At 38.9% G+C, this 70749-nt stretch overlaps 5 protein-coding genes across 8 annotated transcripts; 3 read left to right on the forward strand and 2 right to left on the reverse strand.

The window, feature by feature from the left end:
• Window positions 1-1112: 1112 nt before the first annotated feature.
• LOC133744382 (disease resistance protein RPV1-like) lies at window positions 1113-3450 on the forward strand. The gene is made up of 4 exons (XM_062172501.1): window positions 1113-1256; window positions 2394-2765; window positions 2940-3173; window positions 3355-3450. Exons 1-4 carry the CDS (start codon window positions 1113-1115, stop codon window positions 3448-3450), a joined length of 846 nt encoding a protein of 281 aa, XP_062028485.1.
• Window positions 3451-28972: 25522 nt separating this feature from the next.
• On the forward strand, window positions 28973-34366 carry LOC133742263 (uncharacterized). Its single transcript, XM_062169933.1, has 5 exons — window positions 28973-29376; window positions 31622-31736; window positions 31820-31901; window positions 33382-33433; window positions 34119-34366. Exons 1-5 carry the CDS (start codon window positions 29029-29031, stop codon window positions 34179-34181), a joined length of 660 nt encoding a protein of 219 aa, XP_062025917.1. The 5' UTR covers window positions 28973-29028; the 3' UTR covers window positions 34182-34366.
• Window positions 34367-35989: 1623 nt separating this feature from the next.
• LOC133742262 (uncharacterized) lies at window positions 35990-43737 on the forward strand. The gene is made up of 13 exons (XM_062169932.1): window positions 35990-36305; window positions 37091-37207; window positions 37361-37387; window positions 37840-37930; window positions 39365-39408; window positions 39734-39832; window positions 40125-40182; window positions 40279-40331; window positions 40442-40543; window positions 41508-41573; window positions 42231-42352; window positions 42711-42882; window positions 43512-43737. The coding sequence occupies exons 1-13, from the start codon at window positions 36168-36170 to the stop codon at window positions 43566-43568; spliced, it is 1146 nt and encodes a 381-aa protein (XP_062025916.1). The 5' UTR covers window positions 35990-36167; the 3' UTR covers window positions 43569-43737.
• Window positions 43738-43872: 135 nt separating this feature from the next.
• On the reverse strand, window positions 43873-49381 carry LOC133742261 (pentatricopeptide repeat-containing protein At4g28010-like). 3 transcript variants are annotated; one of them, XM_062169929.1, is made up of 6 exons: window positions 49207-49381; window positions 48701-48751; window positions 48469-48500; window positions 46190-48354; window positions 44966-45035; window positions 43873-44849 (listed from the first exon to the last, which is right to left on the reverse strand). In XM_062169929.1, exons 3-4 carry the CDS (start codon window positions 48496-48498, stop codon window positions 46240-46242), a joined length of 2145 nt encoding a protein of 714 aa, XP_062025913.1. In that variant the 5' UTR covers window positions 48499-48500; window positions 48701-48751; window positions 49207-49381; the 3' UTR covers window positions 43873-44849; window positions 44966-45035; window positions 46190-46239. The 3 variants fall into 3 exon arrangements, with proteins under 3 accessions (XP_062025913.1, XP_062025915.1, XP_062025914.1); XM_062169931.1 differs by lacking the exon at window positions 48701-48751; XM_062169930.1 differs by lacking the exons at window positions 43873-44849; window positions 44966-45035 and having other exon boundaries at window positions 45046-48354.
• Window positions 49382-55318: 5937 nt separating this feature from the next.
• LOC133706542 (pentatricopeptide repeat-containing protein At5g48730, chloroplastic) lies at window positions 55319-58197 on the reverse strand. 2 transcript variants are annotated; one of them, XM_062132083.1, is made up of 4 exons: window positions 57772-58197; window positions 56902-57308; window positions 55954-56372; window positions 55319-55836 (listed from the first exon to the last, which is right to left on the reverse strand). In XM_062132083.1, exons 1-4 carry the CDS (start codon window positions 58159-58161, stop codon window positions 55652-55654), a joined length of 1401 nt encoding a protein of 466 aa, XP_061988067.1. In that variant the 5' UTR covers window positions 58162-58197; the 3' UTR covers window positions 55319-55651. The 2 variants fall into 2 exon arrangements, with proteins under 2 accessions (XP_061988067.1, XP_061988066.1); XM_062132082.1 differs by having other exon boundaries at window positions 55319-56372; window positions 57772-58195.
• Between the last annotated feature and the right edge of the window lie 12552 nt (window positions 58198-70749).

Here is a 70749-nt window from a genome sequence, read left to right on the forward strand (position 1 = left end):
TTTCATAACTGCAACAAAGTTTAATTTCAAGCCTAGAGGCCAGGATTTACCTCAAAAAGAAAGAGGTCGAAATCACTCAAATCCAAAATTCGTCTTCTTCGAGTTGAATTGAGATATGAAACTTGGTGAGTTTGTAGAGCATGGCAAGATGAGCAAAGCCCAGTTAGTCTCTCCTCCTAATTTGGCTTGAGTTGGTCGAAATTTGAAGAAATGCCTGAAAAAGGGGCTGGATCTTCTTTGCTTCGATTTGTCGTCTATGGTGAATGAGAGGATGCAAGGCATATATGGATGGAAATTTTGTTTCAAGACAAAAAGACTGATAGCAATTTCGTGACTATACGTGGCCGGAGGAGACGGTGGCGATGCCGGGAAGTCACTGCAGCGAGGAGGAGAAAAATCTGGGTTAGAAGCTGATTTTCCCAAAATGGAAAGTCAACACTTGCTATTTATTGAGCACGATTTCAAAACTGCCACTCACTTGAAACTCCCTTATAACTTCTTCGTTACAACTCCAATTTTAACATGCCACATGTCCACGAACTCGTATCGACGAGCTTTACAACTTTCATGAAGGAAGTTTTCACAGAATCCTAATGTATAATAAGTCAACTCTTAAATCGGAGTATTCCGAGCGAATAATTGTCCGAAACAATTACTATTTCACGGTTAATCATAAGAACAAGGCATCACAACTATAATTTATACCAAATGGGACTTGTATTACTTTCATGCAAAATACAAGAATTTAATACGAAAATCCAGGTCATTACAGATGCCTTCCCAGTTCTCTCAATCTTGTCGGATCATGAAGTTCGTTGGAGTTTTCTTGCCGGTAGTGTGGCGGCTGTAGTTGCTTCCTCCTTGTTGCTGGGCTGGTCTATTCATGGCAAAGTAAATGGGCTCGCCTGGTTTGGGCTCATGAGTCTTCTTTCTTTAGCTTTGTTTGGGCAAAAATGGGCATGTTGTCTTCTTTTGCTTTTGTTTGTGTTTGGAAGGTCTAGTGGGTCTTTCATGTCGTAATTTTCTTCTTTAATATAAGTTCTGATCTATTGGCCAAAACAAAAAAAACAAAAATAAATTGCCAAGTTGGGCTAGACTCTCGAGTACAAGATATGCTTGAAATTTTAGATGTTGACAGAGATGATGTACGCATGGTAGGGAAATGGGGAACTGGTGGAATAGGGAAGACAACAATTGCTAAAACTGTTTACAATAAAATTGCCTATAAGTTTAAAGGTAGCTTCTTTTTGGCAAATGTTAGAGAAGGTTCAGAGCCACATGGAGGTTTAGTCAACCTACAAAACATTATTCTTTGGATTAAATTCAGTTTACCCCCTTGAGGTTTGGGGGTAATTTCATGTTAGTCCCTGTCCTTTCAATTTAATCAGTTTGCCCCCCAAGCTTGTCAATTCTCCTCAACCGTGTCCATTCCATCCAATTTGGACGTTAAGTCTGATTTTTTAGGGCTAAAATGGTCATTTCAAGACAAAAAAAAAACTAAAAAAAAAAGGAATTTTTATATTTTTTCTTTTTTTTTTTAATATTTTTTTCTTATGTTTTTTCTTTTTTTTATTTCTATTTTTTTCTGTTTTTTGGTTTTTTTTTTTTTTTCTGTTTTTTCATTTTATATTTTTTTTATTTTGTCTTCAACCTATACACCACAAGTTATAATAGGTTTATGAGAACAAAAAGATACTCTAGGTGGTTGAAAGCCGCTCGCTGATCTACGATATTTGTGATATATCTCCGATAAAGTGAAGAATTTTAGGAAATATCTCCAATAAAGTGAAGAAATATCTGTAAAAAATGTTTTTACACTTTATTTATAAATATCTGTAAAAAATGATTTTACACAGATATTTCTTCACGATTTTACACTTTATCTGTAAATATCTGTAAAAAATAATTTTACACAGACATTTCTTCACTTTATTGGGGATATATCCTAAAATTCTTCTCTTTATCGGAGATATATCATAAATATCGTAGATCAGCGAGAGACTTTCAACCACCTAGAGTATCTTTTTGTTTTTATAAACCTATTATAACTTGTGGTGTATAGGTTGAAGACAAAATTTATATATATAAAAAAAAAAAGATGGAAAAAAAAATTTTAAAATGAAAAAAAAACAGAAATTTTTTTTTTTAAAAAAATGAAAAAAAGAAAAAAAAATTCATTTTTTTTTAGTTTTTTTTTCTTGAAATGACCATTTTAGCCCTCAAAAGTCAGACTTAACGGTCCAAATTGGACGGAATAGTAGAAATTGGACACGGCTGATTGAAATTGGAAAGCTTGGGGGGTAAACTGATTAAATTGAAAGGACAGGGACTAACATGAAATTACCCCCAAACCTTAGGGGGGTAAACTGAATTTAATCCTTATTCTTTCTAAGATTGTTGCGGGGAAAGAATTGATAGCAACAAATGTTTATGAAGGAAGCACTTTATTGCGTGAAAGATTGAGACATAAAAGGATTCTCTTAGTTCTTGATGATGTGAATAAACTAGGCCAGTTAAACAAATTAGCAGGAACATCTGATTGGTTTCAATGTGGCAGCAGAGTTATCATAACAACAAGAGATAAGCATTTGTTGATTGCTCATCAAGTGAAGCCAATATATGAGGTCCATGAACTAGGTCATCATGAAGCTCATGAGCTCTTCAGTTCATATGCCTTCAAGAATAATAAAAATTTGGATGACAATGAGAAACTGTCTGTTAGTAGTATTGTTGAATATGCTAAAGGGCTTTCACTAGCACTAGAGGTTTTAGGTTCATGTTTATGTGATACATCTATATATAAATGGAAAGCTATGTTACATAGTTTTAAAAGAAATCCTCCTAAAGACATTCGAGATGTTCTTATAATCAATTATGATGGATTGCAAGAAACAGTGCAAAAAGTTTTCCTTGACATTGCCAGTTTTTTCAAAGGTTAGAATAGAAGTGATGTGATACAAATACTAGAAGGTTGTGGCCACATCAACCCCGAGCAAAGTATTAAAGTTCTCGAAGAAAATGCCCTCATATATGTTGGTAGATATTTAAGCATGCATGATTTGCTGGAAGAAATGGGAAAAGAGATAGTTTATCGACAATCACCAAACGAGGCTGGTGAACGCAACAGATTATGGTATCATGAGGATGTGCACCAAGTTTTAACAGAAAGCACAGTAAGTACTAAATAGTATACATATGCTCATATTTATATGTAGTTTGATCCAATTCCAGCATCTAAATAATATGGATAATATATTTTCTTTTTGAATTCTTGAAGACATTATAGAATTCAAAACAGTTGCATTTTGTTATATAGAATTCTTGTTTTGCTAATACTGTTGCCTTTTTAATTAGGGAATTAGTAAAACTGAAGGGATAATTGTAAAGCTGCCTACAATATATAAGATACACTTGAGTCCTAGATGCTTTGAAAAGATGAAAAATCTTTAAAAAAATTTAAATGTCAATGGAGTGATATGTGGAAAAGTTGATTATCTACCAAATGAGTTGAGGTTGCTTGATTGGCCTTACTATCCGTCTCAATATTTGCCGTCCAATTTTACAATGAAGAACCTTGTTCAATTGAATATTTGTGAAAACCGAATCTCATGTCTTGGGGAAGGATTCAAGGTCTTTATAAATTATTTTCAGCAATTTATTTAGGGAAAATTTCACAAACAGTACACCAAGTAAAGGCCACTAATAATTCTTATACATAAAGTTCCAAACCAAACATTTCGGTACACGAAATCTGAAACTCGACCCACTATCAGTACACGACGTCAATTTTTGACACCAAAATGTCCATTATGGCCTCAGTTCTTTTTTTTAAAAAAAATATTATTTTTTTTTCTGTTATTTTTTTTTTCCTTCGTTTTTATCCCTTTCTTCTTCCTTCTTCCGGGCTCACTCTCTCGCTTCCAACGCCGCCTTCCTCACCTCCACGCTCACTCCCTCGCTTCCAACGCCGCCCTTGCCCTCCAATTGATATAGCCTTTTCATATGCAGCATTTTCCTCCTGCAATGTCACCTCTCTCAACTGGGCCTGTCCACAAGTACAAACAGGAACTATATCAACAAAGGAAACATAAAAAGGCACTGATCACCTACAACCATGAAACTCAACCAGGACCAAAAACAAGGAAAAATCCCTGAACTTTAACACAATTTGCAATAGCCACAGCTACACCACAATTTGTCTCGTAGAGAGAGAGAGAGAGTGTGTGTGAGAGTTTTTAGAGTGAGAAGAAGTGAGAGAGAGAGAGAAAAACAATGGGAAAATCTAACTCCTGCTTCAAAATCAAAGACCCAGATAGAGAAACCTCCTAATTCGAATTAAAAGCAACACGCCCAGATAAGAAAGATCCAAACTTTGAACAAGATATGCAACAATTCAGAGTTGTACACAAGAATCACAATCAAATTCAAAAACCCAGCTACTAAATTTAGAGCAGAACCTGTTCTCGGGTGGAGGAATGGGTGTTCAATTGGAGGGCAAGGGCGGCGTTGGAAGCGAGGGAGTGAGCGTGGAGGTGAGGAAGGCGGCGTTGGAAGCGAGGGAGTGAGCCCGGAAGAAGGAAGAAGAAAGAGATAAAAACGAAGGAAAAAAAAAATAACAGAAAAAAAAAATTATTTTAAAAAAAAGAACTGAGGGCATAATGGACATTTTGGTGTCAAAAATTGACGTCGTGTACTGATTGTGGGTCGAGTTTCAGATTTCGTGTACCGAAATGTTTGGTTTGGAACTTTATGTATAAGAATTATTAGTGGCCTTTACTTGGTGTACTGTTTGCGAAATTTTCCCATTTATTTATTTATTTTAAAATGAAGTTATTGTTTTAGGGAAACGATATTTGAGAGAGAATTTACTGTGCATCATTGATATAGAGGATTACAAGCATAGAGGTAGAGTTGTAAATGGAAACATAATCGTACAATAATTGGATATCTACGAATATCTCCTAGAATATCTCTAACATAAACTCTATTACAACATGCACAAGTAATCTAGAGTTTGGGTCAGACACATATTCTGAATTTACTTGAACACTCCCCCTTGTGTCGCCTAAATGTGGTGCTCCTCTGGTTGCCTCATTAAAAACCTTACCGAGTAACAAAAACCCAGTGGGACAAAAATAACCTCCGTCAAAGGGGAAAAAGAGCACAACACACATTTCACGTTTCGAGATCAACATGTAGACATCTTCCCCTGATGTCTGTGTCTCCCCCTTATGACTACGATCATCGGAGTTTGGATAACTTCTGCAAATCAATGCTTGCAACATGTTTCTCGAACGTGGATTTGGGTAATGACTTAGTAAACAAGTCTGCCATATTATCCTCATATCAAACCTAGTTCACTTAGATCTTAAAGAGCTTCTGTTGTTGCTGATTGTAGAAGAATTTGGGCGATATGTGCATGGTGTTATCGCCTTTGATGTAGCCTTGCTTCATTTGTTCAATGCAAGCAGTATTATCCTCATAAATGCTGGTAGGCTCATCTGTGGTAGACTTCATACCACTATTGCTTCGAACATGCGTAACTATGGATCTAAACCATATACATTCACGAACTGCTTCGTGAAGAGCAATAATCTCTGCATGGTTCGAAGAAGTACGTAGCGACTAGGGTCTGTTTAGTAGACCTCCAAGATATCGCGGTCTTACCCATGGTGAACACATAACTAGTTTGGGAACGATCTTTGTGTGGGTCAGAGAGGTACCCAGCATTAGCAAAACCTTCCAAAACACTTATGTCGTTTTGGGATGGGGTGAGGGAACACAGACCACTGTTGGTGGCGTCCCTGACATGTGATGGGTCTTAATCCATCGTCTCTCTGTAGGGATAGAACAAGCCCATATCAATCGTGCCACTTAGGTATCGAAAGATATCTTTAACAGCAATCCAATGGCGCCATGTTGGCGCAAAGCTGTGTCTAACTAACAAGTTCACGGCAAATGAGATGTCCGGTCTTGTGCATTGAGCTAAGTACAATAATGCGCCTATTGTACTTAGTTAGGGCACTTCTGCCTCTAGCACATTTTCATAGTCATCTTTTAGACAGAATGGATCCTTCTTTGGATCAAGACTACGGACGACCATTGAGGTGCTTGAAGGCTTAACTTTGTCAGTATTGAAACGCCTAAGCATCTTTTGGGTATAAGCTGATTGATGAATCAGGATACCATCTTCACGGTGCTGAAGTTCCAAACCGAGGCAAAACCGTGTTCTCCCAAGGTCTTTCATCTCAAACTCGGATTTCAAGTGTTCAGTGGTTTCCCTTAACTCTTTAAGGGTGCCTTCATGTCATCAACATAAACCGCTACTATTGCAAATCCGGAATTTGTCTTCTTTATGAAAACACATGGGCATAGTTTATTGTTAACATGTCCCTTCCCAATCAAGTATTCACTTAGACGGTTATATCATATCCGTCTGGATTGTTTCAATCCATATAGTGAGCGTTTCAATCTTATTGCAAACGCGCTCCGTGGTTTAGAGCCACTTGACTTGGGTAACTGAAGTCCATCTGGGACCTTCATGTATATCTCTGTATCTAGATCCCCATATAGATACACAATAACTGTATCCATGAAAGTAGCGGAACGTAATGACGTCCATTACGGAAGAATAGGTCTCCTCATAGTCGATTCCAGGGCGTTGTGAGAAGCAGGCACATGGGTGCGGGAGGCTGTCGGTAGCGAGTCTAACGGAGGCGAGGTGTAGCGAGGCTAACTGGTAGGGCAGAGGCGCAGAGGTGCATGCGAAGGCTGGGCGAGGCTAGAGCTGGTGAGGCTAACGAGGCCGGTTCAGGGACTTCCGGTGGCCTGTTTGAGGCTTTTCCGACCGGTTCTAGTGGTTTTGCCGCCAATACTGGGCTTCTGGGATCAAGGGCTTCGATATATGCGGCGGTGGTTGCTAGGGTTTGAAGGCTACAAATTAGGTTTCAGGGTTAGAGCTTCGTGCTGATAACGTGTTTTAGAGAATCGATATTTGAGAGAGAATTTGTTGTGCTTTCATTGATAATAGGGGCCTCTTTATATAGAGGATTACAACCATAGAGGTAGAGTTGTACATGGAAACATAATAGTACAATGATTGGATGGGGCTAGGTGTTTGGACCCAAAATGAGCATTTTGGCCTGACAAGGCACGTCTTGGAGAAATTGAGCCAATGTCAGTGGCTCAAGCTATATATTGTCGACAAGTTCGAAATATATATTTAGAGGCTAAATAAAGCCTACTATGGAAGCATGGAAGCATGGAAACATGAAAAGTCAACTTTAGCACATTTTCCTACTTCGGCTAGGAGAAACCGAGCTAAACAAGGAAAGAGGGGCGGCAGACTAACCAAATGAAATCAAAATGAGCTGAAACCTTCTAGATTAAATCTAGAAAGCCCAAGGATCATTTCTTATGAAGAGTGACAGAGCTAAAAGTGAGTGGAAGGCCTTCAAACAATCAGTCCAATTTCCTTGTCTAGAAAGGCTTGGAAACTGGACCTGTAAGAGGTCCAGCAGCGTTTTCGGCCCAACCACTATATCAAAAGCTCTGGAAATTTATCAGGGTGATCTACACTCATAGTGGAACATTTCTTATGAAGAAGTCACGGTCAGAAAATGAGTTCTTGATGGAGATAAGATTGAAGGAATTTCCTTGTCTAGAAAGGCCTGGAAACTGGACCTGTAAGAGGTCCAGCAGCGTTTTTTGACCAACCACTATATGAAAAGCTCTGAAATTTTATCAGGGTGATCTACACTCATAGTGGAACATTTATTATGAAGAAGTCACGGTCAAAAACTGAGTGCTTGATGGAGCTAAAATTGAAGGAATAAAGGAGCAGAAAGTGCTTCCTTATCTCCGAAATTCATCATTCCTTATCTCAAATTATGCCTTCTTATCTCCTTATCTCCGAAATTCATCATGCTTGATCTTCAATTATGCTTCCTTATCTCCAAAATTCATCATTTCTTATCTCTAATTAATGCTCCACCATCATTTGTTTAATGCTAAACACCTTGGCATGGTAGCCTATAAATAGAGGTTACCACTCTTAAAAACAACAACACAATTCACACAACAATACATCTCTAAGATGATCTAAGTCTCTCTAGAGCAAACCTCTCTAAGAGCAGCTCCTCTCCTTCTCTTTCTCTTACCGGTGATCACACTCCTAGTCCTAGTCTTCTCAGAAGCCGACTTTCAGTGCCACCAAACCCTCTGTCAACGTACTTCGGTCCTAGTCTCCTCGGGAGCCGATTGTAGTACCACGACCACAACGGTTACGGAACCAGCCAAGCAAGGGTAACGCCCTAGCAACCCAGCCAAGCTAAAGTCACGCTTTAGCAAGATCTCAACACTTCCCGGTGATGTCGCTCTGCTCGATCTACAATATTGAGTATCGATTGTGTTAACAAGAAGAAACTTCAGCAAAGTCCTCACCACGAGGCAGAAAGAATCCCCACGACGAGGTTGGTGCTCTCCTCGTCTACAATCGCTTGAAAGAAGTCAGGTTAAGGGACACCCCCAACGACCGCACCCGAACGGTGCTGGCACGCCCGCGCAGAAAAGAGACTGTTGACCAGCTGCAGCAAAATTGGAGCCAAACACTAGGATTGGGCCCGGCCCATGTAAAATTTTTAGAACCTAGACCCTGACCGAAATTTTCAGGCCTGGCCTAAATAATATTTTTTCAATTTTAGGACCGAGTTGGGCCCAGACCCTTTTTTTTTGAGCCGGGTTTTAGGGCTTTTAGGGCCCGAAAGGTTAAAAGGAAAAGAAAAAAAAATAGATATGAGAACAGATCTTGCTCCAAACCCATTCCTCCGCCCTCCAAAGCGACCTAACCACCACCATTGAAAATCTAGGTTTATGGAATCAATCTCAGACTTCGATCCTCTTGCTCAAGCTCGGACTTCATTATCAAATCAAGCTCAGACTTTGTTATCTAATCAAACTTCCAGACCTTGCACAACTCAGATTCGTCCTCCGATTGGCATAGCTACAGAAAAACTAGAGAGAGAGAGAGAGAGAGAGAGAGAGATTTTGGGGTTGAGTAAGGACAAAGAAGAATTAGGAATTCTCTCATTATCTACAACTGATCTGATGGAGAAGGAGGCCTAGGGAGAGAAGGGAAAAGAAAAGAAAAATAGACAATGAAGGCGTTTGGGGAGAAGAAGAAGAAGATAAGAACAGAGAAGGAAAAAAAAAAGAGGGGAGGGAGGAACAAGAAGAGAAGGGAAAATAAAGAAGAAAGAAGAGGGAGAAGAGAAGAGAGAGAAGAGGAGAGAGTCCAGAAAGAAGAAGAGACTCAAGAGAGAAGAATAAAAAACTAAAAAAAATATGAGTAATTGAAGAGAAAGAAGAGAGAGAAGAAGCGAGAGTCCAGAAAGAAGACGAGAGAAAAATAAAAAATTACAACAAAATGAGTAATTATATATACATGAGTTCGGGCCTTCAGGCTTTTTTTTTTTTTTTTTTGACTTTTAAGAACCTGGCCCGGCCTATTATATAATGTTTTCGGGTCGAGTCTTATAAAACTGTCAAATTTTATTAAAGGGCCCAGACCGTTCGGGCCGATCTCGGGCCGGGTTTCGGGTTTTCGGGCTAAATGCCTAGCCCTATAATTGGATATCTACGAATATCTCTAAGATAAACCTTATTACAACATGCACAAGTAACTTAGAGTTTGGGCCAGACACATATTCTGGATTTACTTGAACAATTATTAATTTCTTTAGATCTTATATTTCAATTCTTTTTCTTCTTTTGTGTGACAGAGCTGGCCAAATCTGAAATCTTTGAATTTGGCGAAATGCGAATTCCTAAAAAAAATCCCAGACCTGTCTGGTAGCCCAAATTTAGAGTGGCTGCAACACTGCCATCAAAGAATTGCCTTCATCACTTGGACATCTAATTAATCTTGAAGAGTTACATGTAATGGAATGTAAAAACTTCACAAACGAAGGTTAAGCTGTATGAGTGCCCCAAACTCAGAACATTCCCAAATAAGGTGGACCTTGAAGTGCTTCCAACTTACTAGCTCAAAGGTTTCACATGACAACTATGACTCTGAATTCGATTTGGCTCTTCCTTGTCTATTTGAATTCACTGCGGGAGGATGCAACTTATCAAATACTGATTTCCTCGCGTCCTTTGATTGTGCATGCACTTTATGTGAACTTGTTTTATCAGGAAGCCCCATTGTTATTCTTTCCGAATGCATCAATAAGCCCCATTGCACTTTAAGTTTGTCAACTTATCAAGACTCAATTTGAGGGGGTGCACGAGGCTCATAGAAATTCCAAAGCTTCCACCGAGGACTGAAATCTGAGGGACTACGTATCTTTGGAAAGAATTTCAAAGTTGTCAAACATTTTGGAGTGTCAAGAATCCCAAATGATGAAGGAGATGGACTTGACTAATTGCTGGACACCCTGTGAGGCTGTGAACATTTGGTTCAGATGGCAAACAAGGATGATGATGATTTGGACACTAGCTGATCTCTTCTCGAAACTCCTATCTTCTCAACAAGTCGGCTTTACAATTCGATTTCCAGGAAGCGATCGAGGTTCCAAAGTGTTTCGGGTGTCGAATGGATTTCAAACGTTTTCGACGGTTTGAATTTTGTATTGAAATACTTAAAAATTTCAAATGGGACAGCACAGGATTGGCTCTGTGTGTTGTTGTTGATCAAAAGTTGCAAGATACTTGTGGTGTTTGCGCTTTTAATGTATATATTCATACCAATGAAGTAAGGGTTTCACGTCTCGACACACAGTATGTTGTTTCAAAAGAGTCGGATCATGTGTGCATTACATACCCTTCCTTGATATGTGGCGATTTGGTTATGTGCGTCCATTGCCACCATATACGTGTCTAGTCACTATTTTTCAATGTTATCACTCTCAGGCGTCCTTAAAAACCTGTGGGGTGCACCTTGTAATACCACCCAATGAAGACGTTTGTATGAAGCTATCCCATGCAGAGAACCTCAACAATGAATTTCCCTCTGACCTTTACCAGGTATTTTACTATTTCCTAACCACTACAAATAATATAGTATGAATTGTGTTTGTTGGTATCGTTTCCCTTTATGAAAATTTCCTCATTTTTGCTTCAGTAGTTTCAAAGGACCGAGTACTGACATCTGAACAAAAATGCTATTGCAGGACTATTGGGAAAATTATCATCCCAAACAGAGGACTGACTGCAAAGTATTATATACTGATGCACAATTGGAGAACAAAAAGGTCTAATTAGTACTAATGCAGCAAAGACCAGTGTGACGAATACAGGTTTACCAACTTTGCATTTTCTAATTACCTCTTTTTGATATCTTACGGAGTTTCAATGTTAGTTTGTAATATCAATATCAACTCTGTTTGGCATTCTCCATTTGTGTGGATATAGTAGTTGAACTAGTTTACCATGCCTGGTTCCATGTAACTAATAAATGAAGAATTGTTATGGAAAGCGATATTAAATTTGTTTTCGAAGTTTGTTCTAGAGTACTTCTAAAATGGTATGGTTCTGTTGTATGCTACGGTATGATCTGCAACATGAGATAAATTTTAGCTGGAGATCAAAGATGGGATGCTATTTCCTTCTTCAATCAAATATATGTGCTGTTTCGTTTATGGGAACAAATTGGTATATAATGAGTCGATTAGGGATTGATTACCATATTGACCACTTTTGCACCAAAACGACATTCAACACCGGGAAAAACTTCACTTGATAGTTTTATTTTATTTTATTATTTTTTTATCAGATAAACAATTCAAATACTACAACTAGTTTTTCGTTAGTCGAACTCACAGCTTCCCACTTACGAAATGGAAACTATGTCACTAGACCAAATGATACTGGACGAGCTTCACTTGGTAGTTGATCTAAATCTTTTGATTGCGATTGATTTCTTTTTAGTATGTGTGTTTATTTTTGGCTGGAAGTTGTGAGATACTTTCAAGTAAGCAAAATATCTTGAATCCATGGAAGTCATGTTAACGCATGATTTTGTTATGGAGGTGTGGCTTTGCAATCCAAAGCTTTTAGACCACAAAGTTAGAGGGACAACTAGGGAGGCATTACATAAAGTTGCTCATATAATGGGGCTAATTTCTTTAGAAACTAGTAAGAGGTTCTTTTTTTCTTATTGCCAAACATGAAAACACCAACAGTTTTCCTAGAAAATATGATTCTGACAACATCATGGTTCACAGCCATATAAAATACACAAAAAACACTAACCTTGAACTTCCATGTCCACTACACCCCCAAATAGCAAAGCTCGCTACTTATAAACACACATAGAAAACCCAGTACGAGGTCCAGGAGGCATCCCACTTTTTTTACCCGTGCCAAGGAATCAATAGTAAGAACAGCCGTACACGTGACAGCTATTAAAAAGATGGTCATTCAAGAAGCTGATCTATGCCAGTTGTGTACCCATAATAAAAAGAAAAATTCAATGTAAAAAATATAGATACTGCTATCTATACTTAAACAACTCTGCACATTTAGGAGCGTAAATATCGTACTAAAAGTAACATTTAAAATTATTCCATGATAAAGTTGCTTCCAATTCTCCTAATGATCAACCAACAAAAATGACATGGCTTCTACAAATGCAATAAAACCTGTATGACTGTTATTCTATTCATAAGTAGTATAATAGGGGGTTTAATTAGTTTTCTTTACTTTTATTTCTAGGTAACAAAACGAAAGTGCTTTTCATTTCTTCCAAATCGCAATTCATAGGAGGAACCATTAAGGAACCCAGACCTAAGGGCATCTCTAACAGACTAGTTAAATTCAAATTTTAGCTACATATAATTATTTTTAAAGCAAAATTCAACTCCAACAGACTAGCTATTGCTAAGTTAAATTTAGCTAGAAAATCATTCATAGCTAAAGCAAAAGTTATATTCCTCTCTCCTCTTTTGTCCACATATCAGTTTATGATTGGATAAAAAACATAAAATATATAAAACTGCTGGAGCAACATTGTTAAATCAATAGCTATATTTCACAATTTTAGCTATATTTAACTACAAAATAATTCTTACTGTTAAAGATGCTCTAACCACATGACAATTACAATAGGAAGCATCAAACCCAAACACGTACTAACACCCAGTTCCGTACGTACCAACACCAAATTTCACCTAAACCCCAGAATATATAATATGCGTTTTCTGTATAAGCATCATGAAGAACATCTGACGATAGATAGATAAGTAAAACTTGAAATCAGAAAATCATGTACTCTTCCATTTCTTGATTGATACATTGTAATAAAAGAAATACAAGAAAACAGTGATGCGAAAGAAGAACCTTGTTCCATTCCCATGTCTAGGATCAAGGACCATAATAAGTCTGAATGAACAATTCCTTTCTCAGAGCCGGTTTTATCGGATGAAACTTCTTTGGAATAGCCACCATATAGAAAGATCTGTAATGTCAAAAGAGAACACACCGTTAAACGTTAAAGCTATTGAGAAAGTCAGTACATCACATTATTAAGTTAATAAGTCCCTCACCTCATCTTGGTAAACAAAAATTGAAACCCACTTCGTGCACTTGGCCACATATATGGCCCCAGACCTAGCGGTTATTACTGAAATGCAACATTGCACAAGTATTGTTAGAAATAATTATAAATAACAACAACAGATAAAAACTTCTTAATTAAGACTAGATTAACATGACAGAGACTAGATATCTTTACCTTGAACTGGTCCAGGTCAAATACATAAAGATCATTATGATACCTGCATATCGTAATAAAATAACCAACTAATTAGTAAATTAAAAGATAAATATACGCAAGCTCATACAGTCTTCTTTGCTAGAGAGATCAACAAAGATTCATGAGTTACATAATTATAAAATGTTCAAAAATGTTTCATAAAAACCATCAACAACCTCACTTCTCTTAGAGTGTCATAGAAGCCGCCAAAGGGTTTTTTGCACCAACAGTGTCTAGACACTCGGGTGACTGACAATATGATACCCGAACTTTAAAAGTTATCAAAGTGATACCCAGACTCAATTTTTCGTATCTCTGGCGTACCTGCGGTCATTTTTCGTAACATCTCAGTCAAATTCAGCATGTGCCACGCACGTGACTCCTTAAATGAGGGTAAAAAGTCTGATTTGCCCTCAATTCATTTTATAACATGAGAACCACAACTTCTTCCCTCCAAAACACATTAAGTTGACCAAGACCTGGGTTGTTTTTCCCTCTAAAATTGTCAAACCTATGAACTCTTCCCTCCAAATTTGACCAAGACCTATATCACTTCAGATGGCTACAAAAACATAATTAAAAGAGATGTACCATATCAGAAGCAAATGTATCTGTTTTGATGCATGGATATAAAGATTAAAAAAAATGACAATATCAAACCAACAAGTCAACATACATTGATTGCTCTATAAACCAACAAATTGTTCAAGAACATGTCTTCAAAAGAGAGCAATTACAGCAACTGTTCTTAACATCATTGAACAGATCATATATGAAACAAAAACTAGATTGGTTCATGTCAACATGGCTTAAAATCCTGCCCATTCAGATTCAGTTTGGCCTTTCTGCTGTGCCTTTTTTGCTGCTGGGTTTTGGCTACTTTGTGTTGGAGGTGCATGTCTTGTTTGTGAACTAGAAGGCCCTGCATTGACACCTTGGCTGCCCTCCATGGTCTTTCGCTTCTTCCAAGCCTTCCTAGACTTAATGAGCTGATCTTTCAAGCTGGTGTTACCCTTTGAAGCTGAAACTTTTGGTGCCTACATGTAAAAATCATAAACATATCCATCACAACCACAACCAACAGATCACTAGCATAAATCCACAACCTTTACCACAACAAACAGATGACAAACTAGTTCCAAACCAAATGGGGCACAACTTTAACCATAAGCAACATATCACAAACTAGAGCATACCAAATGGAGCACAAGCTTAACCACAACCAACACATCACAACAACAACCACAAAAACCAACAAAATGACAAGGTTATAAGCCGAACCTGCTGCCTTCTTTGCCCCTTTCTAGTTTGCTGGGCACCATTAGAACTACCTTCCCCCTACAATGGAAACAACATTAATTTGATGAAGTGTGATTGTCAAAAAACCAACAATTTAAATGACTTAAATGACTCACTGATTGCTTTGCTGCTGCTGCATTTTTTGCTTTTGCCTTAGTGATTGGGCAGCCCAACCGATTGTGCCCTTTTTGGAAGCAGACCTGGCAGGTCATCTTGGTATATGTTCTAGGCATCCTTGTTGTGTTTGTTGGGTTAGGGGCTGGTGGTGCCTGCTTATTCTCACCCGGTTCCTTGAATCTGGTCATTCTAGGCCTTCCAGCTTGCTTCTTGTATGGGGGAGGTGCAATGGGGTAATCCTCAACTTCCCAATCATCCTCACCAGCAATAGGATGGATAATGGGACTGTATGCCTCCATATAACTAGAAGGCATCAAGTAGTCATCACAAAACAGGGCAGGTTCTGCTTTCTTGCTTCTAATGGCACATATGGCATGAACACAAGGTATGCCACTCAATTGTCACCTCCTACATGTACATGTGTGAAGCCTCAAGTCCACATCATGTTTGCTGCCATTATCTCCCTCTCCAGTAATTTGAAACTCAAATTCACCACTACTCCATGCTCTATAACAGGAAGTTCTCTCTGCCACCTTATCCATAATCTTCTTAATCCTAGGGCCAACAATATCTTTCCAGCCCCGAACTGCAACTCTTCTATTAGCCATCCTAACCATCAAGTCCATCCTTATCTTCTCAAGCATAGTCAATATTGGCTTATCCCTAGCAGGAATAATAGCTGCATTAAATGACTCACATAGGTTATTCAACAATATATCACACCTCCCATCTTCTCCGAAGTATGCTCTACTCCATTGAGCTGGATTCTTATCTTGAAACCACTGCCATGCTTGTGGATCCAGCTGCTGCATCTCATCCATATGCCTTTTGAACCACACTTTTGTACTTGATCTTGCTGCATCCCAAACTAGCTGTTTCAGGCCTTCTCCTGGATGCTTTGCTTTGAAGTTGTTGTACATATGCCTAACACAGTGCCTGTGTTCAGCAATGGGAAACAACTCTGCTATTGCAATCCCCAATCCTTTCTGCTTGTCTGTTATGAAGGTGTAGGCTGAATCCCTCTCAATCCTCAAATCCCACATGAGGTACCTCAAAAACCACCTCCATGAATCAGTGTTCTCAACCTCAGCTATTGCATAGGCAATGGGGAACATCCCATTGTTTGCATCTATCCCAACAGCACATAACAGTTGGCCCGGGTGGTGGCCCTTAATGTGACACCCATCCAACCCAATTAAAGGCCTGCAGCCATCCATCTAGCCCTTCTTGCAAGCTGCCAAGCACACATACATTCTGTGAAACCTCCTCATGTCCCCAACCATTTCGGTCTTGATCTCTACTGTTGAACCTGGGTTGCTTCTCAGTAATTCCTTCTTATAGCTGGCCAGCTTGTTGTACTGCTCAACATAGTGTCCCTCATTCATCATTTTGGCTTTGTTCTTTCCCCTTAAGATGGTCTGCACATTCACATCCAAATTGAACTTCTTCTGGATGTGGTTCTGAATCCCTTTTCTGCTCCAATCTTCATCAACCAAGAGGTCTTGCTGTACCTCCTTAGCAACCCTATTGTAGTTTAGGTGGTGACTGGACTGAATATGTGAACACTTGTGCTCAGATTTGAGAGTCTTGATGACAACTGTGTTGGGCCCAAGGTCAGCTATCCCACTAGCATACAACCAAAAATCACATCCCCACTGACATTTAACTTCAATCTTCTTGGCTGTGTTCTTTTGAAACCAAATTCCTCTTCTGTTCACCAGACCATACTCCCTGATTGCGTCCTTCAACTGCTCCGAATTTGGGAAACACAAACCAACCACAAACCTAGGGTTCTTCAGATCTACCCTTCTATTCCAAGACTTGAGCTTTATGCCTCTCCAAGCTGCTATAGGGAGAGGATTCCTATCTTCATCCTCCTCTGTCTCAGATCCCTTCAAACTCGCAAACTCTTCATCTGTTTCAACCCCATCATCACTACAATCTCCTCTGAATCCCATCTCTTCAAATTCTTCCACATTTTGGGGATTTGACACATTTTCTTCAAACTGTTGGTCGTCCTCAGAATCTTCTTGGTCATATTCATTGTCCACAAAAAAATCTGAACCATCCGAGCTTGAATCATCACCATCTACCTCCTCATATCCCTTGCTGCCCTTCTTTCTGGTATTGTACCGTGGCTGTTTCTTTTGTCTCCCATTAGACCTATTTTCAGATCTACTCTTCTTGGCTGCTGTTTCACTAGCAGCCTTCTTCCCTTTATCTTTCTTCCCCTTGTCTTGACCCTCTGTTCTCACACCCTTTCTCACAGTGTCTGCTTTCTTCCCTTTTTCTCTAGGCCCAACATTTGGTTCATTCGTGTCAGCAGCTTCAACACTTAGCCTCTTCTCTTTAACACTTGCTGCAAGTGCCTCAACATCTGGTATTGTTTGGCCTGCAGCCTCTTCAACAGTTGGCCCAACATCTGGTCTTGTTTGGGCCGCAGCCTCTTCCTCAGTTGGCCCAACTTCTGGTTTTGTTTGGGCTGCACCCTCTTCAAGAGTTGGCCCAACGTCTGGTTTTGTTTGGGCTGCAGCCTCTTCAACAGTTGGCCCAACTTCTGGTATAGTTTGGGCTGCAGCCTCTTCAACAACTTGCCCAACCTCAGGTCTTGTTTGGCCTGCAGCAACCTGTTCTGGCTCTTCAACAGATGCCTTCAAAGGCTCTTCTTCAGATCTCTTCAAAGCTTTCTCAGATGCCCTGATTGCCTCTTCAACAGTTGGAGCATACTGCTTAGGCCTCTTAGCGATATGCTTTGGTCTAGGCCTTTTGACAAATGCATTGTAGAATCCACTAAATACCCCTAAGTCATCCTCCTGTTGCTGGTGACTTTCATTCTGCTCCTGCCCAGCTTTGTCATTACCTCCCTTCCTCACCTCGCATTGTGAAGCAAACAAGTCGGGGACCAAGTCACTAAGCCCTCCAAAAGTGCCTTGACTTTGCCTCTGCACACCCTTCCCCACATCCACATCACTATCTGAATCCAAATTTATAACATCAGCTGGCCCTCCTTCATGCCTAACCCTCCCTCCATGTGCATTAACATCTGCACCAACCTTATTTACTCCCTTTGAACTGCCACCTACATCACTCTCCCTATTTAACTGACTCCCAAATAGGTTGCTTTCATGCTCCATTCTTTTTCTCTCTTCACCAGTTACCCTATTCAAGGGATTCTCCCAATCTGGGTCTTTTGACACCAAGTCATCAGCTTCAGCCTCTGCTTTCCTCCTCCTCCCTCCACCAGTTATGTACACACTGATTTGCCTAGTCTTAAGTGGAATCAATTTAACCATCTCCAACGCATCTTCATCATTTCTAATCGGCACCCAACCCTCATTGCAAGAAGTCCTTGGAATCTTGAAGTAGTATGAAATGGGCTTCTCCCTGTACCCAAGATCCCAGGCTATATTCCCGAACTCTGTCCATGCAATCATGTCAGGATCCAACCCATCTAGCCAAATCTTCCCACCATCCTTGTTGAACCTAGCCACCCTATACTTCTTCGTACCATCCGGCAGCTTGTCAAAGTAACCACCATGGTGTATAGATCTTCTGGAACTGAAAATGGGTAAGAACACCATTAATCCTCCTATGTATGACCTGGGTTGCATACATCGCAACCGTAAACCCAGAAAAACCAATGCTTTAACAAAACGCTTAAATCCAATGCAAATCCAATATATAATTTGGTACCCATAATCGAAATCATTATAAAATTGTTTCTGAAAATTTAAACAACCCAAATCCAATCCAAAACAACTAAATGACAAAGACAATATTAATTTTCAATACATGGACCACTCCCACTGAAAATTTAAAATTTCAGCCCCAAATCCCTAAACCCTAAAATACTATTTCGTCTGAATCAAAACCCTAATCTGGGTTACCCTAATGCTAAACACAGAGTCTCTGAAAGTGACGTTTTTGGCTTTGGATCGTTTGGCTTTAACCATGTATTCTAAATCAAAGAAGAAAATGAACTTACTATCTTTGCGTCTGGGGCCAGATTCTCTAAAAAAACCTCCACATCTTTGCCATCGCCACCTTTGGTCAGGAATCAAATCAATCGAATCCTTTTCGGATAGTTTCTTTCACTTTTATCGAATTTTTGGTTTGGGAGCCAAAGCTTGGGAATCAGTTTGGTTCCTTTTTGTGTTTAACTGTGTTGTTTTGGAGGGATTTCAAGTTTTGATCGAGGTTAGGGTTGAAATATGTGTAAAAGTCGATTTTGCCCTCCTTCAAGGAGTCACGTGCGTGGCACATGCTGAATTTGACGGAGACGTTACGAAAAATGACCGCAGGTACGCCAGAGATACAAAAAATTGAGTCTGGGTATCACTTTGATAACTTTTACAGTTCGGGTATCATATTGTCAGTCACCCGAGTGTCTAGACACTGTTGGTGCAAAAAACCCGCCGCCAAAAACAATAATCTTGTGCTTGTACAATACCTGTAACATAACCGATAATGCATCACTATGAAAAAAACAATTAATGGAGATGAAGACTGGACTAATGTTGTAAAGTGAATGTCTCAACACACACGAACACATAAAGCTATATGGAAATTAGACCAACACAAGTATCTAAAGCAACCTAAATTTACCATTGAGTAAAACCCATCACTAGGGTCAAAACTTTTCTCCACCAGACAAAATGATACCCAACTTTCAAAAGTGATCAAAATGATACCTAAATTTTTAAAAGTGATAAAATGATACCTAAATTTTTAAAAACAAATCAACTTGATACCTAACTTTCAAAAGTGATCAAAATGATACCTAAAGTTTTAAAAACAAATCAATTTGATACCTCGGTTTAATTTTTTGTAACTTTTTGTTAAAATTGATCACGTGTGGTGCAGTGTTTTATGGGGTTATAATAATATTTTACACAAAAAACTATTTTTCAATTATTTTTTATTTTACTTTGTTAATTATCTTCTTCTCCTTCTATCTCTGCCTCTCTCTCTCTTCCCATTTTTCTTTGTTTCTTTAGAAGTTGGGAAACATCCGAACTTTATTTGTTTCTACGATCGATGGTAGAATTGAAATTGAATGGAAGATTTTTTTTTTTTTAATTCTATAGAAGAAGAAGAAGATTGGGTTATAGATGATTGATGGCCCTCTGACCACAAATCACTTCAATTTTTGTGCTTGATTTTGCATTTGATTTAACAAAGAAGTTAAAAAAAAAAAAGGGCTAAATACTGACTACTACGTAGTTTGGGTCCAAAATCAATTCAGTCCCTAAACTTCTAATTTCATCAAGAACACCCCTGCACTTTCAATTTTAATCTAATATGTCCAATTTGTTAGTCTTCCGACAATTGAGTCATTTAACTTGTTGACGTGGCTCATATATGGCCTATGTTTTATGATGTGGTGTTGAGATGGCCTGCATAGTCAATTTTGGAGTGAGTCCCACTATTAGAAATCTATCAAATAAATATTTTTTTCAACAAATAATCCAACCATAACTTGAACCCATAACAGAATATTAATGAACTGGACCTATTAGATCAAAATTGAAAGTACATGGGTGTTTTTGATGAAATTAGAAGTCCAGGGACTGAATTGATTTTGGACCTAAACCACAGAGTAGTAACCAGTATTTAGCCCTAAAAAAAATAAACTGAGGTATCAAATTGATTTGTTTTTAAAACTTTAGGTATCATTTTGATCACTTTTGAAAGTTGGGTATCAATTTGATTTGTTTTTAAAAATTTAGGTATCATTTTGATCACTTTTGAAAGTTGGGTATCATTTTGTCCGGTGGAGAAAAGTTTTGACCCTAGTGGTGGGTTTTACTCTTTACCATTCGATGACCTGAGCGTGGACTTGGACTCCCTTTTAAGTTTAGTTGTTCCCATTGATTTGTTTTGAGATCCAACATCCAAAAGTCCTGTAAGGGAAAAGAGAAAAGCTAACATTATAATCACACAATTGAGGCCGAAATATAGGATAAAGGGTCAAATCCCAGTCTATTAAGAATTATGTTTCCAGAAGGGTTCACCTTATAGTGATGGAACCTCTCTTGGTTTGGGGAAGTAAACTCACCACCTAATAACAGACAATGCAATCATGTTCAAGACGCAAAAGAATTAAAACTGCAAATAGTGAACATGTGTTTTGTATATATATATATGAATGCAGTTATGTCAGTATACCGAAGATGTAAACATAGTTCTTCCAGGTGACAACCTGGTGAGCGCTACTAGGGGGTGGACTATTAGGGCTTGAAATTAACTTCCATTCCTGCTTTTCAACATCGTATAGGTAAAAATCGCCATGAACAAACGTCTGCAGAAACACAAATTAGCATGACTAAGGGTGAAAATTAGGGACGAAAGTGCATTTCCTTAAAATAAAGCATATAATTTGACCTCACCTTATTACCATTGCAGAATATGTAATGTTGAGTTTCTTATAGCTGCTTTTTTTAATTTCAGTGAGTGGAGAAGTGATCAAATTTTTGATCAGGCCCTTGATTTTTTTAGGAAGCATGGTGGTACTATTTCACGTGGTATTCATGTTTTGTTGATTCTAAGAGAAATTAGGAAAGAAGGTGGCCTAAGTGGCTTAAGCGGCCTAAAAAGGTGCCTAGAGTTCATAGACCCCCCACTGTTGTTACCATTCCAGATAGCCATCTAATCCGGCAACAAATTCTCCCCTCCACATTATTTCTCCTCACCCTCCACCTTCTGAGAGGCACTATGTGAGCCCGGCAGCCCGCAAGTGTTGATTAACAGAGCCCTCCTTTTTGTTAGCATTTTCATTGATAATCTGGCTTCCAAAGATTCTGAGTTCGCATTTTCACTTCGGTCTTTGCTATTCATAGTTGATTCGGCATTGTTTGCCTACATTCTATAGACCTTTATGTGCAATCTGGCTTCCAAAGATGCTCATTTGTTATTTTGGTGCACATAAAGGTCCACGGAACGTAGGCAAATGATAGGAGCAATATTTGCTACGTTTTCAATGCTATTCTCTCTACATTTTACTTAGTTATTTCCTTAACAAAGTCATTTCTAACTTAGTTTGTTGTAATTAGGTACATTTCAGCTACAAACGCAGGAAATGAGCTACCAAGAGCTAGAAATGAAGGTAAGGACGAAATGAAAAAAAATGGAGAAATAATGTTTTCCTAATCCTACTAGGAAAAAGAATTCCAGTTGAAGTATGAATCCTGAGTCAACTAGGAGTGTGCTCGTGAAAATGACAGAAATGACAAATGACAAAATCTCAATTGGATAAGCAAAACCCATTCTTACCAGGAAAAGAAAACCTAACATGACTAGGAATCCCTGTTACACAAGGAGAGCTCAAAAAGGTTCCAGAACATCCCAGAACATTCCAGAACAAGGAGAGCTCTATAGTTTCTTAGGGAAATCAATGAAGAGTCTTGCATACATTTATGGCGTTCCAACTTGTGTTCTAGGCTTAAATCGATCAAACATTTTAAGTGCTTAATGCGTTAATTGTGTTTTGTTAGGGGATTCATCACTCACTAGCTTTGCATGATTATTAGGATTAATTATGGTGTGTTCATCTAGTAAAGTAAAAAGAACTTTGTATGTGTTCATCTATGTTCTTGATTGATTTCTTCATTCACATATTTTGATCCATGGTTTATGATTAGATTGCCTATTTTCGTGTTAATGATTGTGAACTTCATCATACATATTTCTTTCCCCTTATCTATCTTAATTCATGGTTTGAATCTGTTTGGCTCCAATTTTGCTGCAGCTGGTCAACAGTCTCTTTTCTTGCGCGGGCGTGCCAGCACCGTCGGGTGCGGTCGTCGGGGATGTCTCTTAACCTGACTTCTTTCAAGCGATTGTAGACGAGGAGAGCACCAACCTCGTCGTGGGGATTCTTTCTGCCTCGTGGTGAGGACTTTGCTGAAGTTTCTTCTTGAGTCACCAAATCGATACTCAATATTGCAGATTGAGCAGAGCGAGAACCACCGGGAAGTAGAGAGAACTTGCTAAAGCGTGACTTTAGCTTGGCTGGGTTGCTAGGGCGTTACCCTTGCTTGGCTGGTTCTGTAACCGTTGTGGTCGCGGCACTACCGTCGGCTCCCGAGGAGACTAGGACCGAAGCACGTTGACAGAGGGTTTGGTGGCACTGAAAGTCGGCTTCTGAGAAGACTAGGACTAGGAGTGTGATCACCGGTAAGAGAAAGAGAAAGAGAGGGAGAGGAGTTGCTCTTAGAGAGGTTTGCTCTAGAGAGAACTTAGATCATCTTAGAGATGTTGTTGTTGAATGTGAATGTGTCTTGGTGTCGGTGTTTGGTCGTGGTACTACAATCGGCTCTCGAGGAGACTAGGACCGAAGTACGTTGACAGAGGGTTTAGTGGCACTGAAAGTCGGCTTCTGAGAAGACTAGGACTAGGAGTGTGATCACCGGTAAGAGAAAGAGAAGGAGAGGAGTTGCTCTTAGAGAGGTTTGCTCTAGAGAGAACTTAGATCATCTTAGAGATATTGTTGTTGTATGTGAATGGGTGTGTTAGAATGAGAGGAGAAGGTGTTTATATAGGGAAGAAAAAGAAGAGTGAAATGATGAGTGGAAGAAAAATAATGAAAGAGGAGTATGAAAGTGATTTGTAAAATATGGAAAAGATAGAGAAATGATGAAATGAAAGCAAAGCATGAAGGTGTAGAAACATGGAAGTGATGATGATCTATTAAAGAGATTGTCTTGAAAAATATATCCAAGGAAAAGAAGAAAAGCATCTAGCTTTCTTCATGTGGGTAGGAAACATGAACATGTGAATATTGAGCTGGTTTTAGGTCAGTTTCTGCCCCTTTATTCCTTCAATTATTTCTCCAACAAGACTTCAGAATGAGCCTTCGACTTCTTCATAAAAAATGTTCCACTATGAGTGTAGATCATCCTGACAAATTTTCAGAGCTTTATTCCATGCGTTTGGGCTGGAAATGCTGCTGGACCTCTTACAGGTCCAGTTTTCCAGTTTTGCTTCTGTAGAAAATTGGACTGATTGTTTGAAGGCCTTCCACTCAAAAATATCTCTGTAACTCTTCATAAGAAATGATCCTTGGGCTGTCTAGAATGGATATGCAGAGTTTCAGCTCATTTCAAGTTCATTTGGTCAGGCGGCCGCCCCTCCTTCCTTGTTTAGCTCGGTTTCTCCTAGCCGAAGTAGGAAAATGTGCTAAAGTTAACTTTTCATGCTTCCATGCTTCCATAGTAGGCTTTATTTAGCCTCTAAATATATATTTCGAGCTTGTCGACAATATATAGCTTGAGCCACTGACATTGGCTCAATTTCTCCAAGACGTGCCTTGTCAGGCCAAAATGTTCATTTTGGGTCCAAACAGAATCAATGATTGTAGTTAGTTTAATTAGATTAGCATAAATGCCTTTTGAAAAAACCCCTTCTATATATACTTTTATTTTTTGTACATAATGCATACTTGTAATTAATAGTTCTTTCTTTGATGTTTAAATGATAGGAGCACCCTCAATTCTCCGGATAGAACGATCCCTAGTTGCTATATACTAACAATTGTCAACAGGGTTAATTTTGAGAACTCGATCTGAGCTCATCAGCAAACAATGCCGAATAAACTATGAATTGCAAAGACCAAAGTGAAAACCTGAACTTAGAGTCTTTGGAAGCTAGGTTGTGAATGAACATGGTAACAAAAAGAAGGGCTTTATTAATCAACACTTGCGGGCTCACATAGTGCCTCTTAGAAGGTCGAGGGGGAGGAGGAATAATGTGCATGGGAGAATTTGATTGCTGGATTGAATGAATTTCTGAAATGGGAACAGGAGTGGGGGATCTATGAACCCCAAACACTTTTTTAGGCCGCTCAGGCCACTTAGGCCCCCTTCTCAACCTAATATCTCATAGAATCAACAAAACATGAACACCACGTGAAACAGCACTACCATGCTTCCTCAAAAAATCAAGGGCCTGATAAAAAATTGGCAGACCCCTATCCTTCTTTTTTTAATTTATGATACTAAAGCAAATTAATTGCAGAATTCACATTACCTTAGGGACTCAATCTCCTCTCTAGAAGAAGCTCTTCCGATATATAACCGAAGAGCCTGACCTAACTGCATGCTTCTTCTCCAACAGCTTACCACTCTGGAAAAAAAAAAAAGGTAAATTGCACAAAACTTCAAACACGCACATCAATTTTTTTAAAAAAAAAACAAATACAAAAATCAAAGATTAAAGATAACAATTACATGCGCAAATGATCGAGATTCCAATCTTAATTTGGAAACAGTGAGATTCATTTTGCCCATTCACAATTTGACACAATTAACAATGATCAAAGTAAAATCAACATAAAATTTGTGGAAAAAGATGAACAATGACACAATTGACAGTGATCAAAGTAAAATCAATCAACATAAAAATTTAAGAAATAGATGAACAGGAAGCAAGATTACAAGAAAATAAACATTGTACCTGATAGGAGCAAGATTTGCTACGTTTTTAATGCTATTCTCTCTATATTTTACTTAGTTATTTCCTTAACAAAGTCATTTCTAATTTAGTTTGTTATAATTAGGTACATTTGAGCTACAAACGCAGGAAATGAGCTATCAAGTGCTAGAAATGAAGGCAAGGAAGAAATGGAAGCTTTGCCGTCCCCTATATATAGAGAGACCCTTGGAGACGTTTCAATCATCATTCAAAATCCAGAATTAAAATAAAAAAATGTCCCCTCTCTCTCTCTTTCTCAAACTTTCGGCCATCTTCCATTGTGCAAACTTTGAAGCCGTGAAGCAAGTTCCATCATCATCTCTCTATCCTTGCCGTAGCCTCCATCCTCTTGAAGATCTTCTTGCGTTTTTGAAACTTCTCTAAAAGTGTAAGCATGACCATAAACTCTTTGTCTTCGGTTTCTAGTTTGTTTAAAACAATTCGAATCTTTTGTTTATATAATTGGAAATTTCGTTGCTTTGATATGATTGAGTTTATGTATTGATGTTTAGTTTCCAATAATCATGAAGCATGAAAACGTTTTAGGTTTCTAGAATTCATAAATTGCGATTTCTATATGTGATGATTTCAGTTCATTGATTTTGTACAAATAACCCATCTTTCATGTGTTTTGAGTTCTTTGATGGCCAACTTAGAATCTAAATTGCATGATTGAATCCAAATTAAGATGTGCTAGCGTTCTATGTTAATTATTAAAGCGGAAACCCTATAGTTCCTTAGGGAAGTCAATGAAGAGTCTTGCATACATTTATGACGTTCCAACTTGTGTTCTAGGCTTAAATCGATCAAACTTTCTAAGTGCTTAATGCGTTAATTATGTTTTGTTAGGGGATTGATCACTCACTAGCTTTGCATGATTATTATGATTAATTATGGTGCGTTCATCTAGTAAATTAAAAAGAACTTTGTATGCGTTCATCTATGTTCTTGATTGATTTCTTCATTCACATATTTGATCCATGATTTATGATTAGATTGCCTGTTTTCGTGTTAATGATTGTTAACTTCATCATAAATGTTTTTTTTTTTTTTTTTGGGGGGGGGGGGGGGGGGGGGCAATAATTGTTTTATTATGAGATAATACAACAATTTTTTTTTTCTTTCCTTCTTAGCCAAGAAATTTTAAATACACACTCCAAATTACTTAATACACATCCCTACATCTATGTATTAGAAGAAAAATAATAATAATCATATGATATTATTCTATAATTATAAAACACAATGAATTTTTAGACATGGCATCCTCATTTAAAACAAGAATGAAACCATCTAATTTAAATTTTCCTTAAATAAATTGTAATTAAATGGGGTGAGAGAACATATAATTTAGAATTCTGAAATCAATGGCACTAAATGTTTTTAAAACATATCGCTTTACTACCACTTTTTAGTTCATTTTTTTTTCTTTCTAAAAGTTATGATTAGTCAATTTATTATCTAATATAAAACATCACAGGTATAAAACTTTGTAATTGTTAATTTGTTTGACCATCAATGACAAATTCCAAAATTTTATACTTGATTAATAGGGATTTGGTGGATGAGAACTCAAATAATACAAAACATATTTCTAAGCATCTATTTGAAGGAACAATAATGAATCCTTATGGATTTCTCAATAACTAACACAAGTAATTAATATGGTCAATTATATATACTAATCAAATTAAATAGTAGCCTTAATGTAGTTAAATAATAGTGTATTTCATGGTTTTTTAGTTTAAGGTTATTTTGGGTAATTTGGGTTGTGTATTTAGTAAAATATTAGAATGAGAAATTAAATGGTAAGTGTATTGAGTAAGGAGTGTGTATTTAAAACTTCTCTTCTTAGCCTTCTGCCCACATTTTACAAAAAAAAAAAAAAAAAATGATTTGGGCACCTAGAAAATTCTCTGGGCACCGAATCGGAGTTCAAGGAGTTCAACCTGTGAGACTTGAACAACGACACCATTGATGACATCACCGATCTTCTCACCACTACGTGTAACTTCTCCATCCTCTCCAATCTCAGCATTCGTCTGCAAAGGCTAGCGGCCGTTGAGCAAAACGATGTTGGAGTCCACCTGAAACAAGGTGATGAACCCGGTAGTTTCCGGGTTCTGCTCTGAGATCAAGAGTTTACTATGAACATGTCACAATCGGAGCCTCCGTCGTGAAGCAGGCCAGAATCGGGCCTGGGTCTTGTCTATCGGAATTAGAGGCGTCAGGTTCGGAATCAGGGCTGGGCCTTGTCGAATCCTTCAGGGAAGGATCTGGTGAGAGCGAGAGAGAGAGAGAGAGAGAGAGAGAGATGAGTGGTAGTGGTTGTAGTTTATTAATTAGGTTGAGGACAAAATTGTCATTTTACTTTAAATTGAGTTAGTGGGAATAAATATCTGTTGCTGGGGTAAGTGAGACAATTTTGACTGACTTTTGTGCTTTGGGTTAAGGACCCTAAATTTAATACATATAAAAATCATTCAAAATATCAGTATGGTAAAATACTGAAATCAAATAAAAGAAAATTAGAAAAGAAAAAAATATGGGTCAAAATACAATTTCAATCTAAAAATTGCTTTAGCTGTTGAAATTTGAGATAAAAGGGAAGAAGAAATTCTTGCTATATTAGAGCAACTCCAACAGATTCCCTATATTTTGATTTTTCTCTACTTTAGAGAAAAATAAGCCTCTTTTGCTCCAACAGATTCCCTATAACTATCCCTATTTTAGGGAAAGTGAGGAAAGAGAAAACCAAATTCTCTATATTTACAGCAAACTCTAAAATTTTAAGGAAGAATATGGAGATTTTAGAGATTGTTGTAAAATAGGGAATTTGTTGGAGTTGGAGAAGAAAAAGAGACTAAAGCTTTAACTTTTGCTTCTCTATAATATAGAAATTATAGGGAAGCTGTTGGAGATGCTCTAACTCCAGGCATCGCATGGATATAACGCTACTATTATAAATAGAGGCTCTCATTTGTTGTCAAAGAGTTTTACCAAATTTTAATGTGCCCATAATACCTTTACATAACATAATTTATAATTATTAACTTAAAGCAATAAAATATAAATAGACAAAAGTGAAAAATTAAAAAAGTAACCAAACCACCTGCAATAATATCAGGTTATCAGCAGCAAGAAACACGGGCACATAGTCATTTAAGATGAGTGGCATGTTGTTAGCTATAATCAATTTTTTCTTACCTTTATAATCCTCAAGGATTAAGAAATCATACATTCTCCAAAAAAAAAAAAAAAAAAAAGGGTTAAGAAATCATAGATTATTTTTCCTTAATACAACGTAAACCTACATTTTCAATGTTTATTTCCAAGTATAAATACAGACAGTACATGAAAGAAGTAGGAGTCGTGAGCCACTGTCCGCGATGCTGATGATAAAGCCCTCCGTATTTTCATCTCCTCTCCTAAACGTCACCAAATCTCTTCCCTTTCAACTCCGCACTTCCAACGCCGCAACTGGTATCACACTATCGACACGGAACCCGAAGCGGGCCCTTCAATTTCGGGTGTCCACGTCGGCCAATCCGACGGTCGAGGTTGCACCATCATCCCCGGCTAATGTCGACGGTGAAGAACCCGAATCTGGAGCGGACATTGTGCGGAAGTTCTACGACGGAATCAACCGCCAGGATTTGGCCTCAGTGGAGGAGCTCATCGCCGATAAGTGCGTGTACGAGGACCTTGTGTTTCCTCGGCCTTTCGTTGGTCGTAAGGTACCTTATCTCTTATCCAATCCTCACTTACTATGTGCCTTTCAGTCATTACTTATTAGTGAAAATAAAAAAGTTACAATTTTTGGTAGTGGGTAAGTTACCATGTTTAATCTCGAAGTTGGTAGAAACTACTCAACAACAACATTGTAGAAATAATGTTTGGAAGTGATCGAGTGTTGTTGAAATATTTGTTGGTTGATGTGTTGGAGGGGAAGTAGTTATAGGCCTTAGATTTCACTTATCTGAATTTGAAGTTTGAGTCTTGGCTCCGATTGCTCTTTCTGCTGCTTCCTGTCTAGTGCAGTACTCGTTTTCTTCCAAGTATTTTAGATAAGGGTATTGTGTTTGTTCCAGTCAATACAAACAAGCTGAGCATTGGGACCCGAGATTGGAGTTTCCTCCACACATGGCAACCAAAACCCAAGTTGTAGCTCCAGTTAACTAGTTTAACTGCTATAGAGTTTTTCTGGCTATAGATATGCTGAATAACACATAGCTGGATTCATCAACATCGAGTTAAACATTCCCACATTAGGGGGGCACCAAGCTAAATATAGCTGGCCTTTAGGAGTCCTTGTTCCCTTTAGTGTTATTGCCTTCATCCATTGTGATGCAGCCTTTATTTATTAGCAGGAAGACGTAAACTATTCTCACGTAGGGGCTAGTCTGCCATTTCCAAAGGTACCACGAGATATAAGCACAAAAGAGAGCAATGTGAATTCGATCAGCATCTATAGAAAAGGCTTGGAGATTAGCCAAAAGCTAGACTTCCCCGTCCAAGTTACCAATAAGAGTTGCCAAATTCTCTCTAGCTCTTGGAAAGTCTCCTAGAATATGGCAAACTTTCTGGACATACTAAGACCAATTTTTATAAGAAGAGTCTGAACTCTGGGGTACGGTTCCTTTTGGATTTCTGCACATCGGCAAGTATAGTTTTCCTTGGGCTATCAACCATGGAAAGGGTTTCATCTTAGGGGGAATCTTGAGTTTCCAAATACAATTCCAAGGAGAAGAAGGCCATTCTTCACCTGTAAAGAAGAAGTCTAAGCATTATTTACCCTGGATTCTCCATTACATGATTTGACCCAAGTTTGCTCAGCTTCTCTATTAGAGGATTATCTACTGGAATGCAAAGTGATTTTTCTGCACAATGTCATTATGCAGAAAAATCTGCATAATGAAAAAAAATCTGCTATGTTACAATAAAGGAAAACACCATAAACTAGATCCACTGAAGGCATCTTAAGAACCAAAGAAATCTTTAAAACTAGCTTTCAAGCCATTCCATATCTTCTAAGTCATAACCTGTTTTAAAGTTTAGCACAAATGCACAATGCATAACCTGTTCTAAGCCTCATACTTTTGCTCAGAATAGATTCATCTTTGAATATTTCCAGTAACAAAGACCAGAGTAATCATGATGAAGTCTGCAGCTCAATTTGGCTAAAAAGCTTGATTCATATTAGCAGCAGAGTTAATGGCCAAATGTCTTAGATTTAGGTCTACATACAGATTTCTTTGACAAAGATGTTCTTTGTGTTTGGGTACTGTATCACCCCCTAAAAAATTCCTATCAATTCTGTAAACCTCCCCGAATATGCTTAGAGGAAGCTTAGCAGTTTACATGAGTATACTGGAATAGACGAAGTGACTGATTGGATTAAGGTCAGTCTACCAGCCACAGAGGGACCTTACATTTTCGCGAAGCCGCAACAGAATTACTCAATAAACATGTTACGAATCCTAGCTAATTGAGAGGTAGCCTCAGAAAAACGATCAGACCATCAGCAGAAACAGGTGAGAGCTACCAGGACCAGCTTGAGACACTTCAATTGGTTTCCTCAACCTTCTCTCTACTTCCACAATAATTATATGGGATGACTTCTCAATAGATAGATAAAGAGATAGGGTGATTGCAGATCTCTTTGCCTTATACCTCTGGGGTGGAGTATTGTTTATCATTTAAATATCTCACCACATGTTGAATAGGTTTCCTGGTCACTAATTTTTTCGGGTTTTGGTTGTTGGTCTGGTGAAATTTTATGGCCACAAAGGCACAAACCCTCATTTTGCATTGTCAGCCATGTTCTTTCCTGATTGTTAATGTAAAAATTTGGGTTTAAACCTGTCTCTGTAGCTTTATATTAGCACCTCATACAGCATATTGGACTACTAGATAATGCATGTAGAATTTGTTGTTGTGCTTTCTTCTCATGGCAAAGCTTTGGCTTCAATTGATGTGCAGGATATACTTCAGTTCTTTAGAAAGTTTAATGATTCTGTCGGCAAAGACCTTCAGTTTGTTATTGACGATTTATCCACCAAGGATTCTACAGCAGTTGGGGCCACATGGCATTTAGGTATGTGGATGGAAATTATATTACTTTTTCACATCTAAGATCTGTTATCCTAAGTCTATAACTGTAATAATAAATATTTTCAGAATGGAATGGGAAGCCTTTCCCCTTTAGCAAAGGATGTAGCTTTTATCGGTTGGAGGTCATAAATGGCAAGAGACAGATTATGTAAGGATTTTATAACTTAGCATTGTGTCTGTGAGTTTTCACATTTTAGGTAATGTCAATATATTGGGTCCAAACTATATTTATTGGTTGTGAGAGAGTTCAATATATCAGCATTTTCTCTATGTGAAAGAAGGAAAAATTATATACTAATTTCATGTTCTTGAGAGATTAAATAAAACTTAACTGTATTACGTAGGCTGTATGTATACATACTATAACCTTACAGTCCCCGATTTAAAGCATGATTTTGTTCACATTTGGTTTGTGGAATTCTTCATTCAGTCTTCCTTACTATAGGAATCAACAAAAACTAGCAGCTTATAGGTAGGGAGTCTCTCCTTACCATATGTTGTCTAAACCACATTACCTAGAGCTACCAAAGTATATTTTTAACTACACATATGGACACTACAATATAATCACAAGAGTGAGGAGAGAGATCTTACCTCAATGTAAGAGTCCATTGTCACCCAACTGGGGGGTGGGCTAAACCCATTAAAGGTTCCACTAACGCACATGGAGGCACTAGTGTGCAAGGAGATCAACCCCTCCAAGATTTCCTCTCACTGCAACTCCCTCTAAGAGCGAAGTCCTGGGTTTGTATAAGCATAAGAATTGTTGTCAACTCAGCAAATGTCTTCAAAATTTGATCTTCTGGAAAATGAGATTTCTACAAGTGATTGATAAAATCATCTTACACCTGTTTTTAGAGCTTAAGTTGGAGCAACTAACAATAGACCTAAGCCCCAGCACTTTGCTTTGGTCAATGATTACAGTTATCAGACAACTAGGTAACCAAACTAAGCGACTCCTTACTCAGACAGCTTTTCGATTGCTCTTCATATTTTCGAACTATTTTAGTTGATTTGTGTATAAGTTCTTGGTCAACCGCGCAAGTCTAAGGCTTTTCTACAGCGTAAACCTCAATGGACAGGACCTGACTTGGTGTAAGTCTGACCAGTGACATCTTGCTCTGTTAATCTTTTCTTGAGTTTAATTTTATGCACAACACTCCTAGATCTTCATGCTATGGTTGTGTTTTGATTTCTTAAATATGGCTTACCTCTCAATTTGGATTGTATTGTACCATATTGCTTTCTTCCCCATTGTACATACGTTTATTGAAGTTTGCAAGACACACACACACTAAATTATTATGTTTAGTAGCTTCCACTGAGGATTAGTCAATGAAACTCATTTATTACAAGAAACATGAATAATATACGCAACACCAAAAGCTTTCACTGAATTAAACAGGTATTGTAAGCCTGTAAGGTTCATGATGAAATATTCATACCATATAGTACTGTACAAGTGCCATTGTGTGTAACAAACTAACAAAGTACATCCATTGCTTGTCATCAGAGAATATGATGCGCATGTGACTTTCTGATGCATTCTTAATCTACCTGCACTTTGTTATGAATCAAGCCTTTTGATAGAGTTGTGTTGTGAAACTAAGTTTGTCTTTGGATAACAGCTATGGTCGAGATAGTGTTGAACCTGCAATCAAGCCTGGGGACTCTGTGTTGGTAAGTAAATTAGAATTAGCATACACATTAGACACTAGATGCTGTCATTAGTTTCTTACACAGACATCAAGGTGACTCAAAAAAGAAAATAGAAAACAAAGGATTTGCAGAATGCTTTTTTTGTGTCTCTTTCAAGTTATAATTGAACTTGATAATTGAAAGTACCTTTCCAATAAGTAGTTAAACAGCAGATATGGCCACAACATGTATATGATTATATCTGTCTTTCGTGTTCCTTGTATGCATCTATCCTTCTATTTTTCTCTTAATCATACTACTCTTTCCGGTCAGGCATTTCTTATTGTGTTTCAAAACCCAGAAATTTTAAGCTATAGTTTGAATTGTAATATAAGCAAATTGGTCTCAATCGAACCCTTCCTGATGTTGGCGTTGCATGAAAATATGCTCAGCAAATCAGCATAATCGTCCAATTTTCTTACATTCCAATTTTCTTGCATGAATATATGCTCAGCAATCAGCATAATCGTCCAATTTCTTACATTCCAATTTTCTTGCATGAATATATGCTCAGCAATCAGCATACTCGTCCAATTTCTTACATTCCCATTTATATGTCTCTATTCAGTGACTTCAGTCTTCTTTGCAGCCTAATTGGGCACAAACATTTCAATTGTATTTCTCAAATTACTGTTTCAGTTTTCTTAAATTTCAATGTGATTTACAGGTAGCTATCAGAGGTGTGGCTTGGCTTCTTCGACAATTCCCTCAGCTTGTTGACCGGTTTTAAAGTAGTTATGTAGAGAGTTAGTCACCGTAAATATTCATCATTTACAGTGAACTTGTATAAACAAGTTTGTATATGCATTACAGTGATTACACATGTATATTGATCATATTTTACATATAAATGTATGTACATAAAAAAGGAAAAATTATTTGGTGGAAACATGTGAATCATGTCCTCTATGGTCACTGCCTCAATTTTGGACCGCTCAACTTCTGTGCACATGGCATTGCCAATTTTGATCATAAAAAACATGTGGTTTTGGTTCATGAATTATTTATGTTTCAGGCAATAAGCCAATTTTGTGTAGATTTTCATCTTCATTAACCAAAAGGTAGTCATTATATCAATTTGGCCCTTTACCCAAACCCCTCTCAACGTGTAATTGTAAAATGTAACATCATATTGATCAATATGAACAAACAAAGTAAAAGAAATGATATAATCAACTTAATTGGCGATACATTTTTTTTTTTGATAATGGAGCCAGTAGGCGAATATATATATTCATCAAAAGCCAGAATAGGCCATTACATACCCTTCTGCTGCCATTTACAGACAAGAAGATAGTGGTAGTACCCACAACGGTACATAGAAACATAGACCCACTCATTGTACAATCAATACGTAAACATAGCGGGAATCCCCCTTTGGTACTACGCCGGAGGCGCTAGAAAGATCCGGCCCTTCCAACCTAACTCGTTAACCAATGAACCTAGCTGCCCAGAGACCTCAATTGGTGTACACCTAGATCCACTGAGAATTAAGTCGACAAGACCAAACCAAATGCCAAAACTAAATGCACAAAAGTACCTAGACTGTCCCTGATAAATAGGGACTTATTGAAAGTAATAAAATACTATCCTAGATAAAGCACTAGGGCCAAAACCCTAGCCCAAAACTTGAGCCCAATAGGGTCACCAAAGAGATCACTCAGGCCCATCCTCTTGGTTTGGATCAGTCCACCGGCTCCTCCCAGACCCGTCGTGCACCACGGTCCGGCCACTTTCCGTCCGAACACGTCGCCGCGTCGCCATGATCTGCACCGCTCCACCATGACGAAGCCGCAATATGCATCACCACGGACCGCCATCCCCGAGCCAGGCCTCGCAATCCCCATCACCGTCGAACAAGCCTCATGGCGCCGTCGATCAAAGAAGCCATCAGCGGGGAGCAGAAAACCGAGCTATGCTGCACGACCATCACCTTGCCACCATCCCGGCCAAACCATCAAAAGAACCGGAGAGAAATCCTTAGACAAAATCCCCTGGGCAGTAGGTCTCCCGTCCGGCAGCAAACCCCAAGGCGACGACGAGGCCGGAGGCCAGGCAGGACGTCCGGGCGCCGCCGGACGAGAAAGTTTTGCAATACGGAGAGGCCGCCTAGGGTTTCTCAAAGAGAGAGAGAGAAACGTTTAGGAAGAGTGACTATCTTTTTAATTGGCGATACATAATCGATCAGAAAACTTGTTTTGCTTCATTGCAAGTAGATTTACTCATTAAATATCGTCTAAATAATGAAAATATTTGAATTCACTCCCTTCTTAGAGCGACTCTCCGGAGTTTCGATTTACTGGTTCAAGAACTTATCTGGTAATTTTATTTTCTTGCACCCAAAAAAAAAAAAAAAAAAAAAAAAAAAAAATTGGACTTAGAAAAAGGCGGGTGCTACTGCTGCGGTTAACTAACAGATCTCGCCCAGAGTAACGAACTGAGATCCACGTGGCGAAACTTCATTGGCTGGAGGGGCATCCTGGTAATTTCCACGTCTTCCTTCGACGCTCCTCGCTCTCTCTCAAAGCGCCAAACAAATCCCCCACTTGTCTTAAATTCATCCCAAAATTTCAAAAGGCGACTTCCCAGAGAGACACCGACCCTGCCTCTCTCTCTCCCTCGGTGTCTCCGCCTCTCTCCCCAAATCGGAAATTCCCAAGCCCCTCCCTGCATTCTCCAAAATCCCGCACCGCTCGAAACGCCGTCGTTTTCAACAATGGCGGCGATTTCGAATCTCGCCGGATGCGGTCACGCCGCCGGGAGGAGCAGCGCAGTCAGTTTCGGAGAGAGGAGGTACTCCAAGCTCTACTGTTCGCTTCCCGGTTTGAATTCTCGGATCTCTTTCCCCTCTAAGGTACATTATTCTCTAGCCTCCACATTTCCATTTGATTTCAATTCTCAATTTCATGTAATCTTACCTCTCATTTTGCTCTCAACAACTCCTCGTTCACTGTAGCATACTTGTAAATCAGATGATAGAGCCTATTTATTTTCCGATCATGAAATTATCGGGAACAATGTTGCAGAAAACCAGTTAATAATGAACAGTGGAAATTGCTATTGTAGCTGTAGAAATATTTCAATCACTTTATGATATACGTGCTTGACTTTGTTATTTGGCTTGTTAGATTAGCATATCAGTTGTTACTGGAGATGAAGTGTCATTCGAACATTCAGTTATTGTTAAACTTAGATTACAAGGGTGGTTTTGAATCTTCGTTGCATAACTTTCGAGAATTTTTTTTGAAACATCTGAAGACTGTTCAAATGAATTTTCTCTGGGGAATTCGGGGCCTCAAGACACTTTGGTAAACAGTTGAATGGGAATCAACTCTGTTTCCATTTCTGATTCCATATAACAAGTACATACGGGAATGGGAATGACTGCTTCTCTCTCCAATTCCTTCTTAATCCCATTCAAATTTAGTAACTGCACTCTTAGTTTTGAATTATGATTAAGTGGACAGTTGTTTGTGAACTATGATCAATCCCACTTTTATTATATATTACCTTGGTTTGATAAAATTTGTTTCTTTAAAAAGAAAATTGTTTGTAGTGATTCAAAGACTTCTATAAGTATGGGGCTACAACTTGGTTTGATGTTCACGCTCTTTCTCCTTTTCTCTCTTGTTGTCGTAGACTCAGTTAGCTGTTGGCCACTTGGGCAAGGCTGACAAAAGACCTGGTGTTCGTATGGCATTAGTCAATGACAGGGTTGCACAAAGTGGAAGTTTGGCCAAGGCTTCTGAAATTCTGGTATCTAAAGTTTCTTTTTGCAAAACCTTACATAATAGATAAACTGTAAATATGTTCTTTTGGGAATGGACATTATGTTAAGCTGAAAATTCATATTCTTAGAAGCTTAGATAACTTTTACCAAATTAACCCTTTTTTATTTTATTTTGGCAGGCATTTGATCTTGTTCAAGGGGCACTTGTAAGTCTTCTGCATTCACTAATCTCCTATAAGATGATGTAAATCGATTTTATCATTGATATTGTGATTGTTGGAATGATTGAGTTGTTCTTCAAGATAAGTGCAAATTTACTCTCTCTCTCTCTCACTATTCCATATAATTGTTGTGAAGATGAGATCTCCAACCTCTCTCTCTCCTATCAATCTATATATTAATATAAACAAAGACAGTGTTAGGGTTTTGTTTTCCCAACCTTCCAGGTCTACAATTTTTCAAATTCATTTGACCTTATCTAGTAGCCAAAAAGAGCAACTACACAGACCCACTATTTATTTCAAGATTTAACAACTAAAATTGTGGAACAATCTCACATGCACTGGGACTAGTGAGACTGAGAAGGAGTTGTTGCTTTTTTTTTTCTTTTCTTACTTAAGCTGGCATCATGCTATAGCTGAATTGTTACAGTTTTCAGGTAAAATGGAGTTCTGTTATGGACAAGTCATTGCCCGAGCCCCCAACAGCTGTTTTTCTGCATGGAATTCTAGGTAGCAGGAAAAATTGGGGTACGTGGGTGTTAGTATTCTTGAAATATTAATAATTTCTTTTTACCTCAAAAGCTTTAACTTAGAAGAAATTGATGGGAACAGTACTGTTGGTGTATTCTTGATTACTAGTCAATGCATTTGCTGTTAAGTGTGAATCTTGTTCATTTCTACTCCTTTAATCGCAATTGCAAGTGGACAAACTACTTTTTTTTTATTTATCAGATCTTCACATTGTCATACAGTGAACTTTTTTCTTCCATTTGATAAAAGAAAAAAATATGCCAGAGGAACATATCAAAAACCTCAGTTGATAATCTTTGCTCAAGCCTTCCTATCAGACCTTCTGTTTTCTTGATGTTGAAAAACCAAGGTTTAAACTACATGCATCTCTGACTTTGAACTAATAATATAAAAACTAAAGTTGATAACAGTTATTTAGTGGACATGTTGGTCCAAGTAGCTTGGCTGACACCGTTCTCAAATTAGATTCTACTAAGGTTAGTTTTAACATATTGAGAATCATATCAACACTTCCACTTCCATCTGGGACTCTAAGATTTTTGACAATGTTGAGCTGCTTTTCCTAGGCATTTTTTGACAAAATCGTTCAGTGACAAATTTAGAGTGAGGACATTTTGAATACTAACCTCTTATTCTGTCCATTTCCCCATCTATTTGTGGGGTTTTAAGTTCAGTTAGTACAATATCACCGGAGGATCTGTTTTGCATGTTTTTGTTTCCTGTTGATTGTAGAATGTGGAGTATCATTGAAATCTGAGTAAAACTCATTTACCTGTTCTGTTCTAGTTGTAGAATTATTTTCCTGAAATGCCTTCCTTTTTCCTACAATATAAAGGGGGACTTGCCGGAACTGGCACGGAATGAAATTCTTGCACAAAAATTTACTTTTTCTGAAATGATAACAAAAATGGCCCTTTTCAAAAGGACGATACAACTCTAGTTTATGAAATAAAGACCATTATTCGTGGTTGTTTAATAACGAATTTGAGAGAAGGATACTTTAGACTTTCACAGGCCCAAAGTGCCATTTCTTATTATATTTGAAAAGGATATTTTTGTGATGGATTTCCTTTGGGCATTATCTTTGGTAATTCCCATTATAGAAGCACCTTTTGAGTCTGAATGTCCATCCTATAGTTACACACACACACACACACACATATATATATATATATGAGAATTCTGTTTGAATGGGAAAGTATGTCCCGGACACAGAGTCTAGTTGTCACCTTAGCTATTGTATCTAATCTTTACCTTCCCCGACAATTTGTTTTGTTTTCCTTACAAGTTAATAGAGTCCTTTTTTGTAGTCTGCTGCACCTACAGGTGCTTTCTTATGCATTTGTTTTCAATGAGTCTGTACATGTGTGATTTTCTATGGAATTCTTGCACAGAAGTAGTTTGTGATTCATTATGTAATGTCTGTTGCAGGAACATTCACTAGGAGATTGGCACAGGAATTTCCAACGTGGCAGGTATCATCCTCTGCGTTTTATCACTTATTATCACTGGAGCATGTTGTTATCTGGTAAAGCTCAAAACATTTCTAAAATTTCTATTAGGAATTCCTTTGACAATACTCCTCTGTCTATTTCTGTTCAGTACTTTGACTAACTAACCTAAGTGCTGCTAATGTTGAACCTATTGCACAGTTAATTTGTTTTTAATCCATGAAGCATAGTTTTGTCGCTTCTATTTGTAAAGCATGTTCTTGGTGTATCTACATACACTGAATGTGACATTTTAGTACTTGGCGTTGGTGAGAATCTAAACTTGTTTTGCTCTTGTTTGTTGGCACAGTTCCTATTGGTGGACCTGCGGTGTCATGGTGATTCAGCCTCAGTTAAGAAAACAGGCCCCCATAATGTTTCTTCAACTGCTCTTGATGTCTTAAAACTAGTACGTATATATGAGCCTTAACTATCCCCATTTTAAAAGGAAAAGTTCTTCCTCTTGCAGTTTTCTATTTTCTTTCATTTGAAGAAACTAAAATAGAAGGGATGACATATAAGGAATCAGCTAGAACCAAATATCACAGCCTTCAACACTTATGATTTCAACATGGCTTGCATGATTTTCATTGTATATGCAGCATTTAAACACTCCATCTTTGTTTGTATGTTGTTCCTGTCTAAAATCTTCCCTGGCATGAGATGATGTCTTCTGTAATATTGTTTCTTCTTCCTGCAAGGTTCGGCAGCTTAGAATAACACCTCGAGTTTTGGTTGGTCACAGTTTCGGGGGGAAAGGTATTTTAGCACAGTTTTAATATGTCAGAGACTTCATACTAAATCTACTATTTCAAATGGATCTGATGCTCACTATGCTTTCTAATTGTCATGTAGTTGCCTTGAGCATGGTGGAGCAAGCTGCAAAGCCTCTTGCACGACCAGTCAGAGTAAGTAGTGTATATTGATTTACTTAGGAATGTGTCTGTGTTTGTGGAAAGGAAATTATCCCTTCTCACAAGTTGACTTTATCTTTTTGTTTTTATTTATTTTTCTTTAGGTTTGGGTTCTAGACGCTACTCCTGGAAAGGTTCGTCCTGGTGGGGATGGGGAGGACCATCCAGCAGAATTAATATCTGTCTTAAGTACTCTACCCAAAGAGGTGAGTTCGTATTCAATTGTTATTCCCTTTTCTTTCTTTATAGTTTGATTGCTTTTATTATTTATGATTTGTGGTTAATATTTTTCCTCAAAGCCCTTTATTTAGTTGTCTCTTCTCAATTTACAACTAGCAGACAAGAAGTCCACTCAAAACAATTAGATCCAACAGATGAACAGATCAGCATCACCCTGAGAAAAAAAGAAAAGAAAAAAGGAAACACGGAAACTCCAACACCTAGTTATAGATGCCTTCCAGTCTCATAATTATCAAAATATGGATGGAAGACTTCCACTCCTGAAAATATCAGCAACAGATGCCTACGAAGATGACCTAATTACTGCCTATACTACAATTCTTCCACCTTCACCCATTTAAATCCTCAAACATTTTTCATTACCGTCCAAATGACCCAAATAACCAGCAGGACGTTGCAATAAGAGAAAAGAAAAGTACATAAATGGAAAAAGAAAAGTTCTTCTCTACTTTGTGGAGTGACGCAACAATAAAAGGCTAAGGAGCTGGAGTTTTCATTTGCAGCCTTTGATGAGAAAGACGAGAGGAGGGGTATATTTATGATCTTTGTTGAATGTATTTTATAAGTTAAACATATATTGACCTATCCTAGTGTCGAAGACTTTCCATATCACCTCATCATCTAGTATGGCATCCTGTATCTCGTATCCATGCATATGTTTTCTAGATCAGCATTCGCTGCCATCATGTTGATGTGAACAACACTCTTTTTTGGTTGGAGGCAGATACCGCTAACATGTGCATCTCTGATATGTAACCAAACTAGAAGTATTTTTTTCGCACTGCGATGTTTATTGTAAAGAGAATTTTTCTTACGTGTTTAGTATTAAACTATATGTCTATATCTATTAAATACCATGTCAAACTTTTTTTTTTTTTTTTTTTGGGTTTTTTGTATGATTTTAATTCGAACAATCTTGTTTGAAGACAGGTTTCCGCAAAGCGGGATGTTGTGGAAGCTTTAGTTCAAAAAGGATTCTCCAAAGATGTGGCACAGGTATATTTCACTTCGTGAGATGTGCCTAAATTTTTCAATCTGAAGTTTGGGCTTTGAATCTTGTCTGCCTGGATCAGTTTGTTCTTATGTGGACGTGAATAGTTGAATACCGTGTTCTTTTCATGCACCTAAAATTCATGAGTCATGACAGTTTGGTCATTACATCCAGTTTCTTTATGAGATCATACTAATCTGATTTAAATACAAGAGAAGACCAATCTGATTTTCATTCTTAGCAGTGATGCGTTTTTTGATGTTCCGTTGTTTTAAGCACACCATGACACCATCTTAACTGACTATGTGGATGAAATGTTACACATCCTCCCGGTATTGTACCTATATCATTTTTCATTTTTCATGTTCAATTTCTTGGTTCACTTGAAGCCAAGTTAGTATCTTTTTAAATCTATTTTAAACCTATTATCTTCTCCTTTGGGAGCATAATATAAGTAACTTAACTGTAATCTTCAAATATCAATGTTAGAGAGCAGAGTATGGACTTAGCACTAGTATTTTGAGTAACCAAAAACTGAAGGAAAAGAAATCAAACTTTATTATTACTAATTTTTTTTTTTTTTTTTTTTTGCTTCTACTGCAATTTCTAATCTCTACCTTGAGGATTCTGTATTACTTAATGATATGTTATTTCATATGCAGTGGGTGGTTACTAATCTTCGACCTAGTGGGCCTCTTGGTTCAACACCATCCACCTTCTCTTGGACATTCGATCTCAATGGAATTTCTGAAATGTATCAATCTTATGAAGAAACAAATTTATGGTACTTAGTTCAGTTCCTTAATACCTACTAGTTAAATATCTGTTTAGTTTACAGCAACACCTCCTACTTATCAATAGTCTGACAGTTAGTATTCTGCTGTGCATTTTGTGTTCGTGGTTAGTTTAAAGTGAATTCAATTTTGATTCTGCATGTCAAACAAACTCCATACGTTTCAATCAATGTTATTTTCTTGTAGGAGTTTCCAAAATAGTGAAACAAAAAGGAAACTTTTATCCTGAAATTATATATGCTTCAACCTTTTTAATTATTTTACCCTGAAATTATATATGCTTCAACCTTTTTAATTATTTTAAATGTTAAGTTTGCAACTGGATTTATTCGATTCGGACCATTATAGGAAAATTGTAGAAGATGTGCCCCGAGGTGTCCATGTGAACTTCTTGAAAGCAGAAAGGAGCTTGCACAGATGGGCCCTAGAAGATCTCCAGAGGATTCATGCTGCTGAGGAGCTTGCTGTTGAGGAGGGAGGTGGAGTTGAAATGCATGTCCTTGAGGATGCAGGTCACTGGGTATGTTGCTAATCTCTCTCTCTCTCTCTCTCTCTCTCTCTGCGCACGTGCGCGTGCGTGTGTGATGAACTGAACCACACAACATTCCATTGTTAGAATACTCCGGATAGTAGACATAAAACATACAGGTCATGCATTAGTCTTCGACAACTCATTATGGAAAACAAATATTCATGTATTGAAGCTAAAGAAGTGACCATGGATAAATTTCTTTTTATTTTTTTAGAACACTCCAGTAGCTGTTGAATGATAAGAAGGTTCTGATGACTTATAAGTTGGCAAAGAATGAAATGTTAAAGAAAAAAAAAAAAACTGTACTGCAATTGAATGAACCCGGAGATTCCCAATGTTCTTAACACTTTCCTCGTGTGTACAGTTTTGGAGTCTCTTATCAGATTTATTACGGGGAATTGGCAATGTTTGGGAAATTATGTTTAATTGGCAGTTTTTGCTTATGTTTTGGCACAATTTCCTATCAGTCTATGTATTAAAAGCAGGGTTATGCATGTTGCTGCGCACAAATGGAACTATTCGACCCAATTTGTTTCTGCACTAGCAAGATTGGCCTGATATCTATGGTGCATTATCTGCTACATTTGCACAGCTGCTCATTTTCATTACATTTTCAGGTGCATGCGGATAATCCAGATGGGCTCTTTAGGATTCTTTCTTCTTCTTTCCAGTGAGTCAAAACTTCAGGGAGCTTTAGCATGGTCAGAATTCAGATATAATAGCAGCTGTAGCGTTTGTGTGAAAGAGAATATACAAACTGTGTTTCTCCGTAATATATAATTATATACATCTATGTATCCTAATGATTTTCTATCTTTTATCTATCTGGTTCTCTTTTTTGGTCGGGAGTTGTCAGAAGTTTCATAGGTCTTTTGCATATAGGCGTCCATTATAATTTCATTAATGGTCAGCTTCTGAAGCCCAAACATATTGAGTAATCCGTCATTTTTGCCGTTGGAGAAATGCGAATTTCATTTGATAATGGTAATATTACAGAGAAACTTGCCAGCAAGGAAAAACGTTCCATCTTTGACGTAAAACTAGCTTTCTTGGTGACTGCATCACAGACGACTTTGCAGTCTTCTTTCAGTAAATAAATTTTCAAAAGCGATATGGAAGTGTCTTGAAGTGCCCAGCATTTAGTAACTGGGATAGTTCGCGTGTCCTCGATTTGCAGCACTTGCACCTCAGCCCTCAGGGTCTTCCAAGTTCCAATCTCATTCCTAGCGATAGAACTTATACATAGACATTGAAGACCTACCATGAAACTTCGAGTTTGACAGTCGTTGCTTCCAGGACTTCCACCCATACTTCCATGAAAGGGAAGGTAACTGTGTTTTCATACAAGTCACAGAAGTACACTGCGTGTCCAAACAGTCCTCAAATTTGGAAGTACATATGCACCCACATAGTACAAGAACTTCATTTCTTCACATCCAAGCACTTAAAATATATACCATATAGAATGCAAGCTTTTCCTTATAAACAACTTTATTTCCAGGCATCCAAGTTTGCCAGCAGAGCAAGTGCAGCTCTTTCAAAAGATCTCACATCATTGGCACAGGTCAATGTCTCTTGCAAAACATATACTCATGTGACATTCAAAAATTCCGCAATATTAATACAACAATTGCCAAGCCAATTTCAATATATCCATTCAACATTTAGCATAAACTTAATGGACTGAAATTCCAAGTCCTCTAGAGCAATTTGAATTTTATACAAAACCATCTCAAAAGCAACTAGCAGCCTTATCACCATAGGCTATGGGCGAGAAAACTCAGAAACTTCAACTTCAGCATCTTCAAGTGGAGGGAGACTCTTTACTACAAGGATTTTCATGGTTTCCGGAGAGTATTAATGGACATTGATCAGTCATGCCTCTTCTATGAAACTGGGACTTGCATTTTCACTTAAAGCTCCTCAGGGTGAATATCTTGAAGCACAGATGCTTCCTTAACAGCACAGGAAGCAAAAATCGATTAGTATATCCAAGTGTTCATCACCACCTCAACTGTGTTTTCACTTTTCATGTAAGTTTTACAGTGAGAGCCAAGTTTCTAGTCCATACCTTTATGACAGTACTTCCAATAAAAGTCTATCAAATTTTGTTTTGCACCTTTCAGCGTGTTTAGAGATGCCTGAGACATTTTTTCATCAGATACTTATCAAATGATATTGGTATCAGAAACATATTTCTACTAAAATGTCAATAATTATAAAAATAAAATAAAACATAAAATCCACAAATATAATGGGTCAAAATGAGGAAATCAAACACTTGAGATATATGATATTGTACTTTTCTTTATTTATTCCAAGTGTATCATAGTGATATGGTATAAAATGAACAAATGGGATTAGGTATCAATCTTCTAACACGAGCTTTGGCTCAGTTGGACGGACAGGAATAAAAGAATTTTTTTAGAATGTAGTATACTCTATTGATTCTTTGGCCCCTGGCCTTGCCATTGAACATGAACTTGCTATTAATTGAAGCTCCCTGTTGTTCTAATTTTTCCTTTCTTAACAGGCTGGGTATAGATACTTAACTGAAGCTTGAGGGAGAGAATTGATTGAAGCAAAGAGAGGTGAGTGTGTGTTTCTAGCTGTCTTAGTGTGTCTGTGTGTCTGTGTCTGTGTGTGCATGATTATGCAATCCACATATATACTGTAACGCTTCTTTCTACCATCTTTTGTCCCTCTGTTACAGAACCCTATCATCTACCAGAAACATTCTAAGAATAACAACCTAAGCTTAAATTTCTGTTCTGTTCTTTTCTTTATCAAGCTCTACCCACTATTCAATGTTATCTATCACCTTCTCTGAACTATAATCTATCTTGTATTTGTTAATTTTTTTTTTTTTTCAGGTTATTCTACATTCTATTACATGTTTTTACGTACACACTTCAACACCTTATTATGTGCATGAAGAACACCAGAAGAACCAATGCTAATGAAAGGAGGCTTGAACCAATGCCAGAAGAACCAACACAAATGTTATACTAAGAAATGAATACTATAACAGAGTAATCATGGAGCATCACTTAGCTAGTATATTATGGGCAAGAGAGAAAAAGGTGAACCTTAAAAGCACTACAAAAATACTGTTCGTAATAGGATTAAAATATGCTATCTACAGAATCTGACTACATCAATTCCAATCGTAATTTTCTATTTTCAAAATGATAGTAAGAACAGCAATTGGCCATTCCTTTAGGAATTAATAAATAACGAATATTTCAAATTGAACAAAAGAAAGACAATATGACTTATGTAGCATAGCACATACAAAGCAACACACTTTTGTGGTACTGGGAGGCCTCTTCAGGAGAAAGAATCTCAAGCAGCACGTAACTTAAGTTCCGGGTAAGATTTATTGACTTTCATCAATAGCTCATTGCAGGTAATGCTTATTCCTTTTGATGTCTCTTTGGAAAAAGTTGGGAGAACCTCCATCACATCAACATCATCAGAGATTTGACAGAGGCACGCCAAGATGGTAGAAGTTATTTCTTTGTCAAGAATAACACCCTTGTCTGCCATCTGATGAAGCAAGTTAACAATTTCTTCTGTTTCACCTTTTGAACTATAGCCCTTTAATAAAGAATCAAATACAAAGACATCAGGTTCAATACCACGAGCAATCATCTTCTCAACACACATTCTAGCCTCATCCAAGAGCCCAAGTTTTGAAAACCGGTTTACTAATGTAGAGAATGTAATTATATCGGGAGTTAAACCCAATTTGAACATGTCTTCTAGCAACTCTTTAGCAGATTTAACATCTCCAGCTTTTAGAATTCCGTCAATTATAGTATTAAATGAGACAACACTAGGCAAATAATTTGCCGTTCTCATTTCTTGAAACAACATCCTAGCTTGCCCCAAACTACCCTCCTTGCACAACGATGACATCAAAGCATTGTAGTCATTTACAGTAGGACTAATCCCAGAAGCTCTCATTTTAGTAAAAAGTCCTTTTGCAACCCTGAACATTTGATTTTTGCAAAATCCATTGATCATGACACCGTAAGTGATTGAATTAGGAATAACTCCCAAGTCCACTGCATGTCTCCAGAATTCTATGGCCTTGTCAGCTAATCCTTCCTGTAGGCATCTATCTATCAAAGTATTATAAGTACATAAGCTACCAGAAATGCCCCTTTCAATCATTGTATGATAAATCTCCATAGCCTCATCAAGATTACCTTCCTTGCACAGTCCCAAAATGACCATGTTATATGTGATAACATCTGGCTCAACAAAGTTCTCATCGTTTGTTATCTTACTGAAAAGTTTCATTGCCTCATCAACCTTCCCATCACAGAACAGTCCCATTAGTAATGTGTTGTAAGTAATTACATCAGGCTTTACACCTTTCCCTTTCATCATTTCTAAGATCTTTAAAGCATCATCCATCAACCCCTCCTTGCATAGTCCATCAATCATAACGTTGTATGTTACATTATTAGGCTCTTTACCCTTCATGAGCATTAAAGTGAATATCCCCATGGCTTTTGTAGCCATTCCATTTTTGAAAAGCCCATCAAGGATACCTGTGTAAGTAACAGCATCAGGGGGAACTCCACTTTGTGCCATATCATTTACCATCACAGTGACTTCTTTCCACTTCCCTGTCTTTGAAAGAAAATTAATCAAACAACTATATGTAACCACATTAGGAGAAATACCCTTGTTTAACATCTCATCGAACAGTTGTTTTCCTCTATCAAAACTCCCTTTAGCACAAAAACCACTTATAAGGGCACTATATACAAAAACATCTATTTCCAAACCCTTTTGCCTCATTTCCTCCAAGAAACCCATGGCCTCGTCCATTCTACCCTGTTTACAAAATCCATTAATCAATGTGCTGTACGTTACCACATTCGGTTCAGAATCTGACACCTCCATATCAACCAACAATTCCACTGCTTCTTTCAACTTTTTTGCTTTGCAAAGTCCATCTATAAGAATGTTATAACTACGAATGCCAGGCGTTACAAAATGTCTTCCCATTACTCTAAACAACTCGATTGCCTTGTCAACTTCATCATTCGAACAAAAACCCTTTAATGCAAGATTCATAACACACTCATTTAACTGAAATCCGCGCTTTAATACCAAGCAGAAAACCCCATGTGCGAATTCGGGCTTACGGATATTGACAAAATATGAAACCAAACAACTCAATGATACAAAGCTTGTAAAAATACCAACCTTGGTCATCTTAGTATAAACTGAGAATGCTAGTTCATAATTTTTCGACCTTGAGAGAGTGTCTACGAGAAAATTGCAGGCTGCGGCCGAACCTGAAGGCAAGCGGTTGGAATGTATGGCATGATGAAAAATCGAAATTGCCTCTGAAATTTTAGGATCTGGGTCCTCCAAAAGAGCTCTCAATTGGGTTTCTACATTAGAGAGAGAAGTAATAGATGGCAGTGAGGAGAAGAGCTGCAAGTAAACGTAGAAAGGGAAAGTCATATTAGCGAATTTCATTCTAATTTTTGATCACATGTTCCAGCTGTAGTAAATTAACATAGAATAGAAGAGAGAGAGATCTCTTACCCGTGTCTTGGAAGCCTGTAATGACCACATGCCTGCATTTTGAAATGTGACATGTCAGTATCAAAGTCAAGAGATGATACACACACTACAGCAAGTTTTGCCTCTCCCTTTAGTTAAATAAAAACCTAGATTCAAAGACTATTGTCAAAACCCAACTAAACCAATCTAGATAGTTAAGAGTTATGATTGGCCACAACTGAATCCACAATGTTCCAGGTATCGAAACGCGTACCAGACAATACTGATAAGAGTCCCCTCAAGGTTTTAGAAATGCAACGAGAATCTGCATCCATCAATAAACACTTAGGAATAAGAATTGTATGTCTACACAGGATAGTTCACAGCGAGCAGCAGGAGAAAAACAAAAACAGAAGAGTATAAAGAAGCATGAAATTCAAAAAGGTTTCTATTAGAAAAGGTAAAACGTAGTTTGAACCCAAAACTAAAATAGAACCGTAAAGACAAAAACACATTGATTTACACATGAGTCAAATCCTAAAGGATTTAACAACATTTTGAAACCCAGGTAATGAACCAACCATTCACAACTATGAAACAACTGGTTTCAGCCTCCAAATTTATCTACTCTGATCGAAAGCAATGATAACCAAACCAGTTAAATAAAACCAAAGTAAAATTTAGAAAGGCCTTCAGAATATATAGAAAGGCCTTCACTTGCCTTCCCCACAAACAGAAACAAAGTAAAATTTGTAAATCAAAGGAGTCACTCTCACTAACCGTAAGTAGCCAAAACAAAAGCCTTCCCACAATTCTGTTTCAGTCGTTCATCTTTTCTTCTTCTGAAAAATCAAAACTTTTTCCATACCAGACTACTTCTGATCGCAGCCCCAACTGTCTCTTCTCTTCTCCTTCCTCCTTCTTTACTTTCAATCTCCTCTTCTCTTTCTTTCCTCATTCCTCTGTTTATAAACCCGACCCCCGAAAACAACCAATAAAAGGAATAAACATAATAAACTATTAAAAATAAACAAAAAATCTCACTTTATTTTTAAAAAAATATTACTTAATGCACATGTTGTACATTATTGAGATTACAAGGTATTTTCAAAGATTTACTTACATTTTTTTTTTTTTTTTGATCAAATTGAGACGCATACTATTCCAATAAATAGTACAATGACTACTCCAATAAAACAATGATGCTCTGAGTAGTCTATGCCACATACAAACACCTCGCCTTGCAGGCAATCTATTCTACCTAGTCTCACACGCCGGGCACGCAATTGTGGTACGCTAAAAACTAAGTACTTTTACAAGACCCATAGAGGTATCTCTACCAGCATAGACAATAGTAACTAGGATCAACCTATCAAACAACTATAGGCTCCTGCCTTATAAAAAAGGCAGACCTCTTGACAAACCCAACTAGCCCATAACCTGAAACCAAATCCAAACCTAGTCCCAGGCCCAGGCCCAAGTATAGCAAAGACAACACAACAGGAGACGTGAATCTGCCTTTGTCAGTCATCATCGCCGCCGCCATGTTTTCCGGCGGACGGCCCCTCCAACGCAGCATTAGCGCCACTTCTCTCAACGACCTACACAACTCTGCAAAAAACCTCCCTGGCACCGGAACTGGGAAGAAAGAACAATGAAATCGAAAACCCAACCGGCCAAAAACGAGCGACCGATCAGGAACGCCGATCTCAAAACCAATCGTCTCCGCAACAGCAGCGACCTCCTCTGCAACCAAAACTCGACCTCCGCCACTACAGATTCACACCCTAGTTCAATCACCGCTGCAACCCGGCCAACTCTGCTGCAAATCCGGCTCCAATCCTCAAAACAAACCTCAAATCTCCTGCCTCACCTTAGAACCGCGCTCAACGACGAGAGGTCACGCCTCAGCTAGACTCGACGATGAGGAGTAGATCCGTCACCGTCGTTCTTTGACACAAACGATGGCTAAGAGCGGCAGCGGCGCTCTGCTAGGGTTTTTTTCGATGGAAGACAGAGATACTGTGCAAGAATAGGTAACTGTACTTGACTATTTAAAGATTTACTTACATTGAATATTAGTGTATACTTAACTCATTAATTAAACTTCCATTAGAAGCTGTTAAAATGAAGCATATGTTTGGCTCCAATTTTGCTGCAGCTGGTCAACAGTCTCTTTTCTTGCGCGGGCGTGCCAGCACCGTTCGGGTGCGGTCGTTGGGGGTGTCCCTTTGTCACACCCCCAAACCCGAGACCAATATTATATTGAAATATGGTACCCGAATTCGTGATGTGAGTTATTACAAATAAAACTTCCTCAAAGAATAAATTTAAAGTAAAACAATTTGTAAATAAGTCTGAAGAGTACTTTTATTAGAAATTGAAATTATTATTTTTACAATACTAAAGCTGAACAAAATATATTACATTATTTCTTTTGAGAAAGCAGTAGAAATAAAACATTCATTTATTTAGAGAATCGCCCCATTTTCCCCAAGCGTCTAATCGCTACCTGAAAACAAGAAGGTGTAGCATCATGAGCAACACAAGCCCAGTAAGTACACAACATACATTCTTATATTAATGTGTCTTATAGGAAATCAAAGTGAATAACCAAGTAAAAATGTACCGGGAACCATTTATATGTTCGTACGAATTCTTAAATATGTATATGTATACACACAATACACACACACATATATACAAATATATTCATCCGTGTGAATGGTTTATAATAAATCATATAGTCACATCTCCTTATTGAACCAACAATATATTGCAGCATTAATATGTGAAATAACCTCAAAGAAATGCATGCTCAGTTCTCTTTTTCACTTATCATCGTAACATATTAATAATATATCGCAGACAGATATTTGATCGAAATAATATAAGTACACTCCTCTTCTTAGTGAATTTTCGGATTAACTGGTAACGAATCATAAATCCACGTACTAGGGTCCATAATACCAAAGCACGAGTAAGCCAGGTTGACTGGTAACAAATCATAAATCCACGTGCTAGGGTCCATAATACCAAAGCACGGGTAAGCCGCAGCATACAGAGGACAAATCCAAAGTATGTATACTCAAGGAGAACACCTCTTTCCTAAGAGTATAATAGTGCACTATCTGTAGGGACTAGGGCCCAGGCTAACTCCTCATAACACCAAAACACATTTACCAGTAATTCACTTAAGCACGGGGTAATACTAATCACTCGGCTTCACAATTGTACTTTTCAAACATAATCAAATCCTCAAAATACAATCTTTATGAATTATAGATCGTAATATATATGCATATGTACACACACATATAGAGACATATACTTAGGAATAATTTCATATGAAAACATATGTAACATAATTGTATAACACAAATAAGTAAATTCACTAGTAAACAACATAATAAAATAAATAAGCTTATACATAATTGAAATCAAGTAAAATAATAAAGCACAAGCATTAAATGAGTAACTATACACAATTAATAAGCTTGTAAATAACTGAAATAAAGTAAAATAATAAAGTACAAGCATTAAATAAGTAAATATACAGAATCTAACAAAATTATATTATAGTAAGTATTTCAATTCTTATGTCCAAAACCATTGAAGTTCATCAACCATGTTCATGTTTCTCCGATTAGAGTCATCAAACTTCAAGATGTGTTATGTTGTCCATCACAAGTCCGAATTAGTCAAATGGGTACACCAATTCAAAGGGTTTTTCACAAGGAATCTAATGGAATAAGTCATGTAATCCAGTTCGAAGTCACATAGTCCAGAAATGGTGAAGAACCATAACAGTACAGAAACCAATATTTTTGATACTGCCCTTTGATGTTTAAGTCTTTACGTACGGTGTATTTTACCATTAATTCTCAAACTTTCCAGATCACAAGTAGAGGTCCTAAGCTTCAAATTGATATAAATTTTGTAGAAATCGGATAAGAAATGAGGAAGATATGAATTTTTGAAGTTGTGATGGCTGTATGAGATTTCCAGCGAGTTTAAAAGTTGAAAACTTTGATTAGCCATAACTTCTTCATTTCTTAACCTTTTTGAGTGATTCAAAAGCCTAAATTGAAGAACTTTTGATGAGGAATTTAATACTGTAATTATTTTTGACAAAACAGAATTTTTTATATACGAAAATACGGGTTTGCAGCAAAGCAGATCCTTTTCCATTTTATCATTGATTATGCAATTTGATAAATCTTAAAGACAAAAGAACATAGAAATGTATTCATGTACTTACTTAAGGAACTCAGAAGGTCTTGTGATCAAACTTTAGTCTTCTTCCACAAAAAGGAAACTTCTTAAGGGAAAAAGGGTGAAGGATTTGTGTGAGGAACTTCTAGTTGGGTTTTCTCTTCAACTAAGGGAGTTTTTTGATCAAATTTTGCATTTGATCTTCAAGTTGAGTATGATCAGATCATAATGATATATATAGGCTAGAATTAAGCATAAAATAAGTAAGTGACTAATTATTGTAAGGTGAGTGACTAATCACTATTTTAGTTAAATGATTAAAAGGATAAGATAAAATAAAAAAAGTAATAAAAGAAAGAAAGCATAAATCATATCATAAAACATAAATCCACTTGCTAAATATATATATTTATACACACATATCCATATGCACATTTACCCAAATAATAAGTAAAGAACTTTAGTGCTTTCTTAAGGTAAAAATAGCAATAATTAGTACTAAAATGACATGCATCACAAAAATAATATAGATAATAGTATTGAGCTCAATGATAAATATCGAGTGTACACAAGTAATACGAACTAACGTATTTTAGAAAGTTTACTAGAACTCTAAAAATTTACCTATATAACTTGTAAGTATAGCATGTGGTATCATCGGTTTCTAAAAAAAAGTTTAAGGTATCTTAGAGTGCTCTACAGTGATACTAAGTTTCGGGTTATTACACCCTTGACCTGACTTCTTTCAAGCGATTGTAGACGAGGAGAACACCAACCTCGTCGTGGGATTCTTTATGCCTCGTGGTGAGGACTTTTGCTGAGCTTCTTGAAAATCACAATCGATACTCGATGTTGTAGATCGAGCAGAGCGAGAACCACTGGGAAGTAGAGAGAACTTGCTAAAGCGTGACTTTAGCTTGGCTGGTTTGCGAGGGCGTTACCCTTGCTTGGCTGGTTCCGTAACCGTTGTGGTCGTGGTACTACAATCGGCTCCCGAGGAGACTAGGACCGAAGTACGTTGACAGAGGGTTTGGTGGCACTGAAAGTCGGCTTCTGAGAAGACTAGGACTAGGAGTGTGATCACCGGTAAGAGAAAGAGAAGGAGAGGAGCTGCTCTTAGAGAGGTTTGCTCTAGAGAGACTTTGATAATCTTAGAGATTGTTGTTGTGAATTGTGTTGTTTTGAAGAGTGAATTGTAACCTCTATTTATAGGCTACCATGCCAAGGTGTTTAGCATTAAACAAATGATGGTGGAGCATTAATTAGAGATAAGAAATGATGAATTTTGGAGATAAGGAAGCATAATTGAAGATCAAGCATGATGAATTTCGGAGATAAGGAGATAAGAAGGCATAATTTGAGATAAGGAATGATGAATTTCGGAGATAAGGAAGCACTTTCTGCTCCTTTATTCCTTCAATTTTATCTCCATCAAGCACTCATTTTCTGACCGTGACTTCTTCATACGAAATGTTCCACTATGAGTTTAGATCACCCTGATAAATTTTCAGAGCTTTTCATATAGTGGTTGGGCCGAAAACGCTGCTGGACCTCTTACAGGTCCAGTTTCCAAGCCTTTCTAGACAAGGAAATTGGACTGATTGTTTGAAGGCCTTCCACTCACTTTTAGCTCTGTCACTCTTCATAAGAAATGATCCTTGGGCTTTCTAGATTTAATCTGGAAGGTTTCAGCTCATTTAGATTTCATTTGGTTAGTCTGCCGCCCCTCTTTCCTTGTTTAGCTCGGTTTCTCCTAGCCGAAGTAGGAAAATGTGCTAAAGTTGACTTTTCATGTTTCCATGCTTCCATGCTTGCATAGTAGGCTTTATTTAGCCTCTAAATATATATTTCGAACTTGTCGACAATATATAGCTTGAGCCACTGACATTGGCTCAATTTCTCCAAGACGTGCCTTGTCAGGTCAAAACGCTCATTTTGGGTCCAAACAGCATATATTTGTCTAAATACTAAGAAATATACCTCCAACTTGAAAAGTAATTTTTTTTTTAAATGAAAGTTTATTGAATCAACTAATGATTACAACCGTTCAAAATTGCATCCCTTATAGTCTTAGGAGCTACAACGTACAAACTAGCTTTGGCTATCACTATTTCTTAAGGCATGGGTAGCAAGTAAATGAGTCACCAAATTTGCTTCTCATGGCGCATGGACTACTCTGAATTCAGGTGAACCTGCAATAATGCTTTATAAAATCACTTTCAAGTGCTTCTAAAACTCAACCGAAACACGCACATTCTTCTTTTTACTATTTTTTTAATATTTATAACTAATTTTTATTAATTCAAAAAGGTCAAAACTGTCGTGGAACTAGGGTAGGACTGAAGGAGTCGTTTAGAGAGACGGAAAATACCATACACAACAGTAAAGAATTTGAAGAAGCTGAAGAAGATATGCACAACAATGCAGCACCTAGAGGATGAGGGCCATGAGGCTAAAGATAGTTCCGACTCTTCTGAAATTACCTTAGACAAGTAAGAACAGACAAAATAGAGGGCATCCAGTCAAAATGAGCTTGTGTCAGATTTAGTTAATCATTTAAATACTGTATGAAGCTCGCATTATCCTGTGGCAGATCATTTCAATACTTGGAACAACAACCTTTATTCATCAATTACAAATGCAACTTTCCAGAGAACTCGCATAATCAATCGATAGGTGATTTCAACCAGTAATATATGTGTGATAAAAAAAACAGTATAGGATATCAGAAAGAGAGTAAATATGTCAGTAATATTTACTATTCATGACTAATGTCATCACTTTACAGGTCGTATAACACTACCACACCACACAGCATTTCATTTTCCTTCACATATGCATGTAAGAGGGTCAGGAATCAGTTACAAACAATGATACTGTACAATATATGAGGAATGTATAAACTGCAAATAGTGCCCATCAAAATGGGGTTTTGTCTCTGCGAGCAAGTCATCAGACTTCCTGTCGATTGCATATATACGAGGGATGCATTAACCGCAAATAGTGTTCATCAAAAGTCAGGTTTTTGTCTCTGTGACCAAGCCATCTGACTTCCTGCCGATTGCATAAGTTCATGGAGTTCCTTCACATGGCCAGTCATATTGTTGAGTGAATAAGCTTTAATCATGGTTCTATATGTGATCTTATCAGGAGAACATCCTTTTTGCTCCATTATCTCAAGCACCCCCTTCATTTCTGTGAAGCATCCCAGCCTCCCATAAGCATCAACCAGACAATTGAAAAACACAGCATCCAATATCACGTCTGAATTCTCCACAAAACGTAAAACACCACTAATTTTTTCAGGTTTACCTGCTTTCCCATAAGCCCTTACGAGTGAGCAAAGTGTGACACAGCTTGGTTTGATCCGCTCTGATCGCATTAGCCTAAACAGATACTCCATTTGTGTTAAATCCCCAGCCCTCCCAAATGCATCTATCACCACATTGTATGTAACGATTGTCCATGAGTAGTGGTATTTCTGCATGTATTCCATCACAGCACTCATTTTTTTATAATTCCCAGCTTTTCCATAGGAATCGAGGAGAATGTTGAAAGTCATGATGTTTGGTTGGATTCCAGCACTGTGGAACTTCTCAAAACATTTCTCCATTGTTTCTATTTGCCCACTGCTGCCAAAGGCTCTCACTACGGAATTCATGGTCCAGACATCAGGCTCACAATCCTGTTGGCTAAGCATTGCCACAAGTGTCGACTCCATCTCTGCAAATCTTTTAGGAAAGAGAAAGACATTAAGAATGGGTAATTCCTTCAAACTGAATTACACTTATTCACCTGAATGAAAAGAATGCAAGAGAAACGATTTTCTTTTTGGATGAGAGGAAAATAAGGAAAACTTATAACAGTACAATCCAAGAAGAGAGAGAGAGAGAGAGAGAGAAATTATAAGGAAAAGAACTGAAAATCTATTCTGTTATGTCATTGACCGGAAAAGAAATGATTATGATAAGGGTGGAAGACATCTATGTAGGAGCATAAAAAGCTGGAAACCAATGGAAATTGTTGAGTGTATGCCTCCCATATGTTTATCAATATTAAACTAGGCATAAAATCTCCTAAAACTTATGTCCAAAATTCTATCCAAACCTGTTTTGGTACTCGCAATGACAATGCACAACTATATAGTTTATGAATAGAAAAAGAAATGTTTGAGCACAGATATAAAACCTTACAGTAGATTATTCACAGCAACTAATATAGCATTCAAACTTTTGGAAAGGAAGGATAAGAGGGCAATACTTTTTAGATTTCCCGTAAGCATCGATCAGGGTATTGTATGTGATGGTGTTGGGTCTAATGTGCTGAATTTCCATATCTGAAAGCAGAGCCTGGACTTTGTCATATGCAAAAACCTGCAGGCAAGATTTTATGAGGATAGAATAAGTATGGACGTCAGGCTGGCAGTCAGGAGTATTCTTCATCTGCTCAAGGAGGGAAAATGCTTGGTCAAAGAGACTGCTCCTACCATAGGCAGATATAAGAGCAGTATAAGATTCATGGCTGACACCACAGCCTTCGTCAATCATAGCTTGAAAAAGCTCCTCGGCTTTTTCTGGTTGTTTACATTTTCCTAGCATGACAATTAGCTTATTGTAGACACCAGGATTGGGCCGGTACCAGAGCTGCTCTTGTAGGAGTTCAAAAACCTGAAGATTAAACATAACATATCTTAAATAAATGATTCCTTGATCAGTAAATAACATAAGCAACGATCAGAGTTGCATCATGCCAACTACTTGTTTATTCACATCAAATGAACGTCCAACTCCATTTACATTCTCGATTCCTCATTGGCTTACGGTTCATTCAATTCATCCAACAGGTTTCAACCACACTATTAGTGGAACTATCATCAACCTAATAAATTTCGATTCCACTGCATTAACACCATTATATCCATTCCTAAATCAACTCATTAACTAAGCGAAAATGGATCAAATGGACAAAGCTCAAGCTAACCAAGCACATGGATTGCTTAAATCCTAGCATAGTAATAAACCCTTCAACCAAATGCAGAACCAACTTAACAAGCACAACCCAGATAGAAATTTCAAAGACCCAATTCTCGAAACCCGAATCAGAATAAAACCAAGGTAAAAAAGGAGTGACCTTGAGAGCAGACTCCCATCGCAGAGCAGTGATTCTCTCATGGAGGGCTTCGAGCACAGTCCTGGGAAGCAGTCTCTTGGAGCCTTTCTTCTTCTCGATGTGGGATTTGGTAGCTTCTCTCCGCAAAACGACCGATATTGCTTTCCGAGAAGCTATCTTCTTGTTGGTCTCCTCCTTTCTGTCCTTGGCCTCCTTATCTTTTAGCCTCTGAAGCTCTACTGCTTTTCTCTGTGTTACTGCGAGTCTAGCGTTGTTATCTGCACTAGTGTTAGAAGTGGGTTGAGGATGGGGCGTCGTCTGTGCCCGTAGAGTTGCCGGTTTGGTGGCCGGAGCCGGTCCTCGGTTAAACGCCGGTGGAAGTGGTTGGGTGGAGCTCAAGAGTGAGGCCATGAATTTGACTGTTGTGTTGGGCGAAGAGGGCTGCTTTTTATACAAAGGGTGCGGCTATTACCACCCTACAATTTTCTTAGTTCACTCTACAAACATTTAAATTATTGAAAGACTATATTACTTAAGTGTAAAATGACTGATAAGTACACTAATTCTCTAAAATCCAATATGTAAGAAAAAATAAATATATAAGTAATTAATTAAATACAAAGACTACTTCTCACTGAATAACATTAATTTTTATCTTCTTCACCCAAATTTAAATTTATTATTGTCTTTTTGTTGCTTCTTCATTGTTAATTCGTTATTTAAATCACAAAACTATTATTTTTAACTTCATCAAAATCTTTGCAATATTCTTTGTGAACACCAAAAGTATAAATTTAAAATATAAAGAAAAAAATCAATCTCTTCTTCATTGATCATAGTTATAAATTTACTAATTTTTTCACATGGATTGAAATAGAGGACGTTGAAATTGAAAGAAAAAATTAAAAAAAATGAGAGTAAATCAGATTATGATTTTATTAGGAAATTTTAATAAATTTTAATCTTTTTATGAGTATAAATTAAATGAGATATTTTCATTAAAAACATTTATTTTTTAATTGGATATGTCATATAAGGATATTGTTGGAAAGAGAAATAGATTAAATAAGTAAATTTAATAATTGAAATTAAAACGTAGGGTGTAATGAACAAATATGGTGAACAAAGAAAATGATAGGGTGGCAATAGCCGCACCTGTTTGGACCCAAAATGAGCATTTTGACCTGACAAGGCACGTCTTGGAGAAATTGAGCCAATGTCAGTGGCTCAAGCTATATATTGTCGACAAGTTCGAAATATATATTTAGAGGCTAAATAAAGCCTACTATGGAAGCATGGAAGCATGGAAACATGAAAAGTCAACTTTAGCACATTTTCCTACTTCGGCTAGGAGAAACCGAGCTAAACAAGGAAAGAGGGGCGGCAGACTAACCAAATGAAATCGAAATGAGCTGAAACCTTCCAGATTAAATCTAGAAAGCCCAATGATCATTTCTTATGAAGAGTGACAGAGCTAAAAGTGAGTGGAAGGCCTTCAAACAATCAGTTCAATTTCCTTGTCTAGAAAGGCTTGGAAACTGGACCTGTAAGAGGTCCAGCAGCGTTTGTTGACCAACCACTATATGAAAAGCTCTGAAATTTTATCAGTGTGATCTACACTCATCGTGGAACATTTCTTATGAAGAAGTCACGGTCAAAAACTGAGTGCTTGATGGAGATAAAATTGAAGGAATAAAGGAGCAGAAAGTGCTTCCTTATCTCCGAAATTCATCATTCCTTATCTCAAATTATGCCTTCTTATCTCCTTATCTCCGAAATTCATCATGCTTGATCTTCAATTATGCTTCATTATCTCCAAAATTCATCATTTCTTATCTCTAATTAATGCTCCACCATCATTTGTTTAATGCTAAACACCTTGGCATGGTAGCCTATAAATAGAGGTTACAATTCACTCTTCACATCTCACCAATTCACAACAACAATCTCTAAGATTATCAAAGTCTCTCTAGAGCAAACCTCTCTAAGAGCAGCTCCTCTCCTTCTCTTTCTCTTACCGGTGATCACACTCCTAGTCCTAGTCTTCTCAGAAGCCGATTTCAGTGCCACCAAACCCTCTGTCAACGTACTTCGGTCCTAGTCTCCTCGGGAGCCGATTGTAGTACCACGACCACAACGGTTACGGAACCAGCCAAGCAAGGGTAACGCCCTCGCAAACCAGCCAAGCTAAAGTCACGCTTTAGCAAGTACTTCTCTCTACTTCCCGGTGATTTCGCTCTGCTTAACCTACAACGTTAAGTATCGACTTGGTGACACAAGACAAAGTCCTCCAGCACGAGGCACAAAGAATCCTGCGACGAGGTTGGTGCTCTCCTCGTCTACAGTCGCTCAAAAGAAGTCAGGTCAAGGGACACCCCCAACGACCGCACCCGAACGGTGCTGGCACGCCCTCGCAGAAAAGAGACTGTTGACCAGCTGCAGCAAAATTGGAGCCAAACATTTTGGCACGCCCAGTGGGACTACACCAGAGTCTTTTTATGTTCACCATCATTGGGATGCCAGAGGAAAATCTTTACCAAAAGAAATTCCTGAAGTCATGGCGACGATAGAAGGCTATGTGCCCATTCCCATTCCAGAGAATGCGAGCATAGAAAAGCGGCTTGATATCCTTCAAAAGAATTCTACCGCATACCATGAGAATCTGAGAAAAGCCCTCGCGGAGGACCGTCGACGGCTCGATGAGTTCACGATTCCAGAACCTGCTCGCGAAGAGGTCGTTTCTGAGACTAACTTGCCTATAGGTGGCAATCAACCTAAGGGTCTCACTGGTGAGTCACAGCCTTACACAGAGGCTGTGCATGGAAAAAGTCATCAACAAGATTGTTCTTCTGACAATACAATTGTCTCTGAACAAATATCTGATTTCTCCACTGATCAAGCCAAATACGTGGCTACTGATCAGATGCATGGGGGGCAAGATATGACCCATGATCATCCCTTTGATCAAGAGAAGTTGGCGACAGTTGGCGACAAAGCCGATTTTGGGACACCGTCATCTCCCAAATTGCAATTGAAGATCATGCCTCGTCAACCAACAAAGATACTTGGGGGGCAAGATTACCCCTCTCACGAGCCAAATTCCTCCAAATTCTTCAACGAGAAGTATCTTTGTTCTTTTCCTACAAGCTCTCACAGGAGGGATTTTTACCCTACAAATTTTGATACATCGGAGCTTGGAATGAAGCATAGATGACCTCCCCCGTGGTCTTCTAGAGGTTAGCCAAACATGGTGCTGCTAGCCCCTTGCTTTGTTGTTAATTTCCTGTCAGTTTTCAGTTTTTTACCTTTATTTTCATAGTCAAAAAAAAAAAAAAAAAAATGGAAAAGAGTGAAAAAATAAAAAAATAAAAAAAGTTGAATTTGGTAAGGGGTTGTGAATCATAACGGAATAGGTGAAGTCTCTTTTGTTAATATTGGCCTAAACTCCTTATTGATGCCTAGTTCAGGTCTCTTAAGGTTAAGGGCGGCTTTTATTAACACTTGTTGAACTGTCTTCACACTTATGACATTTCTCATCTTAGTAAGTATAGCCTATGTGAAATGGTGTCTAGAAAGGGGACAACGTTCATGACAGGTTCTTGAATCCAGAAGTGCGTGCAAATGGGCCTAAACCACTATGTGGGAGTAGCTCATGCCAAAATGGATTCTGCCTCTCTTGTTCGCCCTCCCCCACCTGGCCATTTCAGTAAGGTTGCCCAAAGGATTTGAAAGAAAATTTGTGTCTAGGCGACTATACTTGGGCCGCATGTCTAAACATTGATTCACCTTGTCTTCTTGAATTCAGCTACTATATTAAAAAAATAAAAAATAAAAATAAATAAATAAATAAATAAATACATAAATACAACTCTTAGGGGACAATTCTAAGTGTTCCTACAAAGCTACTAAGCCGAGTCAGCGGCTCCGGAAACTTTTTTCAGCTTTGTCCTCACAGGAAAGGCTGAGCTCAAGGGAAATGTAAGAGCCACCACCGTGACCGCCACCTCCATCGGAAGTAGTCTTCATGTTGCCAAAGATGTCCTCACCATGCATGGGGAACAGAGGAAGGGTTTCAATCTCCATGTTCATAGATCCATAACCACCATAGTTCCCCATCTGCCCGTTAAAAGCAATCATCACACCAGCAGAAGAAGCAGAAGCAGAAGCAGGTGCAGATGAATTGGTAACATTGTCATCACCAACAAGCCCTGATCTTTGCATGGGCACATGAACATCCGAAGTGGACCTCTTCTTCTGCTTCTCCCGAGCCCTTTGGTTCACGAACCAAAAATAGACGTTCTTGAACTCGATCTTGCCGTACCATTTCAGCTGGAGACAGATCCTCTGAACCTGCTCTATAGTTGGGGACCTAACTCCCTTATTGTAGAAAAGCTCCTTGAGGATTCTTATCTGATCTGTAGTGGGAGTCCACCTGCTCCGCCTACAAAGCATGTTAGCACTACTCCCGGCTGCTTTGTTGCTTCCTCCATCCTCGGTTGGTTGCTGGGTTTGTGGTTCCATTGGTGATGGGTTGAGAGAATGCAAGAATTGAAGAGTGCTGTTAGAAATATTCGAGTTGATGAAATGATTTCGGGATTGGAAATTTGGGTTTATAATGTGGAGGAAGATATAGGCAAGCAAATATCCACCCTTGGATGGACGGTCAAAGAGGAGTCAAATCGATGTCAGTAAATCGAGATTAGTGATTCCAAATCTCGGGAAAAAAGGGACTAGCAGCATGTGAGGAGCGGTTTTTGAGGAGTTAGCTATTATTAAAGGATTAATAGCATGTGGGGAAACCGAACGGTTTTCGAGGAGGTAACTGTTCTTTTCATGAGATTATTTTTCACGACTGTTGTTTTTCAACGAGTGATTAATGCCTTAAATCTCGGAAAAGAAGGAGTTATTGGCGCTAAGAGTTTTGAGTTGGGAGCCAGCAAGTGGATCCAAAAGATATATATTTTCTCAAAACCCTCGCCGCGAGTCTCTTTTTGACACGGAGCATATTTTTAAAAAGTTCATATTATTTTCAATATACAACTATGGGGGCCTATATTTGGGGCCTTGCGAGACACAATTATTAGCTTCCCACGGATATTTGGATATCAGAATAAGAAAATATTATTGTATTCATAAAGTGGCTTTGCGGCCAAAAGCAGTACATTCATTACAAAGCCAAAAGTGGCTAGAATACAAAACAGGAATCTTCGGATTATCTTCTGAATCTTTTCTCAAGTGGAAGCAGCTATGGAATCCAACGTCGGGTTGAGCCGCGCCCCTTTACATGGAAGCGGCAAAGGAATACAACATAGGCTTGGCCAACGCCATTATCCATGAGAAGGGGAGACTCCAGTGAAAGAAAATGGAGCCTCCAAGCCCCCTCAATTGGAAGCAGCTATGGAATCCAACGCCGGGTTGAGCCGCGCCAGTATCTCCTGGAGGGGCAGAGAGTGAAGGAACCGAATATCAGCTTGAGTCTCTGCACCCCCTCTAGCCTTGGTAACCACCATTAGTTGGACGTGAAGTATAGGAACAGCCATTCTGTGGCTTGAACCCATTCCTTCAAAGAGTCCAGCCCTTCTCATCCCTCCAAGATTCTATCAAGAAGAGAAAGGGGGAGAAGGAGGTGAGAACCAAAGCCCCTTCCATCTGGAGGGCACAACACGGGCCGGGTCCAGAAGGAAGGAAACAGAGGAGGAAAGACGAACCTCAGAGTGGCCGTCCTCCCTTTCTCCGTTTCGCTCCGTGTGTAGGATTATGACAAAGATGATCTCGCATGATCGTGGATCCCACACTCGGAGCCCCCTCGCGTTTCTAAACCAATCTGAAGCCTGGCATTTTTGTTGCAGAACTCCAGAAGGAGAAACAAGGGGTTGCCTAAGATTACGCCATAAGGCCTAACCCAGGCTTAAGATTACGCCACAAAGCCTAAAAATTTAGAGGCTAAAGGTCATTTCATGAGGGGAAGATTTGTGAAGAAGGAGAAAAAGAAGCAAGGATTGAAAGGCCATTTCTCGAATATTTCAGAAAAGTTGTTGTGAGTATTCCCTTCCTGAAATACAACTATTTATAGGAACTTCAGGCAAATCCCCACCCTTGGATGAAGCTCAATTTCAAAACCGATGTCAGTAAATCGAGATTAGTGATTCCAAATCTCGGGAAAAAAGGGACTAAGCAGCATGTGAGGAGCGGTTTTTGAGGAGTTAGCTATTATTAGAGGATTAATAGCATGTGGGGAAACCGAACGGTTTTCGAGGAGGTAACTGTTCTTTTCACGAGATTATTTTTTCACGACCGTTGTTTTTCAACGAGTGATTAATGCCTTAAATCTCGGAAAAGAATGGATTAACAGCATGTGAGGAGACCGAACGGTTTTCGAGGGGGCCTACAGAGATTGGCCCGCAAAGCTCAATTTCAAGCAAAGTTCCTCCACGCGGAGGTTCGCCACAATAGCACTAGCTTCGGCTTGAGTGGCCCGTTCTCTGAGACGGGCCAGGTTGCGGCCCATTTCTTCAGAAGCAGCCAGAGGTTCATCGAGTTGGGCTTCTTCTGTAGCAATCGCATTTTCAACAAAGGCTAAACCGGTATGGAGGTCCTCGATCCGAAGTTTGAAGTCGGACCTTTGGATTTGTAGTTCCCGCAGGCGGATGGTTCGCTCATTTAAAATACCGCGAGAGATGTCCATTTCTCGAGAGAGGCTATTCAAAGCCTCTCGAGTGTCGTGAGCCTGGGCGTTCGCGGCCGGTTGACGTTGGCGGGCCTCACCAAGTTCATTCAGCAGATCGTCAATGGCACTAAATTGCTGTAGGGTCAATGCCTTCTCCTGGCAAAGATACCTTAGGGCTTCCAAGACTCGCGGGAGGATGTCTGTCTCCAATACCTGAGGACCCAGATGTTCGTGAAGCACCATTTTAGCCTCATCCACAGCAGAAGGAGGAGTTATCTCCAACACCCTCATCAGTCTCTCGAATCTGGTGGGAGGAGGAGGAGGCGGCGGAGGCGCCACAGAATCACGAACCACCAATGCAAAAGGGTGGACAGCTTCCTCAGTTTCTTCATCTTCAATAGGTTGGTCTGTCCCTTCAGCCGCGGGAGAATCTGGAAACTCAACTCGCGGCTCACCATGGGCAAGTGGAGCAGATTCAAGCACAGAGCCCTCAGCTTCGACGGTTGTCTCATTTGTTCGCGAGACTTGGGGGGCACCACCACCGTTAGTATCATTTTCCATCTCTGGGTCGACTGTCCCGCCGATAAGACCAGCAGCGTTTGCAGCCACCTCCTCGGTACAAACAGAATCCTGGTCAGGTTCAGAAATGTCAGAGAGTGAGGTTGGATCTAAAGGGAAATGGAAAGCATTGGCCAACAGTGGCTTACCTCTCGAGCTGTCGGGTCAATATCTGGTACTTGGTCTTCAAGAGGAAGAGGCCTCACCTCATTCACCTCTTGGACCTCTAGTGCCGCGAGAATCTCTATCGTCATCAGTTCCTCATAAGCGGCAGAATCCTCAGAGTGGATTTCCACACTTTCATGCTCCGAGGAGTCGTCATCAGAGATCGTTATTAGAATGGTAGGACCTTGCAGATGCTCTATAGATGTGGGAGACGGAAGAGGCGCCACGGGGTTAGTTGATGCTTGAACTAGCGAGAGAGTTGGCTTTTCTACAGCGGCTGAGGATCCAGCCTTGCTCAGGCGAGAGGGATCAGTGGTCCTCTGACGGACCTGTCAAAAGATACATAATAAAGACCCTGCCCAGATTCTAAAATTTAAATAAAATAAAACAGGGCCAGAGCTTACCAGCCGCATTGACAGAGGCTCGTCGTCCTCAAAGTCCTCTTCAGCGATTTGGGCGCGACCGCGTTTGCAAGTATGAGCAGCAATTACCTGCACAGAAGAGGAATCACAACTGAGAAAATAGAAGGGGTCTGGAAAGCCAAATGTGCAAAGTCAGAATTAGTCTGGGGCAGTTTACCTCAGCAAGGCTCACATCGTCATCATCAGAGGACTCCCCCTCAGGAGGCTCCTCGGCTACTGCCTTCTGTTTCCCGGCCTGAGTAGAGGCTGCCCTGCTCCTGGTGGTACGCTAAAAATAAAACAAATGTACTTAGCAATAAGGATTGATACTCAAGCCAAGGAAAAGAAATGGTGAGGGAAGTTGGAAACTTACTGATGCCCCATGTTCACGAATCTGTATTCCCGGTTGTGCTTGCCGCGAGGGCCTTTGCGGCTGCGGGGGAGGAACAAGTTGATGTTGCGGAGGAGCAGGAACAGGAGGTGGAGCCTCGCCAGCATAATATTGTTCAAGGATGTCGCTGTCCACGGCAAAGGGATGTTCCAAGTCGCGGAAAAGGATGGCGAAAAGGTCATAGTTATTCATGCCCCAACAGTTCACTGACACTTCTTTCCACCAATCAGCATAGTCATCATCAACATCGTTGAGGGGGTATAGCGCTCTGACCCAAGGGGGAATCACTATCAAAGTAAACTGACTCTGAAAGGGGGCAGACCCAGGCGGAGCTGATCTCCGCCAAGAGGTGTAGTAATTGGCAGAATCAACCAGAGGCCAGGGTACCAACTGGGCCAACCCAAATTGACGAGCAAAGTGATTGGGTGCATAAAGTTCGTAACTTAGTTCATCCGTGGCCAATTGAATGTCAGAGCAAGAAATAGTGCGGCGAAACATCATCATAGCTTCTTCGCGATGACCCGGGCGAGGAAGAAACCCATTTGCCAATATCGCGGGGAATCTTCTATTTACCACCAACTTCACATCCGGCATTTCATCCAGAAGATACAAAAACGAGAAACACTCGGAAAATGCCGGAGATTCATACCTTCCCTCGCGGCAGAGCCACCGGCCCAACAGAACGTCATTTGGAGGCACTGCTGGCACGTCTGGTCGGCGAAAATGGGGGAAATAAGTCTGGAGCCAGAAATCCAGAATCCAGAAGGGGCCTGAGGATTGGACTTCGAATGGATGCATAGCGACTTGATAAAGGGCTCGATAAAGCGAACCCAGAACCGGTTGACCAAGGCCAACGACTGTGCCATTATAAAGAGCAGTGGCCAAAGAGGACCAAGTGCCAGTTGGTTTACCAGCAGAAGTACAGAAAATAAACTTACAGAGCCACCACTCGAGGAAGGCAATTCCCCCAGTTTCGTCATGATGTCCGCAGTAGTAATTTCGCCAAGACAGGAAAGATCTGCTATGAATGCTGCGACCAGTCTGAGTCATCTGCAGCGGGAATTTCTCGTCATCAAATTGGCCTTGAACATACGGTGCCGCGTGGATGGGTAGGCCCGTGATAGCGAGAATATCCAATAAGGAAATACTCATCTGCCCAAAGCGGAAATCAAAAGTGTTGTTGGCGGTGTTCCATAAGCAAAATGCCGCGGCGAGAGGAGCGCGATTAAGGCCGCCGGGAATTTGAAGACACAAGTCAATAGCATCCGCAATGCCTACTGCGCGCCAGCGAGCCAAATCTCGGACACGAACCTCATTGTACCAGACTACATCAGGAGGTTGGATTGAGGGCCAGAAACCAATTTTGACTCTATGATGTTTCTGGCCCCAACCTCCAAGATCGGCAGGAGACCGGAGAAGAGCCGGGATGGGACGGCGGATGGGAAGCGCATAATAAGCCATAGCATCATTTGGCAAACGATCGCGAGGTGTGGGACCCAGACTCGCTTGACTATCGCCGCCACCAAAGCCCATCAGTCGACTTTTCTCCTCTCCGGTCTGACTTCTACATCGAACACTCATGTTAGTCCGCCAGGTGAATGCGGCTTTCTCAGTGATTTCATCTGCCTGATCGATAACAAATGGTTTCTTGGATGCCATTTCTGGGTTGTGAGGAACACTTCTCCAATACGCCTTGATTTATAGCTCAAATATGTTTGGAGATTAATTTATTAGCTGGGCCAGTAAGTGGCCCTAGTTGATAATTAATGAGTCATTATTCCATCTTGAGAATCGCATCTAAGGCGACAGTGAAGATACTTCTCCAATACGCCTTGATTTATAGCTCAAATATGTTTGGAGATTAATTTATTAGCTGGGCCAGTGAGTGGCCCTAGTTGATAATTAATGAATCATTATTCCATCTTGAGAATCGCATCTAAGGCGACAATGAAGATATTCCACCTTTTCCTACCACCGCAGGGCCAGCAAAGTGGCCTGATGTTTTTTAAATAAAACATGATTAAAACCGATGCGGGTTTAGATGCTAAAGTTGCAGCAAAATATGGTGGTTTCACTTGGTCACACGTCATAATGACGATAGCCATGATCCAATCATCCTCTTTGGCATAAGACTCGCGAAGGATTAAATGAAAGCAAACAGTTTGCTTTATGGCCTATTTAGAGGCCTATATGGAAACAGTCAAGCCAATACAAGTGGTTTTGGAGCGACAACATTATAAGAGTAGTGCTGATTCAAGACCTCTTCAGTCAAGACGAAGACCTTTGACTTCGAGGTCTGGGGGGCAATGTTTGGACCCAAAATGAGCGTTTTGACCTGACAAGGCACGTCTTGGAGAAATTGAGCCAATGTCAGTGGCTCAAGCTATATATTGTCGACAAGTTCGAAATATATATTTAGAGGCTAAATAAAGCCTACTATGGAAGCATGGAAGCATGGAAACATGAAAAGTCAACTTTAGCACATTTTCCTACTTCGGCTAGGAGAAACCGAGCTAAACAAGGAAAAAGGGGCGACAGACTAACCAAATGAAATCGAAATGAGCTGAAACCTTCCAGATTAAATCTAGAAAGCCCAAGGATCATTTCGTATGAAGAGTGACAGAGCTAAAAGTGAGTGGAAGGCCTTCAAACAATCAGTCCAATTTCCTTGTCTAGAAAGGCTTGGAAACTGGACCTGTAAGAGGTCCAGCAGCGTTTGTTGACCAACCACTATATGAAAAGCTCTGAAATTTTATCAGGGTGATCTACACTCATCGTGGAACATTTCTTATGAAGAAGTCACGGTCAAAAACTGAGTGCTTGATGGAGATAAAATTGAAGGAATAAAGGAGCAGAAAGTGCTTCCTTATCTCCGAAATTCATCATTCCTTATCTCAAATTATGCCTTCTTATCTCCTTATCTCCGAAATTCATCATGCTTGATCTTCAATTATGCTTCCTTATCTCCAAAATTCATCATTTCTTATCTCTAATTAATGCTCCACCATCATTTGTTTAATGCTAAACACCTTGGCATGGTAGCCTATAAATAGAGGTTACAATTCACTCTTCACATCTCACCAATTCACAACAACAATCTCTAAGATTATCAAAGTCTCTCTAGAGCAAACCTCTCTAAGAGCAGCTCCTCTCCTTCTCTTTCTCTTACCGGTGATCACACTCCTAGTCCTAGTCTTCTCAGAAGCCGACTTTCAGTGCCACCAAACCCTCTGTCAACGTACTTCGGTCCTAGTCTCCTCGGGAGCCGATTGTAGTACCACGACCACAACGGTTACGGAACCAGCCAAGCAAGGGTAACGCCCTCGCAAACCAGCCAAGCTAAAGTCACGCTTTAGCAAGTACTTCTCTCTACTTCCCGGTGATTTCGCTCTGCTTAACCTACAACGTTAAGTATCGACTTGGTGACACAAGACAAAGTCCTCCAGCACGAGGCACAAAGAATCCTGCGACGAGGTTGGTGCTCTCCTCGTCTACAGTCGCTCAAAAGAAGTCAGGTCAAGGGACACCCCCAACGACCGCACCCGAACGGTGCTGGCACGCCCGCGCAGAAAAGAGACTGTTGACCAGCTGCAGCAAAATTGGAGCCAAACAGCACCCGTAAATTGCACGTCCATTTTGGGCATTTTATTATTTCGTGCTTTAAATTTTCTTCTTTTTATGAAAACACGATAAAAAAAATAGGCTAAAAAATTAGCACAATTTTTGTTACATTTAATGATTTATCTCTACTACAAGAAAGGGAAGATAAAAATTAGTGCCAAAGGTCTCATTAAATTTTGAATTATCATATATACCATTTTAATAAAATATATTTAACTCATATATAAAGCATATAAAATGTCATTATGTCAAAGTATTAAAACCAAATAAAGGAAATTATAAAAGAAAAGAAAAAAGTGAGTTAGAAACACAATTTCAATTTATAAATTGTTACGGGCAGTTTCTTAACTGTGAGCTTCTATTCATACCTCTTAAATTGGTGTGTGGTCACTCCCTATTTTTTGGTAATTTTTAAAACCCTATTTTACCCTTGCAACAAAAAGATCCAATAAAACTAATTGACAAGAATGAAGATAGGAGCAGTGGACGTAGATGAAAATGGCGGAAAGTTTTTATTGAGGAGATGGAGGTGTCAACAGGGAAGGGTGGTCAATGTGGGAGAAAAGCTAGGAAGGGCAAAAATGGAAAATCTTGAGATAAAATTTCAGCGGAGTCTAGCTAACAATTTGGGAGTTATAAACAGAAACTCCCTTCTTAACTTTATTGAGACAAAAAAAAAAAAAAAAAGGGGTCGTGACCACTTACCCAATTTTAGCCCAAAAATTGCCCACTTACTCCACCAAGAGTTTTTTAACCCCATTTACCCAATCTAACAGTGTTTGACAGTATTGCCCTCATTTTAATTAACAAATTACACTCATATCTCTCTCTCCTCCCCCTCATCGATTTCTCTCTCTCTCTTTCTCTAACCTCGTCTCAGGCTCTTTCTCTCTCTCTCTAAGCCACCACGCCCACCACTCCACCGTCGATGTCGGCATCCACGGCCGCCGCTCTGTCCCACCGTCGGACCACCAGAGGATGACGCCATCCAACTCCACGATCCCAACCCCTCTGGGCTTCGCCGGTTTTGTTCGTCAGATGTCAGGGAAGCTCCGAAGCTCCACGCCTGAATCGGGTCTGGGCTTCGCCGGTTTTGTTTGTCAGATGTCCGGGAAGCTCCGAAGCTCCACGCCGGAATCGGGTCTGGGCTTCGCTTGCAGGTCTCGGACGACGTCAAAACTGTGGTCTATTGGGGG

The sequence above is a fragment of the Rosa rugosa genome, chromosome 4 (genome assembly GCF_958449725.1).
Source record: "Rosa rugosa chromosome 4, drRosRugo1.1, whole genome shotgun sequence".
Classification (NCBI taxonomy): domain Eukaryota; kingdom Viridiplantae; phylum Streptophyta; class Magnoliopsida; order Rosales; family Rosaceae; genus Rosa; species Rosa rugosa.

What these genes read in the sequence shown, in the direction of transcription:
- LOC133744382 (XM_062172501.1), top strand. Translation starts at nt 1,113, where the DNA reads ATGCTTGAAATTTTAGATGTTGACAGAGATGATGTACGCATGGTAGGG. An exon ending in GGCTTTCACTAGCACTAGAG is followed by an intron (nt 2,766 to 2,939) that starts GTTTTAGGTTCA and finishes TTCAAAGGTTAG; the next exon opens with AATAGAAGTGATGTGATACA. An exon ending in AAGTTTTAACAGAAAGCACA is followed by an intron (nt 3,174 to 3,354) that starts GTAAGTACTAAA and finishes CTTTTTAATTAG; the next exon opens with GGAATTAGTAAAACTGAAGG.
- LOC133742261 (XM_062169931.1), bottom strand. Translation starts at nt 48,498, where the DNA reads ATGTGGTCATTACAGGCTTCCAAGACACGG. An exon ending in TACAGGCTTCCAAGACACGG is followed by an intron (nt 48,355 to 48,468) that starts GTAAGAGATCTC and finishes GTTTACTTGCAG; the next exon opens with CTCTTCTCCTCACTGCCATC.
- LOC133742262 (XM_062169932.1), top strand. Translation starts at nt 36,168, where the DNA reads ATGGCGGCGATTTCGAATCTCGCCGGATGCGGTCACGCCGCCGGGAGG. An exon ending in CCAAGGCTTCTGAAATTCTG is followed by an intron (nt 37,208 to 37,360) that starts GTATCTAAAGTT and finishes TTATTTTGGCAG; the next exon opens with GCATTTGATCTTGTTCAAGG. An exon ending in TTGAGGATGCAGGTCACTGG is followed by an intron (nt 42,883 to 43,511) that starts GTATGTTGCTAA and finishes TTACATTTTCAG; the next exon opens with GTGCATGCGGATAATCCAGA.
- LOC133742263 (XM_062169933.1), top strand. Translation starts at nt 29,029, where the DNA reads ATGCTGATGATAAAGCCCTCCGTATTTTCATCTCCTCTCCTAAACGTC. An exon ending in GGCCTTTCGTTGGTCGTAAG is followed by an intron (nt 29,377 to 31,621) that starts GTACCTTATCTC and finishes ATTGATGTGCAG; the next exon opens with GATATACTTCAGTTCTTTAG. An exon ending in AGCCTGGGGACTCTGTGTTG is followed by an intron (nt 33,434 to 34,118) that starts GTAAGTAAATTA and finishes TGTGATTTACAG; the next exon opens with GTAGCTATCAGAGGTGTGGC.
- LOC133706542 (XM_062132082.1), bottom strand. Translation starts at nt 58,161, where the DNA reads ATGGCCTCACTCTTGAGCTCCACCCAACCACTTCCACCGGCGTTTAAC. An exon ending in GATGGGAGTCTGCTCTCAAG is followed by an intron (nt 57,309 to 57,771) that starts GTCACTCCTTTT and finishes TTTAATCTTCAG; the next exon opens with GTTTTTGAACTCCTACAAGA. An exon ending in GCTTACGGGAAATCTAAAAA is followed by an intron (nt 56,373 to 56,901) that starts GTATTGCCCTCT and finishes CTTTCCTAAAAG; the next exon opens with ATTTGCAGAGATGGAGTCGA.